Source organism: Trachurus trachurus (genome assembly GCF_905171665.1).
Source record: "Trachurus trachurus genome assembly, chromosome: 13".
Classification (NCBI taxonomy): domain Eukaryota; kingdom Metazoa; phylum Chordata; class Actinopteri; order Carangiformes; family Carangidae; genus Trachurus; species Trachurus trachurus.
In genome coordinates this window covers 31,282,323-31,343,270 of record NC_139892.1, presented here as the reverse complement: position 1 = coordinate 31,343,270, position 60,948 = coordinate 31,282,323, and the positions used below count along the sequence as shown (strand labels likewise).

Genomic DNA, 60,948 nt, shown 5'->3' with positions numbered 1-60,948 from the left:
ATTAAGAGGAGGAAGGGTATTCAGGACCTCTCAGGCTTCACCACAAATATGACAAGGCAATAGATTTGAAAGGAGATATACTGTATGTAGAGCTGAGACGGGCAAATTCTTCACAGCAGAGCGGCCTTGTCCCGTTGTACAGGACGGACCAGGACAAATTATCACAGTAAGTCTGACTTCAAAGGGTTATTATCAGCAATCAACTTGACCTGCTTGACCTCCAGCTGTCAGCACATGAGAGTCTTTGGAGAGACAGGATTGTGTGTATAAGTATGCGCGTGTCTGTGGATGTGTGTGAGAAAGTGTGAAATAGAGTGAACAAGGACACACAGTCATTGATGAGAAGCACTCGACCGCCTGATATCATCCAGCAGCAATTTCAGAATTCCAGTTTTGGAAACCCTCAAACCCTAACCCTCAATGTGTCGATGAGAAAGGATGTGAGAAAGTTGTCTGATAAAACAGTTACACTTGTAGAGAGGCTGGAGTTTTCTAAATTGGTAATAAAAAGACCAAGTCCACGAGAAAGTCTACTTCTCATTTTATGAAATAAAGTTACAGCCACTAATTGTAATCATTTCTTATTTTAAAATGATTGTTTTGGGATGTGATTTCTTTTTTTTTTAGAAAATGGTAAAAATCCATATAGTAGAGGCTAAAGAACAACCTTCTTAACACAGGCACATGCACTGCTGTGTTTTTTTTTTTTTTACAATTTTTGGTACTACCACTGGGAGCCACTCAGCGTCTATAAAGTTGCATTAATAAGGTTTCTGGCCCTTGGGGGGCAGCAGGACAACACAGAGATATTATCACTTCAAAAAGTTGTGAGGCCGCACTCAGTCCGACACTAGCTCTGCATGTACATAGGATTGTGTCTCTGCTTTGGAGACACAAGACATGAAAACTTTATGGTGAACGAATAAATACATTTATACAGTATATATAATATTGTCTGGCATCTGAATAAAGTCAGCCTGCACTGGTTGAGGGAGAGGATTAAAGGGTGAGGTAGTGGAGAGGAATGGATGAATTCAAGAGAATGAACAAGTGTGTGATACAGCACAATGAGCAGGACAAGGTCATAGCACCGCCAACCATTTTTTGTGTTGAGTGTTTCTCAAAATTTCATCGCCAGAATGTTTTTCAAAGCAGAATTACAGTTAATTAAAGTGCATGAGTTTATCTGATCTTCGTGGTAAGCTCTAGGAAAAGTCTATCTGTGTCACTTTTCATTCCTTTACACGCCACCAGATTCCCACAGATACCAGCTCACTATGGCAAATCGAGTACAGGCAAGTGAAGAGGATGGTAAGTGATAACTCAGCTTGTGCATTTGAAATAAAGTTGGAAACCCTTTCGAAGTGTCATGGCAGAAATTGCACAAATTCTGAATTTCAAAATAAATAGTACAGATGTGTCACTACGTCTGTGTAGAAATGTCTTCATGTTACAAGAACAGGCAGGTAAACAGCTGCTCTTCCCCCTCACTTCTCACGTGGATAAGAAAAGCTGATCCCACCGTGGTAAACCCAGGAGTACAATGATTAAAGCTTGTTGTTGTTTAGGGTAATGGTGGTTATAGTTGTGTGAATTTCAGTGGAAAGACTGCAAATGAAAACAATATTCTACCAACTGACTGATGTGCAAGTTTGTGTGTATATTTATACAAAGACAACATTTAATCACACTCCCCATGTGTGCACTTACCTTGTTCTATCACACATCGCATTTCATACTAAGTGACAGAAATTGCTGAAGTGACTGCAAAGAGCGGGACAGCCAGTACCATGTTTTTGTGAAACAGGGGAAACATTGGACATTTTTCTTGGCACATTCAAAACAACATTTCCCACCATCCAATTCCTCATAGATAACAAAAAAAACAAAAAAAACAACAACTAAGCAGCCTGTCTGTCTGCCATCCTGGAAATATTGGGCAAGTTGGCACTTCCTCCTTTTGTGTGTCTTTTTTTACAGTAAGTCATTTGTTTGTTCGTCCTCATCTCACTGACTCATGACCGGCAACAAACCTTACCCTGAAAGGCTCTCTATCTGGGTGACAGCATTGAGGCTTATTGATATGTGTGTAGAATAAGTAACTCCTTGTCTGTGTGCGTGCTATACTGTGTGTGAATGTGTGTATTAATGTGCACTGACAGCAGACTTTGAGCCGAACTGGACAGCCCGTCTGTTGCGGGTAGGAGAGTTACTCCCCTGACAATTGTCTGGGGGAGGTGCTGATAGAACAACTCATCAGAGTGACCTTGAACCAAGCTAAAGAATTTCAGTATCTCACCTCTTCTGAACAAACACATCTTACAAGAACACATCAGCTGAATTAACCATCTGATGAGAGGAAATAAAGCAGCTTGGAACTGCAACGCACAGGTTTATACAGTGATTCGGTGTGATTCACAAGCATATGTGGACCAAATGCAGAACTGTTTATTAGTCATGGCGTCTGCTTCCGTGGAACACATTATTCACGTCAGCTGATGTTAATTGAGAGCTACGCCGCAACGGTGTCACTCAACAATCTGATAATGAATCATTTCTAACATTAAGGTGGAAATGTTTTGTATAAGACCTAAATTCCACACTGATGCAATACGCATGCTGTTACTTGATGCATGTGTTGTAAGTGTGCGCAGGCGTTTGGCAGCTTTTCATTAAGAAATACAACAAAACCTCAAGAGTAATACGGAGTGCATGTGTGTCTGTTTATCTGTGCCTGTGTTTGCACACGGACTCCAATTTTTTTTTACAGCAAAAGAGTGTGTAATACGTGTGTCACCCCGGGCGCAGCGCAATTAAAATCCAATACTCTCCAGGAGTCCATAACATGCTGGGTTTACTGACAACAAACAGAGCTCAAATGACCAACAGAGAAGGGGCGAAAGGTTTTATTTGAAGAGCACGGTAACAAAATGATGGAAAATTTGATCACAGAGGTTGCACTGCAAGCAAATGTGAACATCTTTTAGCTGCACTGATGGGCAGCTGCAGAGAAAAAATGCTGCCAGTTCCACTTCACAGATAGTCAGAAGATACACGCACAGATGGAAATTTCTCAAAGAGGACTCGTGCTGTTTCGTTATCAGAGGCAATCAAACACAGACGGTATGATGGGGTGACACTAAATTTATCTTTGAAGTTTAGAGCACATAATTGACAATGGTGCAGTAATGAGAGCATAGGCAAAAAAGGAACCACGGTTTCCTAATCATCGTATACGACTAAATGTATGATATAAGCATAAATGATATACCTCAGATTAAAAAAAAATACTGCATGACCATGATCAGTCACCGGAAACGATGACAGTAGGTTCTCGTATCCCCTTGTTTCCACTGAAATGGGGTCACTTTCTTTTTTCTCTGCAGTGATGTTCTCTGTTTTGCTTTCTTCGCGCTTTGATGCTAATTTTCACTTTTAGACCCCAACGTACTCATGTGTTTGCAGAGTTAACGACGCTTACAGAGGTGACCCTGTGGTGAACTTTGGTGTTTAATAACATGAAAGGGAGAAGACAAAAGGCCACATGCAGCCAATCACATCATGTATCACACATCACACGTGGGCTACATTGTGAGATATTTCACAATAATTCTCATCACACAGGCCAATGAACATCTAGTGGAATATTCCAAATCATTGTAATGATGCTGGTGGTGAGTGCCTTAATCTTAATGTATAGAAATGTGATGGGTAAGATTAAGAGAACTTTGATTGTTTCGATCAAGCTTTTACACATGTGGCGCCGTTAGCCGTTGCTGTCAAAACAGTGGCTGAGGTGCGTTTCCTGTGTGAGCACACTTATATGCAGCATCAAAGAAAACCCAGTAAGCATGAACTCTGTGATTTGCAGGTCAAAAGAAATCTGGAGCTGTAGTTTGAAGCTGAGCTAAATTTGAATGCTTGCTGATGTCTTGGTAAAGATATAAGCACCTTTTCAAGTAGGCTAGATTTCAGAGCGAAGCAAGCCACGGCAATACACTGAAATACAAGCGATGAAAGAAAAGTTATTTGTGATACAGATGCCACTTTCAAAAAGGCTGTGCCATTTGTAAAGAGTAACATAAATTGCACAAACAAGCTAATATTATGGGTAACCTGGTGTAACCTCGCCAACCCTCTGACAGTGAAATGGAGATTTATGGACACAGTGAGCTGCCTTATTGCCTTTAGTTATTTACATCTATCCATATGACAATTCATTGCAAAAGGTCTGATTTCCTTCCGCTGTGTTGGTGTGACAATATGTGATCTTACTCTCTCACACAGGGGTTTAGTTTTGAGTGATATAATTCCAAGAATCAATAAGATGAACTATTTTATTAGCATTTAAGGACAGAAAATGCAATTCAGGCAATTGGGCAAAACATTTTACTGGAAAACTGTTGATTCAGTCACCACAGTGCACTTTGTGATGGGGATATAATTAGGATTTTGCTGTAGGCTATACTCTTGGTTGAAAGCCATAGAAAATCCGATGATTAAATAGGCTACACTGAAATATGCTACATCACTTCATCACACTGTTCACCTGAACCTGCGCCCTGCAGCTATTTGGGCGCCTGTGACAAGCAAGTGCCGCTGACAGGGTCACTTCTAAACGCCGCCCTGACGGAGGAGGTAACGACTTGGTGCACGAGGAACTTCAGAAGGCTACTTCAATGACTCACTATATGTCATAGGCTGTATAAATATGGGGTATCTCCCCCCTGTGGATCACACACTTGACCGATTGCGCGGCGCAAGAGTCTGATGGATCATTTGAATTCAGCGATCCTCTCTGGGTAGATGTGGTACAGTACAGTGGGTAGTTGTAGTGAAGGGTCTGTGCGTGTGCGTGTGTGCGAGTGTTTGTGTGTGAATGTGCACTCCTAGAATAGAAAGCCAAAGGAAGAAGGAGAGGAAGAGAGGCGGGATCGGTGTGTGCCTTGTAGAAATCCAGGGTGAAGCAAATAGATCTTCTGTAACTGATCGATCAGCAGTTCGCGCTCCCTTTGTGGATTTGATGGATATTTGATCAGTGGATGTGATGCCCATATATATCATCGACCGAAAATTTCCCGACACATCTGGTAAGTCGCTCACGCACCCCGAGCGCCTCTTATAACGCGGTGCCATCTGCGTGCGTCTCACCCCGTGCATATGTGTGTGTAGATGTGTGTGTGTGTGTGCGTGCGGCGCGCGTGTTATTTTTGAGTGCGCGTGTACGCGCGTGCCGGCTGGGTGACACGGGGCAGCGTGCACCAGTTGATCATGCCACCCCTCCTTGGAGTTCCCGACGTGCAACAGGAGACGAGGAGCTGGCACGCATTTAGCTGCTACTTGCTCGGTTGCGAATCACCGCACCGTGTGCCGCAGGTGGACATTTGAGTCACTGGAGTTTTAAAACCAAGATGCATTTGGACCAGAAAACACTTTCATCTCCTGTCATCATATTTCTACAGAGTGATGCACTATATTTAAGTTGCATTGGCACCGGTGATGTTTAACATTTTGGTGTTATATTCCTTTAAAAGTTATTTTTCCTTTTACACTAATATCAGAGAGAAAAAACATTAGGGAAGCAATTTAGGAGGTGGGCTTCATTTCGGCAGGATCAGAGCACCCTTGGGCATCTGTAGTCTCCTCTCTCAAAAATGGTTTTAAAGTGATTTTAGTCTTCAGTGTGCAGCCATGGGCCCAGTGCTGAAAATGATATCCCAGAGAAGGTGTTATTTTAAGTTAAAGTAGGCCACATTCCTGTACTTATTCAAACTCAATTAGGTACATGACATGTTCATGGCTCACATGGATGTTAAAGAAGTGACTGCAAGTCTCATGTTGATTTGTGCGTGTGTATGTGTGTGTGTGTAGTGTGCAGAGGCATGGGTGTTTTCAGGTGTCACTGTGAATGATGGGTTTAATTTCGAAGGGGGTTGTGAGGTCTCACAAGACATGTGGACTGTTTATGATTTAGATATATCACAACATGAGCGCAAGGAGCAGGGCGAAGGAGAAAGAGAGGGTTTTTGACTTTTGGTGCTCCTTTCATAAACCATTATCTTAAAAATGCAGACACTCTAGCACACATACTTTCCACAGCGAGCTCGGAAAAAAAAAAAACATCAGAGCCACATTAAAAAGAAAGAAAAAAAGAAAAGAAAAGTGACTGCATCCTTCAATTATGGAACGAACATCTGAAAAAGAAACCTGCAGCTCACCTTACAAATAACTCGTGCCAGGCCTTCCTGTCTCACAGAGCAAACATCCCCAAAAACATTAGGCTCATTCTACCCTAACAGGTTCTCTAATCGACCCAGAGGTGATGTTAATGAGTGGTAATTGTGTTTGTACAATCCCAGTTTCATTCTGAGTCGAGTAAAGAAACAACACCAAGCATGAGTGATGCATAAGAAGGACATACAGTAGCTAAGTCATACCTAACATGCCTCAGCTCACTGAGGGAGAGAGTAAGTCATTTAAATGTGATTTAGGACCTCTCGGTGTCCCGCTCTGTTTTTACAGCTTTCCTCCCCCTCCCTCACTTTGTCACTCGTTTCTGCACATTCCTCCACTCTGTCTCCATGTCCCCTTTCCTTTTAAATAAATTTTGCAGGCGTTCCATTTCTTGGCATACTCCGTGTCAGGATTAGAGCGAATGAATGTAATATACAGCCTCTCCGACGCTGACATGCACACATGGTTTTATTAGAGCCGTGGGACTTGCTGTCACTGTGATGAGTTTGCCTGCAGACAAAAAAATTGTAAAGTTGACGCAAAGTTTGTGCCCCCGCCTATAGCAAGACAGAGCTCGACAGGAAGTTCTAGTTACTGTAACATACACCATCAACTTGTGTCATTACACTGCCTCATTGCCTGTTTTATGCCTTCAATCACTCATCCTCCCATATCTTTAGCTGCCTTTATAACTTCACATCCGGTCATCATTCTCCTGTAGTAAATCTTATGGGCTATAGTGAAGTCAGGCATGGTTTAGTGCTGCTGTGAGTTGCAGATGAAAGCTGACTGTAGGGGAGCTGTGGCTGGTGTGCACAATAAAGGCCAATTACCAGGCTGGAGAATGACTTTAGTTTACATTGTGCTATTGTTTTGTCATAAAGGGAAATGACAGGGGATGTGGCATTCTGCAGGACTGTGCGTGGTTGATGTGCGATACCTGGGGATGTGTGTGTGCAGCAGGTGTCCGTGGCTGTCTGCTCGTTCAAAAGAAGCTAAGGGACTTTGTCCTTTGGTCATGCGGTGCTCTCATCTCAGCCTGACAGAGAGAGACCCACCCATCGACACATGCGCGTCATGACACCAGCTTGTAGAAGTGTGGGACAGAGTTGCAGTGGATAAAAGTGTGTGTGTGTGTGTTAATGTGCAGTGACTGCACACGAGTGTGTGTGTGTGTGCATGTGTGACGTCGGTAAGGGATTAAGGATTAATTGCCTTCAGAGATAGACTTAACTGCATGTTACATGAACTTTGTAAAGTTCTGACTTGGCCCCAGAGAGGGAAACAACAGTGTTTAGTGAAGAGCAGAGGAAAGGTCTCTCTTATTTTCTGTTCTTCAGAAGTGTGTTACTTGTTTTTTTGTTCTTTTTGTCTGGAGTGTGCTGCCACTAGAGGGTAAGAACTTCCATTGTTCTCACCTTTTGCTCCAAGACAAAACATGTTTGCCTTTTTTTCCCCTCATTTGTTTTCTTATCTCTGCCATATGTCTTTCATTTCCCTTTCACTCTTCACTTTTTCTTCCCTCTGCAATTTCCTAAGATTTCTGCCAACCTAACACAATGTTTGTTTTATTAACGTCAGAATTACAGTCTTTTCTTCAAAAATCACGTTTTGCTAAAATGCCCCAAAACATTACATTTGAGAAGTGAGCAGCAGACGGTCTTTGGCAAGATTAATTGATTATCAGGACTGGATACTGACACAGTGAGAATTTATGTGTTCAAGATATATTGTATGTGTGGGCGAAAGTCACACGTCACATGTGCAAATTCTTTAGATTCTTTTGTTCATGTTTTTTTTATTTCTTTTCAGTTGTTCTGGGCTGCAGCAAATTATTATTTTCAATATCAATCACTCTGTCTGTACAAGTAAAAATGCCCACAGTTGAAAGTCACTTTTTCAGATCACTTGTTTTGTTCAACCAACAAATTATTCACTTTATCATACAGAAATACAAAAAAAACAAACTAATATCGAATAATCTGAAAACAACATGTTTTCTTGGTTTGTTTGACAATAACAATGCCATTTCTTTTTTTATCAGTTCCTGTCTGTCCACCAGTTGCTACAGCTCTTCTTCTTGTTCTCCTACTCTCCTCAGGTGAGTTGACACAGCCGGTAGCAGAAGGAGGAGACCTGAGAATGACAGAGACCAACCCCCCCAAGTCGGCCAAGAAGCCCCGCTGGACCTCCCTGGAGATTGGCCTCATTACTATTGTCTCCTTGCTCTTCATTGTCATCGTTGCCCTCATCATCCTGTTTGCCACACAGAAGACCGGTGAGTGCTATAAGGGCTGATACTGAATGAGAAGTATCTGAAATCTGCCATGGCAAGGGCATCTGACATTTTTAAAAAAAAATCTTCATCAGACTCATGTTGATGAAAGGTTCAGTTAAAAAATAGTTAATTCAAAACAAGTATGTCATGTAACATAAAGAAAAAAAAAAGAAACTTTCTGTGAGCCACTCAGTGCTTCCTTTAAACATGCATGTGCAGTGCCCATCACTTTCAGCTGAGTTCATTGGTAATGGTGAACACGAAGCTGCACGCTGAGCAGGTGAATGGAAAACTCGTTTTTAAAGCACAGTGCAAAAGTACAACCACTCAGCCAGAAAGAAGAATGCACTGTGCAAAGTTTCTTTTCATTTTCCTTTTGTGTTCTCAGAGATTTTTACACAACACCCTTAGACAGCTCAAAACTTAGTACTACCTCGCATTTCAGCCTTATGTGTAAATTACGGGGCACTACGCAACAGTTATTTTGCTGTAAATGTGATAAATTCATGCTATGAGATTGATAGATCATCTAACACTGGCACAGTGAAATTAAACTCCTCCATTTCCTCGCCATGGGAAACCTGTTGAACCTGCCTCAGATCAATGTCACAGTTAAGTATTACATGAGTTTTCTAATGATTCATGCCCTCACTGTTGCTTTGCTGGCTTTTTCTACCTTGATATCAAACTTACACTTGTACTTACAGATGACAAGTGCCCTGTGTTATGTAATATGATCAGTTTTATTAATGACTAGTACAGTTATTAAATATCACTAGATTAACACTGATAATAACCTAAACTTTAGACCTATAGATTAATTATTGACAATGAACAGGTGTTAACATCAGCAGGTGAAGAACAAAAAATCAGTCCAGGTTTGAGATACATAAAAGAGTTTGTGTTGGCATAAACAGCACACGTGTTTGTTGAGCTATTTTTGTCTTTTGCAGTCTTGTGATTGATGAATGTGTAAACTACCATGTCAGGGAAATGGGGGAGTGTAATGACTTTGTCGTGCTTGTACTGTACTTGTGAATGCACTGACCTGTAGATCCATATGTAATATATTAAGCATGAAGTGCATTTAAGGTTCTATGGCAGTTTTCTGGTGCATCAGTACACGTCAGATTGGGTTTGATTAACTGTTTAGCCTCTAAATGATTCCAGACAGAGTGAAAGCAACTCTTCTAAAGTAGTTTGGGCTGCAATGTGTGAGAAGGAGGACAAAGAGATGAAAAGAAATGAAAGGAAAAGCAGAAGAGGAGGGCGAGAACATCATTTGATATGATGAGTGATGACTCTGCAGATCCCACTGAGTAATAATTTGTTTTGCATTTTCCTGCAGATGAAATATGCACTACAGCTGATTGCACACAGTCAGGTAAGCATGTTCGTTTATATGTTTGTTTGTGTGTCCTTTTTCAGTCCTTTTCAGACTGCCTCAGAAGCGCAGGGATTTCCCACATACGTGGTGAAGACAGTCACTTCAGCTGTGAATGTTTCCTTTTAGTCAAAACAGGGTTCGTTCAAACAGAAACCATCCTGACCAGCAGGCTTGTGTTTGCAAATTATTGTCCCTAAATCACCTTTGAATAAATGTTCAAGAGAAGTTGAGAAACTGGCAATGGGTATAAGCATGTATATACTGTACTACTTATGCAAATCCATTAGGATACAGTGCATGTGTCACAAGCTGAAGTAATTTCAACATGGAGCTTTTATAACTTAAATGTAAATGCTCCTTGACCACATGACTGCAGTTTAAGGAGCTGAGATCCAAACTCTATTTTTGGATAGTTCTTGACTACGAAACTGACACAGACCAGTGGCCTAACATATCTTAATTAACTTTTTATGCAAATAGTCCCCTGCCCCCCTTCTCTTCAGCCTCTTAGAGATTTTATTACTTAGTTTTTCATCACAGTAAAGATCATTTATAGGATAAGAGTTTATGTTCCATTAAAAAAAAACAAAAAAACCTTGACATAATAAACCAAAGATTTATAAATGTGCCTCTCCTTCACCACGTTTCCGGTGCATTTTTTGGGAACCAATGTCCCATTTCAGTCAGATTTGACAGACAGCCTTGTCACAAGACGTCTCTCAGCTGCCTCATGTAATTTGTTTGCAACCCAAAAAAAGTGAACAGTTTTCCATTACTGGTGTTGGGCTGAACACAAATACAGCTATTATTCTGCTCTACTTTTGCAAATGACCGCATATTAAGGCCTCTTTTTTCACAGATCTACGTGAGATATTTTAATGTACTGTTAATTGAAGGGGGCTATTTTTAGATACGGCACATGAGAGGTTTTTTTTTTTTAGATATGTATTTATGATACAAGATGTGATTTCTTTCTGCTTTAAGAGCTAGAATCATTTAGGGCAGCATGCACATCTTAAAGTGGTCTGTCAACTGTTCGTCCATGTTGTTCAGCAACAAAATTAGCCCTGAATATTTTATATACTTTCTTGCTACTAGTCAGATGAGATGATGAACTTCCTAGATATCTGTCCTTGTGTATTGATGATTCAGTTTAACATGCACTATGTATGTAATCTATCCGCTATGTAAAATGGATAGTGGATTTGCATGGTTATGTGCTGGAAATGTCAAAACGATGAAAAGACTACACTTGGCAAGAAATAATCCAGCACATAACCTGACATAATACCACATGTCAGTTTTACCCTTTGGTTTTTGTACAAACTAGATAGTTATTGATATAAAAAGTGAATTTAATGTGCTTTAGAGGTGCTGGGAGGTGGATTTTGTTATCTTTGGACCTGTCTACAGTCTTTAATCCAAGCCAAGTTAAACGGCTGCTGGCTGTATGTCTTATATTCAAATGCATGTGCAAGTTCTTTATTCTTCTTGTCTTAGTCTTGGCAAGGAAGCCAAGTTTGACATTTCCCCAAAATGTCAACATATTAAATGGTGAAATGGTAGATATTGCTGAGCTCCTTAAACACTTGTTAAACGGGCTGTTTAGTTGTTCATAGGCCTGGTTGGACAATAATTCTCATGCATAATGTCACATAAGACATTTGGTAAAATTTCACAGAATCAGTAGTTACAGAATTATACTTAAATACTTGTAAAATATGGATAAAATGATAAATAATTAATATTTCCATTAGTCTTATTCTAGGATCACCTGTCTATTAATCAATGAATTACCATCTGCATGATTTTCTTTCTTTTCTTTTTTCTTACCATTCTCCTAATATTTAGGATCAAATTACACAGGCCTAAATGGCCTAATACCAGCTGTTTTTACTCTTAGAAATGGAATTATAGCATTTGTTGTTACACTTTCTTTTGTACATCATATCCTGTAGTATATTGTAGTTTCTTTAGTTAAGGCATTTCTCCATGTTTTAGAGCTTGTTTCCTCTCTTTCTGTGCAGCGTCCCGTCTCATTGAAAACATGGATGCTACCATGGACCCTTGTGACAATTTCTACCAGTATGCTTGTGGAGGCTGGCTCAAGAAGAACATCATCCCAGAGACAAGCTCTAGATACAGCACCTTTGACATCTTACGAGATGAACTGGAGGTCATTCTAAAAGGTCAGACCTACACACACACACACACACACACACTCACACTCACACACTAAGAAACAAAGATCCACATACAGAGGTACCATGACACGGACAGTCAGGATGACAGATGTTTGTTTTTTTTTTTTTTTTTTTTGGAAAGACATAGTCTCTGTTTTCAATAGACTTTTATTACTGCATTTAGTCTGATTAAGTGTTGTAAAGCACGCCAGAACAAAAAGCCTTTTTCAGTGGCTTTGATTTGTAAGAGGACTGAGAACAGCTTGATTCAGTTGCTTGAGAACATGAGCTAAAGAGGACTCTCCTGCAGGGACTCAAGCACTATAGATATCACAGATGCCATGGGAGTTTGGCTTCAGTGCTGCTTACCATGTGAGCTGAGAGTTTGTCAACAGAGCTGGCACTATCAGTGTATTTGTGTGTGTCTCTCTCTCTCTCTCTCTCTCTGTGTGTGTGTGTGTGTGTGTGTGTGTGTGTGTGTATGGACAATGCACTCAGCCTGTCCTCAAAGACATCAGCACATGCTGGTGTGAAAAAAAACAAACAAAAAAACCCAAGTTTGCTGGTGTGTGTCCCAGGTGTTTTCACCAGTTTTTCTTCTGAGTGTCCTTGAGGAATAATACAGAGAGGGTCAAGTTACACTGTCGATATGTGTGTGTTTGTGTGTGTGTGTGTGTGTGCTTGTGGATTTCTCTCTCTCACTCTCTCTCTGGGCGTGTACGTGTGTGGGTCCATACTTCAACTCAAGTTGTCTGTGCGAAGGCCAGTCGAGCCCCCAGTAGTTAGCGCTAAATCTTGAGGAGGCACAAACTTTCCACGGACAACCGAAACTCCTCATCTACCATAAATTTACAATTTATATGCCAGTCACTCCCACTATAATGAAGACAGTGCAGATTGGCTGCAGAAGAAACCGAGTGATTCAGAGGGGTGAGAAAGATTGATCCTTAGTAGGAAAGGAAAACCAAGGTTTAAAGTGCCGCCTGTCTCGTGGACTCAGATAATTTACACCAGCCTTGAGCGCTTTATCTGTCCAATCTCAATGGAAAAACATGCAATCTTCTGTCCTGGGGGCACTGTATTTTTGCTTTTTTATGCGTCTCCTATCTGTTTTGTGTTAACCATTGGTGAAATGCGGATTATTTGCCTTTAGGATATACCTGAACTTGGGTGGTAATGGATAGATTTGTTTATTCACTGAAAATGATTTAAATTTATTTTTGTCTTTTGTGTTCTTGTCTGTGCACTGACAACTCTTCGTCTCCTTCTACACCTTGATAAAGCAGTCATTAATGTTTACAGATAGCTTGAAACAAAGTCAGCATTCATTACAGCTTTTCTCCAGTGAGCGCTTGTTGTTGAAAAAGTGCATCTTTGTTCACTCTGTGTAATATATTTGTAAAAGTTTGTTATTGGAACTCTGGGTGTTATTCCCCCACAATGATTCGCTTGACTGCACTGAAAAAAGTGATTTTTTGGCCCTGTAATTATTACTTAAATTATGTATATAATTCTACAAAAAAATATCATTTCAGCGCTTTTACTTAAAAATGTCAGTTTTAATGTGGTGTGTTACTTAGTGATTGTTTGTAACAATGTATCCTCAATTTTGCATATAAATTTTACCCTTTATTCCAAGTAATATTCACTAAACTACTGCATTAACTTTATTAGTTGATATGTGCAAGTAAATTGTACTTGGGTAATATCAGTGAACCTGGCAACCTTCTTTGCACACGGAGCGTGACGTCAGAGGCCCGTTTCAGTCTGCCCTCGGACATGACTTGTGCGGTCGCCATTGGGATTTTTCAGCGACATGGAAACACGGGGGTAAGTCTTTGTCATGGATGTATTATATTAACTTAATTAGGTCTTTGTACGTTCCTTTATCTACGTTCGTTATTTGTGCAAGTCCGTGCTCCGAAAACGGTGGTGCTAACTAATTTCCTTTTCCCCTCTTTCCTGCTAATGTTAGCTAGCTCACGTGTCGTCCTTGTTGCCTGAAGGAGGCCGTGGTTTTACCACTTTGACCCCCCCAAAACGAGTAGTGTACGAGTACTTTGATTTGAGTACTCACTGATACCGATACCAAGTACTCGCGCCATTACACGTTACTTTGATTTTTTTTTAAATCCTACGTCATCTGTTATTTGAACAGCTGTCTGAAATTTAACCAGTGATGGTAAGTAACGAAGTACAGATAACCTACTTCGTTACTGTACTTAAGTAGAATTGTTAGACTTTGTACTTTCAGGAGTATTTATTTTTCTGACAACTTTTTACTTTTACTCAGTAAATTTTTACCGCAAATATCGGTACTTTCCACTCTTCACATTTCCCCAAAAGGCTCGTTACTTTTTTTTTTTTACATTTTTTTTTTACATTTTTAACATAAAATAAAGTCTTCATAGTTCCGCCTCAGCGGGGTTGAGGTCGTCATATCACTCCTCCGGCTCGTCTCGCTCTTCCTTTTCTCTCCTCTCATCAGTTCCAAACTCACTCACACAGCAGTCAGTAAACTCAGGTGACAGAACAACAGTCCCAGTACAGATCAGTGAGCGCTGCTACCGCTGGGTTTTTAAAATTAGCCGGTTCGATTCTCGCGTTGGACGTCGCGCTTGAGTACCAGTGGAAAAACAAACAAACCAACCAGGTTGGTTTTAAGCCTTGCGACAACAGGTGGGAGACAGAGAGCCTCTCACAAGTCATGTTAGTTAACCTTCACAATTACTCCTGAACTTTTTAATCAAGGTAGGCCTAAACCTGTCAAGCAGAGCCACTGTAATAAAACTGTTTAACTTTATTCCCTGGACTGTAATAAGTATGCTAAATAACTAAGTGGGAGTAACATTTAAGATTGGATATTTGCGTACAGAAAACTTATTTCAAAATATTTTTAAAATGTTGGATAGTTGCTCTTAAGGATGAGCACTGTGCAATGTGCACTGAAGTAATCTCAGTGCAATTTCAGGAGCTCTGAGCCACTGGAGTTGGGGGATATGAAATATTGTAGCAGATTTAAGTTTCAGTGTGCATCCTAAAGCATAAGTGAATACAAATTAATTTAAAAAGCACATAGATAACACTTTTTTCTCTCCACAGAACCTAGAAGGACATTTGGCCATCATTCTGCAACGTTGAGTTCACAGCTGATACTGTACAAGGTAAGATCAAATTGGTAATAATTAGGAACACAGGTTTAGTTTTAATATATTGAATTTGTATGTTTCAGGTGCCTCAATATGAAATATTTTTGTCCAAACTAGACAGGCACACCACCAAACTTGTGGAGATATTTCGGAAGAAGGGCGGGATTGCAGGAACGAAGATTAGACCAATGTTGGACTCGCTGAGTGAGGTAAATATTTTAATTAATCTAATGTGGACGTCACACTGAGAATGTATTGCTGATGTTTTATTTTGATCAGCATCTCGGTTGGCCTCAAACTTTTCACTTAATCACTGTGGCTACAATATCATGCATGATTTCTCACAGAAATATAGACAAAATTGTCCTCTGTCATAATATGTGCTTAAAAAAGCAAAGACATTTATTTTTCACAGTGAGTCGCTGAGTGTGGCGAGATTCATTCCTGCTGCTCCTAGACTCCAATACAAAATTTTCAGACAGAGACAATCAGAAGGGGCTGCAGTTTGATACAGCAGCCCTGGATGGAGCACATTTTCTCAACAGACACCATTACCATTAAGATATACATTTAAGTTACACACTTCTAATACTCTTGCCCACGTGGAACACAGTTGCAAGCTTACATTCCCTGTGGGTAACTTTCTCTTTACATTTGTATGTGTTGATATGTGGTGTACTCTGTAAGAATTTTCTCGTATTTTTTAACAGCAACATATCGAAGGCAGAAGAGACATCATCATCCGTTGCTTACTTGAGTTCCTTGGAGAGTCTGTAGAGGAGCTGATCAAAGACTACCGGGTAAATTTTATGATTTTTGGATGACCATAAAGGTTTTCCGGCCTTATAATCTGATATTCACTTGTTATTTTTTGGGGTAAAACTTGTTTCTGATAATAAATAGGGGCAAAAACGTGAACCGGCAATTATTAATCTTTATTTAACCAGGTAAATCAATTGAGAACTAGTTCTCATTTACAGTGATGACTTGAGCCAAAGGCTCAAACAACATAGTAAATTACAATACAATATTAATGGCAGTGTGTACCATTTTTGACTGATACTGCATCTGACAGTGAATACAAACATATGAACAGAAACCGTATGAGCTGAAAAATGTGTTAGGTGTGCAGCCTTGGTCCACACTCTCACCTCTGGTCATCTGGCTGTAGTCTTGTGTACTTTTATATCTAGTCTCTCAGGTTTTGATTTCTAATTGTGGCTGTATGTGTTTTCACAGGATGTAAGTCAAGAAGCAGTCAAAGAGGACTGCTGTCAACATATCATGAAGATCGTTGTCATCCATCCGAACGTGGCACATGAAAACCAAGATCCCAGCTACGTATCTGTAATCGTAGAGGGGAAAGAGGTTCTTGAGGACTGCAGAAGTGTGGCAAATGCTTGCCTTCTGCTCATGGGTATCATCTATGCAGTGAATTTAAGTTACCCTCTGAAACTGAAATACACATTTGAAGTATTTCAGAAACTGTTCCTTGAGCTTGACATCCTCAAAATGTCTTCAAAGGTCCAGGCTCTCCACAAGAAACTCGCATGAGTTTTTGCAGTGCTGGAGTGTTTTGAAACCTTGTTCTTATGCACCACAAAGGAAAGGTTTTTTGTTTTGTCTTCGCCTTTCCTGTCAGGGATCACAGCGATCCACTACCAAAGAGTGTTGATAGACAGTTGATATACGTGTGTGCTCTTCTCTCTTCTGAGATTTAAAAAAAATCAAGACCTTACATGGATGCTTTAAAGGATCAACATGTTTATTTTTGCAGTTATGATGTTATCTATGCAATCTAGTTATCCACTGAAACTGAAATGCACACTTGAAGTGTTTCAGAAACTGTTTGATGACATGTGACATCCTGATTTTGAAATCCTCAAAATGTCTTCAAAAGTCCATGGTCTCCACAAGAAACACCTAGAATGAATGTTTGCGGTGTTGTAATGTGTGTTTTGAATCCTTGTTCTTATGCACCACAAAGGAAAGGTTTTTTGTTTGTCTTCGCCTTTCCTGTCAGGGATCACAGCGATCCACTACCAAAGAGTGTTGATAGACAGTTGATATACGTATGTGCTCTTCTCTCTTCTGAGATTTAAAAGAGTAAGACCTTACATGGATGCTTTAAAGCATCAACATGTTTATTTTTGTGGTTATGATAATGTTATCTATGCAATCTAGTTATCCACTGAAACTGAAATGCAGACTTGAAGTGTTTCAGAAACGTTTTTTGATTTTGAAATACATGTCTTCAGAAGTCCAGGGTCTCCACAAGAAACACCAAGAATGAGTGTTTGCTTTGTTGTAATGTGTGTTTAAATCCTTGTTCTTATGTACCACAAAGGAAAGTTTCTGTTGTTGTCTTCGCCTTTCCTGTCAGTGATCACAGAGATCCAGTGTTGATAGACACTCTTCTGAGACTTAAAAGTAAGATGTTACATGGGCTCTTAGATCTATCTATCTATCTATCTATCTATCTATGCCAAATCAAATGGTAAATAAAGTTTGGATTTGAAAAATTGAAAATGTTTGTGTAATCAGTTTCACAGAAATGGCAACAAATTTTTATTGTGGTAATGTCAAGTAGTAAATTATATTTAAATCAAGTAAATATTACTTAATCATTTCTTATAATAAAACACAGAAAATTTAAGTTAAATAAGACTAGGAAACACCAATAATATTTAGCTGGATTTTGCGATTAGATGCAATGGTAATTGAGTAAAGTTTACTATCAATAGGTGAGTATCTTTGGACATTGCTTGTAAGGTTTACTTGAGTATTTCTTGTAATAAAAATGGGTTACTAGGAAGTAAATGCTACTTGAGATTATCCTGAGTAAAAATTACAAGCACTTTCTGTGTGGAAAACGTTGCCTAGCTTTTTTTAAGTAAATATCACTCCAAATTTGTTTCAGTGTGTATGATTAAAAAAAAAAAAAAACACCTTATTTTGAAAAACGGCAGGGATTTCATGAAAAATAAACTTCATGAACTTTCTTTTCATTGTATGTTGCTTCATCATAATGTAAAGACTGCTCTGTTGTGCTCTGCCCTGTTCTCCCTCTCTTCCCCATGGCAGTCTTAACACCCATAAAAATCACACGCAGGGGGGAAAAGAGTAAAATAAACATTGCTCAACAAGGGCTCATTTTAGGCATTTTGTTACTGTAACTGCATTTACGCACATAGCATGTTTCTGTGTGAAAGTATGGCGTCATTTAATGCGTATTTGTTGTATTTTTACTGCGATGCAGGGAGTTCGTCAGGTCTGAAGGTGACATTTGCTGCCTTTCTCGGTAAGGATAGAAAGGAACAATGCACTTTGTAACTAATGAGGAATGGTGGGGGAAGTTCAAAGGTTGATGCGTAGGAATCATTGACTTAATTGCTCTAAATGCTACATTCATCACAGAAAGAAAAGGAACAGCCAAAGAACTGCTCCTAATCATTCAGCAGCTTAAATCCCCACCACCGTCAGTGTTGTGCTCATTCCCTCAGGCTGTCTGGCTTAGCAGTCGGAGATTGTCTGTCTCCGACTATTCTGCATACACATGTGTTCAGGTTGACTTTGTATGTACATCTGTGGGCTGTTCTTTGTGTGTTTTAAAGAGAGAGTGCTGTCTACGTATATTTGATCCTCCAAACCAAGGCCATGTGTGCCAGTTTGCTGTCTTGAACACTTTACAGTAGCAACTAAGACCCACTAACTCTCGAGTTAACATTCTTCTTGATGGCTGGTGTGTGTCGAGGTGTAAGCCCCAGCAGTGTGAGGCCTCAGCAGAATTGTGACCTTTACTCTGGAAGTGACATCAAACATGCGACCTCTGATCTTGTGGCTGGCTGCTGCCGCCTGCTTGGATACCACCACCCGCTGATAGACCCATCTTTTTCCTGTCAACAGCTGCAGGGGCCTGAAAACACCTGGACACTGCAGTGCTATAGGCTGCATGACATTTATTTAAAAAAAAGGCTGCATGCATGTACGTATATGTGAATAGCTTTTTAGATCTGTGGTTGCTTGTAAATGCCTTAGATTGTTATGTGATGCTGTAAAAGGCCATAAAAAGGGCCATGATTCATAATGAGGATCTGATTGTGGCCACAGCAGTGGGCGGGAATGTGTGTGTGTATGTGCACAAGCCTGTGTGTTCTTTTTTTTTCACCTCTTCCTAGTCAGGTGTGGCATACTGTGCAATAATGGACCCAATTGACCGTGAGCATTTTAATTACTAACTAATTTGTATCAGGAAGACGAAGTAGAGGAGTACGGCAGGCAGAAAAGGATGAAAGAGAGAGGATTTCCATTCAGATGAAAAATAGTGAATGCTGAGGTTAAAATGAAAGACAAGGGGAAAATGATGGAAGAAGCTGGTGAGATACGCATGGACCAGGGAGGCTTTGAGGTGATTTCAGGCAGAGCTTTGTAGCCAGAGGATGATGGTTTATTGAGAAAAGCTTTGAGGATAGGTCAGGAAATGTGAAACAGCATGTGGTAGTCATCTCCTAGCTAAGCCCTATGTGCGTATGTCTATCTGTGCATGGGTATGTGCACGTGACTTTTATGAGCGTGAGCACACACTGCTGCTTTTCTGTATTATCTGAGGTGCTTCTTGCAAGGCTCTGGGTCTAAATCTCACTCATTAGATTTGTAGCCAGAGGCATGGAACTCACCACCTTATTTTTCTTGTAGTATTTGGCATCACCGAGAGCGCTGGAGCACGCCTGTAGAGCTGTGACATGAGAGACGTGTTCAGATATGAGATGTTTTTCACAGTCTATGACAAACTGCACCAAAGGGACTGAATATCTGTGTTTTCTTCTGTGATAACAATAATTGAAGCAGACCTTCCGTCAAACAATACTGACCACAAGAAGGTTTTATTTTCAAAAAAGGAGAGAAAAGTTGTTCACACGACCTTCCTGATATCAAAATTCTAGTCAGAAACATTGCACAACACCATAAATATTGTATTTCCTATAAACATATCAAATAAAGATAGCAGACCAGAGTTTTGTGGCCAAGTAAAATGATTTGAATATTAATGCTGCCGTTCTTGTCCAACAAAAACATATTGAATAGAAATCCTGCATTCAGTATGTCTTTGCCAGCTGGATGCTGAATGATTAACAAGAAAGAAAGAGTTTAGACCTCCACCAAGGTAATAAGCTGCCCTGTTGGCTGTTTCAAAGCCAACAGCATAGTGTGTAAACAACAGAACTTTTGTATATACTCTATACTCTGTATTTTTGTATTGACTAAATGACAGAACTGGTACATAGTGCAGAGGGCCAGAGTTTGGCTTGATGGCAAGGCTTGTGGAAAAACTAATTTCAATGGATTTCTACTAGATTTCAGCAGATATTGTGCATTTCTTGGCTGTACATTGAAGAATATAGTCGCACTGGATAACCAGCTATACCACTCTAATACCCTTCTAATACTTTTAGCTGGCAGTGCACTATAGTTATGAAGAATGAGCGTCTGGGTCTGAAAGTGTTTCCTCCCCTCTGTAAAATCCTGTTTGAAACTTTTCTTTCTTTTTATAGTATTGTTTTTCAAAACATTGGAGTCTCATACTCCACTTTAAAATACTACAGGTTTATTTTATGGCTACCATTTTCAAATATCTGTTTCTGAGAAATGTGAGTTTTATACCTATTGGCCTAAGCGTCCATTCCTGTGGAGAAGATTTGGATAACAGTTGTAGTCATAGTTATGCTGTGGAAAGAACAGAAAAAAAATAAAATAAAACCTATTGCACTCAGAGGCTTCAGTTTTACATTTGCTTGCTTGCACTTGTTTCTAATAAACTCTGAACATTTGATTTATCATGATAAATTGAAAGCAAAACCCAAACTAAAAACATCGTAATGCTTTGGATGAGAGGTAGTCAAGGATAAAATGGCATTTGGGAGAGGAGAAACTCAAAATTCGGATTCTGGATCATGCCGAGTGCTTTGGTTCAAATTGACGTGATGTCTCAAACAAACATCAGGTGGCACAAAATCCATTCTCAAATAAATCCACGCAAACACATGGGGGCAAAAGAGACAGAGAAAAATTGTATGTGTGTGTGTGTGTGTGTGTGTGAGAGAGAGAGACACACACAGAGAGAGTTAGTGAGAGGGTAAGCCTTTGCTGTGGTTAAACATAAGCACCAGGCAGTCAGTAATCCAATCACACACACATGATCTGTGCCCTTTTGCAGGAAGCGCCCTGTGAAGGGTCCCTATCCCAAGACTTCATTAAGATTAAATGAGCACATAAATAGTGCACACATGGTAATGAGAAAATGGAAGGATTACAAAAATGAAGGGGTAGAAAGAAGCTGATGTGAAATGCAGTCATGCAAGAGGTGAAGAAAAAGTAGAAGTACAGGAGAGAAATAATTCAAAGCACCGAGCAATTCAAAATAATTGAAAAGGGTAACGATTAAATATTGAATTCAATTTCACTATTGAATAGAATGACAGATAAATTATAACAGAACAGGAGTATTTAAGACACAATGATCTAATATTTGGCATTAGAGGATTTAATGAAAGGCATACGCTTTAAACACTGTCTCGCTGCCCTGTCCTTGTCTTTATCGTCACTGGACTGTCACCAAGAGCTCAAAAATGATAAAGAAAGAAACTAAAGTGTCTATCTTTATTTCTTCATTTGATCTTGTAAACTCAAGTCACTGTGATGTGGGTGATGTCTTATTGGACTCATGGGAGAGTTTCCTGTCAATCCCCCGAGTTACTGAAGATCCACCCTCTTCCCAGTATTGATCCTATTGCTGCATTGAGTAGTGCAGGATGATGGCACTTGTCGGTTGATCCTGATGCAACATTTATAAGAGGTAACCTTTGTTGTGTGACAGGCGATGCTGAAGCCATGTTGAAATGTGTGATGACTTGTCAAAGTTAAAAGACTGTCATACTAACATGATAACCCCCTGGAGGGTCTCCTTTTCATTTAAAAATGTATCATTTTGAAAATATGCTTTGTCTTTTTCTTGCCCAAAATGCCTGCAAGTTGGATTTTTGGACCTTTGGAGCTCTCCCCTGTTTCCAGTTTGTATGTGAAGCTAAGATAACAGGCTGCTGGCTGTGAACAGACAGATATGAAAGTGATATTGCTCCTTTTAGATAACTTAAGAATGACTCAAGAATGTTGAAGTCAACCTATTTTTTTGGTGTACTTATCATAGTAGGTTAATTTCATTTAGAAACTTAGATTAAATATTTTTACAGTACATTGTTTGGTGGATTACTTCATTTTATTGCAAAAGAGCCAGGATTAGTTTCAGACATGTTTGTGAATGTCTGGCACACCAAAAGCCTTATGCAAACTATCCTTAATCTTAGTTTTTGTATTCAGTAAAGACAGAAGGAGCTTGAACAATTGATTCAGTCATTGTGGATGACACATGCATTCCATTGAAGTACACATTGTTTGCACAGCTTAACCTGGCAAGTTAACTTGACTTGGTGGATATCAACAACTGTCAGGTTTGTGAGCACGGAGAAGACAAAGCACATTCTAAAATTCTAACATGACAGATACAGACATTTTAGAGCGTTTTTGATCTTTAAAAACATAACCCTGAATGGTATAAGACTAAAGTCAAACAGAAATGCAAGAGTGCTCAGTCCATTTCCTTCTTTAGCTCCATTAGTATGCTGTGCAGTGAGGGCATAAGCATGTCATGTGTACACACAACACATAAACCATAAAACACAATCCTTAAATGGTTGAAATAAACATGATAGTGAATTCATGTCACATCAGGCATACAGATATGTAATAATACGCAATATGAATGTAAATGTGGATGGATGTCTAAGGACAAACATTTCATTACATGTTAAATTCACAAATCTTCCAGATTGCTTTTATACAAATTCAGCAGTCCATTTACGCCTTTCTGCTAAATTATCATAAACAATAGCAACCACGAGGGCAACCATTTACATACATTTTGCATGTTCAGGAAGTTTATTGCAGGCACTTAGACTTTTAAGAGATTTACATAATTCATTATTCATGATGCAGTCTTTATAACACCGCTGTACACATCATGAATCTTTATCCTCATACTTAATAATTTTGGCTTTTGGCAAATCAGCTGTTGCATGTTTTACATAGAGAACAATATGAAAAACATTTTCACAGGCACAAATGATTTCTCGGTCTCATAGAAAAATGCAAAATATCTTGCATAAAATGTTCCAAATACACTCTTTTGTTGCACAGAATTGTTTATTTGGTGATCAAGCAGTGTGGTATAGGCCTGAACCACAACAAGGTGTTGATTGGATTCCTAGGGATCACATCAAACACACAGTGTAAGAGCTGGCCAACTCTTGAATTTATACTCCAAACAAATAAAGAGCAGCAAAATGACCAGAAAGTTGGGTTGTGCACTCCACTCATAATAAACAATGAAATGCACTCTTGTTGGTCTTGTTGGCAATTGATCAATCGGACATACCATGTACAGATGGGCTGCTGTATTGGTTTTAACATGCCTGTATTTTGGGGTGTGCATGAGATCGTAAGGAGCATTAGCCTTTATGATGAGGTCAAGTATACGAGCCATCCCAGAAGTCACAACCATTAGTGACTTGAATTTGATTCGGGTGGCCATGGGTAATCAGTAGGTGGATGAGGGACACACACCCTTTTGGACTGTTCGAAGACTGTTGCATTCTGATCCATCATCAAGGGTTTCACTGTGCACAAAAGGAGGCTTGCCAGAGAGCAGGCTGTATACTGAGTCAAGTAAGGCCTGATTTTTTGTTTTAGTATAGAGCAAAAAAACTAAAAAGGTTTAAATTCTCTTTAAAAAAGAGTCCTATGCAACTCATGAGTCCCTGACTATTTAAATGCATTACACCTGGTGAGTCAGGAGGTCTTTGTAGTTAAGTAGTGCAAAGAGCAGACACAGTTACATTATTAATGCATCACCCTGAATGACAAACCACCATCAGCTGAAGTTCAGCTAAAGCTTTAGATAACTGTTGAGAAGGGGTGATTTTTTCTTTTTCCAAAGGACAGAGGGCACACGCTGCTTTGCTCCCTCTTAGCAACACACACTTGCTTTCACCATAGTGTTTTTTTAGCAAACAGTACAATTACCATGTGGGTGTTAGATTGAACCTTGATGATCCGAATAGTCATTTAAGCTCACCCTCATGTTTCATGCTGCTGATACACGACAGCAGATCTAGAAGGAATGGTTACACTTTAAGGCAACAGTATGTAAATGGATGCCTCGAGGCTGTGCAGGAAAAGTGTGTTGATAGTCCCATTCTCCTCCCCCTCAGTTGAGCAAGTTTACACCCCTTCACTTATCACTCATTTTGATTAGCTGTCTACCAAGAAACACTGTCTAGCTGGAGGCTTTAGTTAACTGGCATCCAAATGCCCACAACAGGTGTTGAGGAGGCAAAGAATGCAGGCAATAAAACAAGAAAGGGTGTTCGCTCTTGTTTTCGAATGGCCCTTAACTACCACACCTGCAGCTTTTGTCCCTTTTTTATTTTATTTTTTTTAACCTTTTTTGCTATGATATCCCATTCTGAGGTCATTCACCTAGCCTTGATTACTTCTGAGAAGCCAATTAATTGCAACAGGAGATTTAAATATGCATTGCATAATCTCTTATTTGTGATTTATATGACAGTGTTGACCTCTACGGCAAATGACCCAAGTAACGTTAATCAGTAAATGAAAAGATTAATTTCACTGCACTGCTGCTGGTAATTCATTTGTGTTTATTCTTAAAGATTGACCATGTGCAGTACACAGGAACATTTTGTAATTGTGTTTTGGTAAACTAGTTACTGTATTGCAATACACACCTGGCTCCTAGTTGAAGCTAATCATCACAGTTTTTCAATGCATGCCATGTCACATAAAATATATTATCTTTGGCGAATAGTGAAAACTGTTTAGTAAGAGAAATCCATCATTAGGCTATTAGACTTTTATTTGTTCTCTGCATATCTTTAATAAGCTCCCAATAATATTCCATTTAAAAACTTTCCCTGATGAAAGTGCAGGGTTTCATATGTCACCAGTCTGCAGAACCAAGTAGGTCTAGGCAAAATAAATTTGAAATCTTGTCGGTACAGTTTGCATTAGCACAGCCTGTAACACTGTGTCAGCCCATTTCATTTACAAGCTAACAAATAATAAAAAACAAATCAGAGACACAACTGTTCCGACATGTCGTTTGACTCAGGCTCAGATGTGGATCTGAGTCTTTCTGATGTCCCTGTAATGCGTACCATCTTGATATGCACTGCTTAGCCTCTTTCACCAGTTAGCACAGAAAGTAAGATTTTGCATTAGCACAACCAGTGTCAGCCACTATATCACTGCTCTTTAACCTGTCAAAATAGCGCAACCAGTGGTGGTAGGCTTCATCCAGAATCTCTCTATGAGTGAGCAAGCATAGATGTGCTTGCAGACCCAGTCTTCCATTGTATTTTATTTGGGAAAAGCTATGTTGACAACATCAGTCAGCATTTTTTAATAGTCTATTTGCATTTGTTTGAAACATGTCTTGTCTTTTGTTTTCACCTTCATCAAATTTGTTTGTATTAGTTGTTGTTTGTATTAGGACTAACAGCTTTAACATTGAAGCCGACTGAGGTTTTTACCCTTAAATTGACTCATAACATGTTTTCTTTATCCCTCTTTGAATATTTTCATATTGTCTGTTTTGTCACTGCTTGCGATGAAATGTCTCAGTGTGAAGCCATCACTTTATTTTTTGCTGGCGCTTTCTGACACAGGGACGGACAACATGCCTTAATTAGGATGATTAAATGCATCTGGACGACAGCTGGATTATATTTTCAGTCCACAAAACACTGAAAAAAAACAGTATTTTGTACCTGAGGTTATTTACACCCCTTCCTGTTCCCCTCCCCTCTGTCCACATTACCACATGTACACTCATACCTCATTTTATCTTTCAGTCTTTGTCTGCTTTTCTGTTGTGTTTGTAGGTGTCCTTGAAAAAACAGTTGAGGGTGAAGCGGCTGCTCTTATCAAGGCAAAGACCCTTTACAAGTCCTGTACCAATGAGAGTGAGTCAGCAGATTTTCAAGATGGACTACTCCTTTTTTTATAACTTCTCTTGTCCTAAAGTGAATATTTTTGCTTATTGTCATCAGGAGTTGTGTGTCTCATTCAGTTTATTTTAATATTTTTGAACTACCAACCATCAGTTTTAAAAAAGCATTAAGAGAGTCAAAATTAATAAATGTAATATAAATGTTCAAGTGAGAATTAGTCGTTCCGCTTTATGCTATGCAAATAAGTGCATTCTTCAAAAGCATTTTAGCTTGAAGTGTCATCAGTAAACTCCTGCAATGAGCTCAAATTTGCATCAATTAATTATGTTTGATGAGAAGTACAAAATATGAATGATAACATGGTTTGTTTTTCTTTCTAATGTGTATAAGATAAATATATGCATCATTACCAATACATTTGTGCTTGTTTGTATCTACATTTCCTTTAAGGTTTAATTGAGCTCAGAGGAGGGACGCCTTTGCTCGAAATGCTGCCTGATGTGTTTGAGTGGCCCATCGCTGTGGACAACTGGGAAACCAGCTATGGTAGAGTATTCCTCTCCACTGTCAGGCACAACAGAAGTCATCCTCAGGCATATCTTTTTTCCTTACGTCTCCTTCCTTCTCCATTTTTCAGGTAAAACTTGGAGATTGGAAGATGTCGTCGCCAAGCTGAATGAGAAATATGGAACTCAGCTCTTGGTGAACTTTTTTGTTGGCACCGATGACAGGAACTCCAATTCACACATCATTCATGTAGGTGTGCATCTGCAGCAAGAAATCCCTCTTCTGTCCCTCTGGTTCATATACAGTACCTACGTTCATACAAATGCTTACACCTCACATCCCTCCAGCTTGAAAAGAACCACCCGCCAATTTCTTGAAATCCTCTTTCGGTTTTTTATAGATAAATGTTTTCTTGCCTTCTCCAGTTTGACCAACAGACGAGCCTCGGCCTCTTGTCCAGAGATTACTATGCCTGCACCGGGCCCTATGCAGAGGTAGGCTTAAAGTTTTCACACACACACACACACATACACACACACATACACATGCACACACCCTTGTAATTTAATTAAGGCTTTCAACCGATGCACGATGAAAACAGCTCCATGTGTTCATTTGGACCAGTGCCACTGAGTATTTGTTTCATGTCCCCTGGAGTTCGTTCCGGGAAACACGATGCCCAACAAATGACAAGGACATCAGCTTAAACATCAGCACCTGAACCTGATGTTTGTTTGTATGCTTACATGTGTTTGCGAGCATGTGTGTATAGGATAAATTAAAATGTTCTCTGAGGCAGTAAGTAATGATTAAAATCAATGAGGCAAGACTGAACAGATTTGGTTGTGTCTCAATCCATACCAGATGTCTGTGATTGGAACAGACATCCTCTGCTCTGGTTTTACTTTACAGTTTACCATAGATCCCTGATTGATTTGCAGGAGGCAGCACTTAAAAGCAGTTGGCTTGAGGCAGACTGAGTGTATGTGTGCGGATTTTGTGTCAAAGTACAAGCTGTCACCTCTGGTTATTGGTCACTGGTTAAATTCAAACCAGTGAGTGCCTTTCTTTCCTGTTAAGGTCAAGATGCGATTACCATGAATGGGTTTGTCTTTGGCAGGCGTGCCGGGCCTATGAGCAGTTCATGATTGACCTAGCTAAGCTGATCCGTACAGACCGCAAATTGCCCATCAATGAAACCCGTATCAGAGAGGAAGTGACACGAGTTATGGACCTGGAGAGGGACATCGCCAATGTAAGTGTACATTCACACATTGTGTTTTCCCTAAATAGCTTGCATTATCTTTGAATTTCCCCCATGCCTCTAAAAAACAGAGATCTTTTGTTCTTTGGTAAACTAATGGAAGGAGACTTTGTTTTCCAGCAGCACTGCATACCTTATCTCCTTTCTCAGCTTCAAACAGCAGGAGGATTTTGTGAACAAACCATTTCTGACAGTCTGACCTTCCACTCCTGCATTTGTAGCCTGAACCTCTCTCCTCTGTGTGTTTTTGTGGCTCCAGTCAGGAGCAGCTGTGGTGTAAAACAAGCTGTTAACTAGCCTGATCGCTACACAACAGCTTCTCTCAGGCAACAACAGGTTTCCACAGTCTACGTTTGTGCCTGCTCTGCTCACTGCCATGCTTCACTTCGCCTCCACTCAGCTGCTGGCTTTTACAAGGCAGTCACACTGTTCGAGCTTTGACATTTACAGACCTGAAGCCTTCTGGGACTCCAAATATGTTTTTCTGCTGCTGGACCTACACTGCATGTGTACGCATGTGTCAGGAAACAGGAGGCTTGTTTTCTGACAGCAGTTTTGATTTTTAACCTATCTGTCTTTTTTCTCTCCAAGGCTACCGATACTCCAGAGGACCGTAACAATCCAGTGTTGCTTTACAACAAGATGGAACTGGGCGATCTCAACGCCAACTTCACCCTTGAGGTTGAATCACAGGTAAAAAAAAAAAAAAAAAAAAAAAAAATTGTCTGTCAGAATTTGCTGTCTGTCTTTCACCTTCCTTCCTCTTCCTAATATCTATTTCCTCTCTTTATCTGTGTTTTTTTTTCGGTCTCATCCTGAAGGTATTTGACTGGAGTTACTTCACTGCAAAGATAATGGACACGGTCAATATCAGCGTTCTTGACACAGAGAAGGTCATAAACTACTCTCCCAACTATTACAGAAGACTCAACCTTATCTTGACCAGATATACCAAGAGGTGTGTGTTTTTATGTGTCTCTACCTGTGCTTTTGTGTGATAGTCTGTTTGTGTTGAGTGTGTATTTGTGGGGGCAGAAGCGTACCGTACAGCATGCAATAAAAACAGCTGCTGAGTACTTTCCCAATTCTGATATCTCATCTTTTTGAGTGACTAAGAACCTTTCTGTGAACATCATTCCTCTCCTCACAGGGATCTGCAGAACTACATGGTTTGGCGGTTTGCTATGAACATGGTGGTGGGCCTGAGCAGAGCATACAGGGACACCAGGAAAGCCTTTCGCAAGGTACACCACCAGAACCCTAACACTGATCATGTTAGAGCCACCTAGTTCATCCAAAACTGACATATTTTTAAGTGTGACCAATGTTGTCTGGCCTGTCCTGAGTGGGTTTTGAACCCGGGTCTCCCACACTGTGGGCGACAATGCTAACCGTTTCGCCAAGAGGTCAATGACCACTTGGCTGCGACTATACCCGCAGCCATCTGTTACATAAGCACACAAAGAAACAAGTTTAATGTGGAGAACTGTGACCAAATATTCACTGAGTGAAATATCTTACAGTTGAACATCAGTAAATGCTAATGTTAGCATATTAACTTATCAACAACTGTGTTGCCGGCAAAATGTATGACATATTCCTAATAAGGAATAAACTTAAAGGAAGGTACAGTAATCAGTATCTAATAAACACTGTTCATACTCTGTTCCATTCATATTCTTCCTTGCCATTTCCACCTTTTTCTTATCCTAGCCCTCCTCCTAATCAAATAATTTCCCTTTCGCCCTATTTCTTATATTCCTAAGTGTAATGGTAATGCATAATGAAAGTGCAAATAGAGTATTGCCATGAGACTCTTTAAACAATATGGAGAATTGTTTATCCGGCATCTCTAATTGATCTGTGCCTTGTTACTTTCCCTGCAGGCTCTGTCTGGTACAACATCAGAGGCTGCCGTGTGGCGACAGTGTGCACTTTATGTCAACAACAACATGGACAATGCTGTTGGTCGGCTGTATGTGCAGGAGGCTTTCTCTGAAAAGAGCAAAGAACTGGTCAGTAGAGGTCGGATTATACTTTGTATTATAAGAATAGATTAGACACTATGTAGAATATTGCAGATTTAATAAGGAGGAATTCCCTTATTAGCCAGAATATATTCTGTGTGATGGGTGATATAATATAATCGTATGTTTACTTTCTTTTATTGACAATTGGAGCTGGTATTAAATCACAGAATGTTTCTGCAAGCACCACATGCTCTCACAATCTGTGTGAATATGCTGATGTATTCAGTTATTCATACATGCAGTTTGATAACATGTGTTTCACAAACATCCCACAGGGTGTATTTTTGTCTCTTACTCACCTATGTTTTTGTCACCTTTGTGTCTCCACCACAGTACTGTATTTATTTTTTGCTTGCACCCATTGAAAGCAGCTGAACAAGGTGTCCTTGTTATCATGCCCACACCACCTACACTGTAAATCTCTGCGTGCGTGTGTATGCAAGCGCGCGCCTTGGCACATGACTGTGTGTATGTGTGAGTCAGACTGTGTGTGTGAGACAGTATACATCTGTCATACTGCTGAGTGGCTCACACATTTTAAATCTCTGTTATTTTCTGCAACTTGGTACACTCTAGCATGTGGATCTCACATCACACACTGTGTAAACATGTCTCTGTCTGTGTGTGTGTGTGTTTGTGTATGTGAAAAGTGACACACAACTCCTTTTAGTCTGCAAATACATACGTACATGTACTGTATGTAAATGTTCCTGTTGAGCTTCATCCTTAAACAAAGCCCCTTTCAGCCACAATGATACTTCATTCAAAAAGACAACAAGAAAAAAAAGTGTTCTGTTACATTTATGCTGATAAAAATGACACATAAACAAAGTAATATATGATTCATTCAGAAAATATGGTGGTTAGATTAAACCACTAGCAATAATAAGTCAAACATGGGTCATATAAGCTCAGTACTTTTTTAACCATCAGATATGAGGCAAATGAACGTTTAAACACAGACCACTGAAGAGCATTTAAAAAACCCAGGCAGTGATTTAAACTGTACATTACTTTGTTTATTATCTCAGGAACCAAGTAAATTAAATCAGTTAAATAGCTGTGGATTAGTGTCCACAATGAGGATTCATTACATTTCTAAGGCTTACAATTAAGTGGGCTTACCATTGCATATAAACCCAGCATTTAACCCATGTAATAAGATTTTATATGTAAACAGAACAGCATGCGTGCAACCACAAACATTTATCCATGCACACAACAAAACCTTACACATACGCATGCACTCACACACATTCTGTATGCTAAAAGGTTGTCAGGCAAACCTCATCAGTGTGGTCCCTGCCGGTTTGCGGTGAACCACAGCGTGTTGTCCAAGTGGTCATGCAGCGTGTTAGCGAGGGGTCTGCTGATGTGATGAGACACTGGAATGCCTCTGTCAGTTCACTGTGGTCTCAGAGCATGACTTTGGTAAGAAGGATCTGGAAGGTCGACCTGCACTGTCATTTCAGTTTTAAATTTTCCTCCTCCTATTTTCCTTTCATTCCTTTATTGGTTCATGAACTTTTTGGTGGATTATTCTAATCATGCTTTTTGTTTTGTTTGTGGAGACACGCAAAAAAAAAAGAAAACTTGGCCCTTTTTGTCCATAGACCATGGTACAACATTATGCCATCTCTGGTGGCGTCAGTCAGTCTGTCTCTGTGTGCAGGCACATTCTTGTAAGTGTAACTCGAGAGCAATACATTATAGAAACATTAAACTTACACCACAGGTTCCCACAGAAAACGGGGCTTTTGATGTAGATTTTGGAGCACCTTGCTGTGTGGATTTGCATATAAAAAGAAAATCTCATCATCATGAGACTACAGTTCCGTCAGTGTGTTATCTGAATACAAGTTATGCTGACACAGAAAAATTCATTCAGTTGCACCAATTTATATACTTGTAGGCTATATGACCAGCATTACTTGTTTGTTTAATGTATGGTTAAACATTATGGTAAAAAACATGTTCAGATTGATAAGGCTCAGGAGTATTTTTCTAACCGAAAATATAAGCCAAAAAATGCTGGATACATTTATAAGAAAATGTAAATTTTTAAAATATGTAAATCAGTAACAATATCAATAATGCATCTACAGTTTTGCAGACAGCCAGCCAACTGACAACCACTGTGGTGAATTTAAATTAAACAACAAGATTAAACTTTTGTATATAAGTAGGAAAAACTTTTCACACCACACTTTTAGTTGTCATTGTTAATCACTAAATGTTGTGTATTTTTGGTGGTCCTCACCTCCTTCTCTTCATTTTTAAAGCATAAAAAGAGTTTATGTTATATGAATCAAACATATTATTAGTCTACTGGTAATATTACGCAAGCACATCAGACTCCTACGCAGAGGGACTGCAAACCTGAATGCTTCTGCATTGATATGTGACTATGTAATGATGAGGCCTAATTCGGGGAAGTGTATTTTTATGACTTTGTTGCACAATGTGTTGCAAGATTGTTATGTGTGCTTCTCGCCGGATCCTCTCGGCAGACCTCATGAAAAAAAGAAACTCCCACACAATGGATGATTTGTACTGACTGACAGTTGGAGGTTTTTTCATGATACACATTTGATTGTCATACAGTATATCAGTCACATGTGTGTTTTGTTCATTGTTGTCTATGTGTGTGTGTGTGTGTGTGTGGTGTATGTGTTTTCATGTGCGTGTACACCAGATGGAGGAGATGATTAAAGATATTCGGGAAGTGTTCATCAGTAACCTCGATGACCTAACCTGGATGGATGCAGAGACCAAGAAAGCAGCTGAGGAGAAGGTACTGGTTATAATTAACTGTCTGTAGTATTGTGTTCTGTGCTGTAGAATATGGGATGACTAAGGTGGTTGTTTGTCAAATATTCTCTTTCTTCTTCCTGTAGGCCCGAGCTATTCGGGAACGGATCGGCTACTCTGACAACATCATGGATGACGAATACCTCAACAATGAGTACAAAGATGTGAGTGTCTGAAAAGATGTGATTGTGAATTTCTTTTCATATTTTCACTGAATTAATGTAACATAATACAGCATGGCTTCATTGTAGCTGCATATCAGTTCTGTGAAAACATCAGTGCATTCATGGCTTTTATGAGTTTTGCTGGAGAATATATGACCGGGTGTTGATAGCTCTAATCACAGCTAATCCTCTTGCCTCTCTGGCTGTGTGTTGGTGTTAGCTGGGCTACAATGCAGAGGAGTACTTTGAAAACATCCTACAGAACCTGGAGTATATGCAGAAGAAACGCCTGCGGAAACTCAGAGTCAAAGTCAACAAAGAGGAGTAAGATTCCCCATGGGGGCAGAATTAAATCAATGCTCAGCATACAGGCTTTTTCCAGATGTGAAGCAATTCAAAGTTACATTGTGAAGTATTTAAATCACTGATAATAAATGTCTTATTCACATATGGTAATGATGGTGTGACACATAATCATGCATTTAGCACAGTGCATTCACTTTCTCCCACACAAACTCCTACTCACATATAGAGTTCAGCCTTTCACTAAGCACAGCAGGAATGCTAATATTAGCCTAGTTATTATTAACCATAGGTTAAATTTAATATCTTTCATTGAATTTGAGTATAAATGTACTATATGTCTCCTCACTGTACTGTGCCTAACCTTCTCCAGGTGGGTAACAGGAGCTGCTGTCGTCAACGCCTTCTACTCATCTAGCAAAAACCAAATTGGTATTTACATACAGTATCAGCACATGCAAACACATTCATTTGCAGACAATATTCTGCATTCTATAAAGGCAAACCACTTTAATTTTGGGGGGGGTTTCCCTTCTTTCAGTGTTTCCTGCAGGTATCCTCCAGCCTCCTTTCTTCAGCAAAGGCCAGGCTAAGTCTCTCAACTATGGTGGCATCGGCATGGTAATCGGTCACGAGATCACACATGGCTTTGATGACAGCGGTAGGCTATGACTTTTCACACGGTTGCCCTCTGGTCCTCCCACAGGCAGTTTTGGCAGATTGGTCTTTGCATAGAAATATTTCCCATTATGTTACTGGTACCACTTCAGAAAAAAATAATATGTTTTTAAAATGCCATTTCTGCATGCAGCCTCAGATCATTTTTCACTGCACACCATTCCACTGAGTTATTTGAAGAGTTAGTCAATTTCAAAGATGCCAGCCTTCTGTTACAGTATATTGATAACAATGATAATGGATGTTTGGCGGAAGAGATGCTCCATGAATGTTTCCCTTTTTTAAGGTCGTAACTATGATAAGGACGGTGACCTGAAGGATTGGTGGACACCAGACTCCACTCAGAGGTTCCTGGAGCTGTCAAAGTGCATTGTCAACCAATATGGCAACTTCTCTTGGGATCTGGCCAATGGACTTAATGTATGTCCCGGTAGACGTTCACAATCTCTCTCCTCCCTTCCTGATCTTTCAAAATTTTAATTAAATTTGAACCAGCATTTTCTCAAATGTTATCCTAAACCTTCCCCTTTCACTCTTTTTTTTATTTATTTTTTTATTGCCAGACTAACCTGCTTGTCATTTTTCTTTCTCTTCTCCCGTTCTGCAGTGTCATTACTTCTCTGCTTCAGGTTTCTTAATATGTTGTGTTGACACATCTCTTCCTCTCCTCATATTTGTCTCTCCTCCTCTGTCCTGATGCTTTGAACAATGCTCCTTTTATACCATGAGAAAATTATTTCTTCTATTCAAAGAGTGGTATTTGTGATTTGTTGAAATACATAGGACAAATTACAACCCCCTCCCCCCCACATCTGTTTTCCAAACCAATCTTTGTGTTCTCTCTTCTTATATATCCCCTCTCTAGTTAAATGGTAATAACACCCTTGGGGAAAACATTGCTGACAATGGAGGGATACGGCAAGCATATCAGGTAATGAATCTCAATTCAAAGGAGGGAGCTCAGTTTAAGAGCACAGCTTTACAGCTGAAAGGGAATGGGATTTGGATGGTTTGTTATTGTGGTCTGCTTGCTAACATTAATAGACATGTAATATTGCCAGGTCGCTGGCTGGCTCATTATAGCTATTGTAAACACAACAGTGAAGGACATGGTATTGTCACTGATCTCAACAGTGAAAGGCATTCACAGATCGCAATACAAGATAACGAGGGCTATTATTTTAGATCAACCATTATTTGTTTTAAAATATATTTTTATTTAAAAAGTGTTGTGCTTTTGAGGCCAAGCAGAGATTTGATTTCCTTCTCCAACATCCAACATAGTCTACCAAACCAGTAAATGTGATATTATTTTTTCCATCCATTTGTGACATAAATTAGCATATGGTAATTTAGATGCTGAAAATGCAGCCCAGATAAGTTGCTGCAGCAACTTTCAATTTGCCGCAATAAATTCAGAGTTGACCAGATTATTCTCAAAGCATCACAGATGCATTTTTTAACATTATGCATAATTCACATGGCCCAACAAACACCTGACATAAAATCTCTCTGCCAAATAATGTACAGTATGAGTGGTTTACAGGCAGTCTCCCTAGAAAATTTGATGAAAGCGATAACAACTGGAACAAAAATCACTTTATTGTTCGGGTTATTGCTACTTTCCAAAAATGTACCACTGAATACAAAATGGTCAGATATGGTTTTAGGAGGCGCATAAAGTAGTTTTACTGATCGGTACAGCCACATTAAATTAGCAGAACTACAATATGAAATGCCATTTTGGTTTGTTTTTTATTATCAGTAAAAATCAGTTATATTGAGCCTTTTCAGATATTTGTCCAATAAAATAAGATAACATCTGTTCTTGTGTCATTACTGTAGGCCTACAGGAACTATGTGAAGGAGCATGGAGAGGAGCCACCACTGCCTGGCATTGACCTTTCTCATGATCAACTTTTCTTTCTAAACTTTGCTCAGGCAGGTGGATGGATGGATGGATGGATGGATGGATGGATGGATGGATGGATGGATGGATGGATGGATGGATGGATGGATGGATGGATGGATGGATGGATGGATGGATGGATGGATGGATGGATGGATGGATGGATGGATGGATGGATGGATGGATGGATGGATGGATGGATGGATGGATGGATGGATGGATGGATGGATGGATGGATGGATGGATGGATAGATGGATGATTCTGGTTGTTTTGATTGATATATACCTCATTGTCTGGTTGAGCAGAGAGATGGATGAATGAATCAATGAAAGGATGAGTGGACCATTGGATGGATAGCAATGGGAACAATCATTTTTACTGTCTTTTTCAGGTGTGGTGTGGAACACATAGACCAGAGCAAGCCGTTAATTCCATTAAAGTAGATGTTCACAGTCCAGGGAAATTCAGGTAAATCACTCAGCCATGTGCTTGGGGCAAAGCACAAGAAACTAATTATAGCTCTAACATTTTAAAATTGGTAGAAAATGGCATGTTGTGCAAATTTTAAATTCAAGTAACCTCCTCATACACAAGTTTAATGTTATCTAATCATTTCCTCTCTGTGTGCTACAGGGTACTGGGCTCCCTTCAGAATTTCCCCGAATTTGCCAAAGCATTCAGCTGCAACAAGAGCAGCTACATGGTCCCTGACAACATCTGCCGTGTGTGGTGATCCACAGACCTCCAGGATGGGGACTGTTCTCATGTGGGTCATCCCTGTCCCCCCCTACAGTACCTCTCCCCTCTAACTGCTGGAGCACTCGTGGGTGGCTACAGGAAGGTGACAGCTCCCCTTGGCTCCTTACTGGATGGACCAGGGCTGGTAGACTGACACTGCAGTATGCACTTCCTCCAAGGACAGCAGAGGACTGTACCCTCACGGACAGACGGAGAACTGTCTCTCTCTCCGACTCCTATACTGTAGTTCATTCAATCAGCCTGATTATTCTGCTACTCACCGGATTCAATCACTTCTGTGTTTTTATTCTTCTCTTCATTTTCATCTTCATCATTTGTGAGTCTACCAATGTGTATGTGAGTGTGTCTGTGAGTGTGTTACAGTCAAAATACTGTACAAGTAGTTGGGAAGAGAGGGGCAGACAGACAAATAAGCTTAAACCCACTGGCATATGACTACACCACTCAACCACTAATAGTCACACACACATGTAACAGGGCTGAACCACTGTACTGTATGTGGGACTGAGCTGTATTCCTCTCATAAATCCTCTGCTGGGTTCAGCCCTCATCTACACACTCTCCAATGTACTCGTATTGTAATCTTTGTTAATACATAGAACTAGATTAGGTAAATTATTACAGAAAATCAAAATCTATTTTGTCGAATAGACCAGTAAGTAGTTAATCGTGATCACTTATCATACAATAATGTTCTATATTTAATGTTAATGACTTCACTTGCATTTGACAGACGGCTGCTGTTCATTAGCAGTATGTCAAATAAACCAAAATGAAGTTCTTGCCTTTAAGATGACAGTTGGTCATGAATCATTGAGCTGACAATCGATGGACACCAGATCCTTTTTTCTACGTTCACTGAGCCTCCTGTGTGTTTCTGTGTGGATGTATGTCTCTGGGTTTTCCAATCTTTGTAAGTCATTATGATTGCTACCTATTGCTTGTCAAGCAAACTGGTATGCCTTACATGATCTCTTGTGCTACTGTCTGAGACCGTGTCTGTATATTCATGGGAGAACATGTAATGTATCATTAAAGGAATGGTTTGTCCTTTTCATAAATACGCTTATTTGCTTTCTTGCCGAGAGTTAGATGAGAGGAGCCATTACTCTCTACAGCAACCAGATTCTTTAGCTTAGCTTAAAGACTGGGAACACCTAACCTGGCTGTTTATGAAGGCAGAAAATTGCAGTCAGCACGATTAAAGTTAAATAATTAACAACTTACATCCTGTTTATTGTATCACCGCAAAAACCAAAGTGCAGAAACACAGTCATGGACTCTCTCCTTGGTGCTATGGCAAGCTTATACTGACAAAGAAGCCAGGACTTGGGTTACTTACACCTAAGTCTTTGAATTGATTTAACAAATGCAGTATAACGCTTTAAGGTTTAAATGTGCTGTGCCAACAGAGCCTGGCTAACTGTTTGCCCTGTTTTTCAGTCTTTGTGCTAATCTAAGACAACCGTCCCCTGGCTGTAGCTTTATGAGGCTTGTGGTCTCAATAAACTCTGCACAAGTAAGTGAATAAGCCTGTTTTACAAAATGTTAGACTATTTTTTAAAAGAAAGGTGTAGAAATCACTCAGTTTAAAGGTAGAGTCTGTAGCTTTGTACTTTGCAGTTTGTAATCACAACATTCAAATTGGGCCCCTTCTCTCGGGCTCAACTGGCTCGCCCCCTGCCCCTGACAGCAGTTGTCAGGACTGACCCACATTCAACTGCTGTTCATGTGAAACACTTCTCCACTTCGGCCTTCAAAGTTCTTGTCAGAATATCTGCTATCATCACCAACATAGCGACTGAATGCTGGGAGAAATGGTGGACACACACTTACCAGCGAAGAAAAGGAAATACAGTCTAAAGTGAAGTGCTGGATCATCCCCCATTGCAGGTCATAAGGTCCATCGCCTCACCCGGACTGTACAGTATATCCTTTTCTCGGCTAAGTGTGTATTTACATTTTCTCCTGGATTGACGGTGTCAAACACACTGACTCTACCCGTTCAGACTACACCAAAACATCAAAATACATGCACGGGGGGGCTCTGCAGACACAGTCACCACCACACATGAGTAGAAGCCCATAGGTGATAATTAGGATGGATTTATTTTGTATAAGTCTGTATTAAGTTTTTCTTTTAGGAAAATCAGACTCTACCTTTTATCTGGGTTTAACAACATGAAATGCACCCTCTTAACTATCTTTTTGTTCAGTATTTTTTTCCCACATAAAAAGAAGTCAGTTGACACATGACAAGATAATTAACATTTCAATGGGATGTTTATTTCAGCCATTTTAAAGTGTGGGCTCCAGCAAAAGTCTTTGCTGGAGCCTAATAAGGTTTTGAAGTGTGCATGCATTTTTCTGAATGCAGAATGCTGAGATACTGTATTAGTTGAGTCCAATTCACCATTTTGTTTGACTTTATTTTCTATATTAAACTGTATCTGAGGCCGTGATACAAAGTTGTTAATGGTGGGGGAAAAAAGCCTTTTTCTGCAGAAATTAGTGCAATGAATGATGCTCTCTGATCGTGTAGACCACTTCTTCATACTATATACCACACTTTCCATCTTCAGCCTTTGTACATTATTGTTTTGTTCTCATTGTTTGTGCAAGCTTTGTGTCCCCTTCATTGTCGCTCACTCCCTCAGGCTTTCTTTCTTTCTGCCTCTCTCTCACACACACACTCCACCTGTAGAAAGACAGATATACCTCAGTTGCCTGTATTTAGATACTTTATAATAATGACTGATAATCATCTTGTGGAGATTTTTTTTCTTTCAAAATAAATCTTTAAATAACACACTGAGTTTGCAGGCGACTTGTCCTACATGGTTGACATGTGTGTATTTATGCGCTGTAGTACAGTATGAGGCTTGAACATTTACAATACGTGCTTTTTTGATATGTTACATTAAGTGTAGGTTGTAAAGTGTTGGCAGACAGCCTCAAAATGACAAACCTTGCCTCCATTTTTAATGTTGAACTTAAACTGCTCACTGTATTGATGTGAGCATACAGAATATGTTGCTGGTGCTGACATGACTTGATGTTGTTGTTTTTTTTGTTTTGCGTGTGTGTGTTTTCTACATCGAAGAAGCAGTTTAGTAGCATTTCCATTTTGCCATTTGAAATGCAAACTGTGATGATCTTTAAAGACAGTTAAAATATACTTTCTGTTTCACTCATACTGTATTGTTGACTTAAGGGGGTTATTAGGAATATTAGTTGGGGAATGGGGGTGAGGGTAATTTGGTAATTTCCATAGAGAGGGGAAAAAAAGTTAATTTAAATGCAGCAGTAGCCCAAACTCTTTATTTGTTAATTGGAGCTGTAAGCATTGGGGGAGTAGGTCTAATGTGTTAAGTTAGTCAAAGGCCAGATGCAAACAAATGAATGTGCAATATCTTTATGGTTGCTCCCAAGGTACCGACTGGTAAATATACCCCATGCTGCAATGAACCAGCAAACACATTTCCTGACACAGGGATGGCTTGTTCCCAGGCTGAAACTGGAGATGCAAACAGTTGGGGATGAACAGGGGATAAGAAGAAAAAACATACTTCAAGAGGTTTTGAGGTAAAAAGACAGAGCCAAAGAGAACTATAATTTACACAATGTATAGGACAGAGGTGCCAGGAAGCAGCAGCAAAAATGCGGCCAAAACCTTGAAGCCAAGTGTCAAAAATATCTGGAGGATTGGGGCGCATAGCAGGGGCCGGAGCCAACACACACTTGTGCAAATACACAAAAGTAAAGTTGGGACATTCATGACCTTTATACTATTTATTTCTTTACTTTTAAAAGATGTTACCACAATACACAAACTTCTACCTATTAGTGGTTTATACTGCATTGTTTCAATAAACAATACTTCTGTGAATACTCTGCTCTGATTGGTGGAGCTGACCAACGGTATTCACCCCACATTCCACAAAATGTCACCAATGTGAGTCAAATAGCTTGGCTAAAAAGTCAATGAGAGACTGTATTTCTTTTCCCAAATGTTCATTTGGTTCTTTTAATTTTCTTTATTTAGACCAGGCTGTGTGATTGTGTACAACACATTTCCACGTCTCATTCAGATACTGTTTTCAGCTGAATATAATTCGCAATTGCTTGTTTACTGCCTGGTGTCCCCTCTTGCTCTCACTGGCTGGAAGCGCTTTAAGCCTGCAAGGTTCACACCACCCACTCGCCCTGTGCTCTCTCCCTCCCTGTCATTAGCAGTTATGCTATCTAACATCACAGCTAACATTACAACACCTCAGCATGTTCCTGGGAGGCTGAAGTGTTTAGCACTGTGAACACTAAAGCCTGCTGATGTTTTATGCTGAAGTAACACAGAGCATAGGAGATGATTGCTACGTTCAAACTATTAAACATTGAAAATAGATCTGCCAGTGTAAAAAACAACAACAACACATTAACACCTCTGCACTTTAAACCTTTCATCCTGAAGGCCATTTTAAGAAAATCACCTAGACTAGCTGTCTTTTGTCTTTGCTCTCAATACAAACTTTTCCTCCCCTCTGTTGCCCTCCAGTCATAAAACGGCTCAGTTTTCCTTCATGTGCCCTTTGGGCGACCCTTACAGTTGGTCCAGTGGTATGTGTGTGTGTGGGGGGTGGGCATGCAGCCTCAGGAATGCCTGTGTGTGTGCGTATGGCAGTGCTTAGGGCAGTGTGTGGTGTCTGAGGTGTGTGCACACAAACATATGGCATGCACACATTAGAGAGCATGCACACACAAATAAACCTGCGCATGTACACATATACGTGCACATTTTGCATCAGGATTATGAGCGATGAAGGGTTTCAGGTCATTAGAGTGGGCACCATGCTGTTGCACACATGGTTTGAAAACGAGCTCGTATTGTAATGTGCGCTCTTACTGTGCTCTCCTTGTTAAAGGTCATTGATAACCACCCGTTCTGATTTAAAGGAGGCTGGATTTTATATAAAAAAGTTTTAATTGCCACAGCCTCAATAACAATGTTCTTTCAGACATTGCTGAAAAAGAAAATAAGTTATTCTGTCCTTGGCCCTTCTGGAGGTCTCACTGTATTGCTGCTCTTGATTAAATACATGAATGAAATCATTTCTTCCATTTAAAAACACATCATTTAGATTATTGTGTTGGCAGCAAAAGAAAGCAGTGCACCTCTACGAGCTTTTTTTCTCTCAAGGATTTAACAGACAATTAATCAATCATCTATTAAATAAATAAACAAGGTATTCATGATTAATGATGAACTGATGTCCAACTTGATCAAGAAATTGCAAACTTAACTTGAACCATCAAGGAATATACACCTTACAGTATACTGTGTGTCCTGTTTGAGCCCTCTCAACCCTTTTTTTTTTGCTCAGTACCTCATTAATGTAAAACAGTGACATCATGTGGTTGTTCAACATATCCAGGCTGTTTGGCTGAGCCTGTGAAGATAAACCTAGGGCTAGACAACTGTTTACTTTGTTTAAAAATATAAGATCCAATTTATTTTAAGGATTATAAATCATTTTATTCAAGCCAATAAAAGGCTCCTCGTTGATATCTGGATCAAGCTTTTTTACTCAAATGTATACTTTAAGACACATGGCTCTGGTACTGTCAGCTAACTTAGACCATAATTTAGCAATCAGCGGAAAGTCTCCTCACGTTCTAACCCGGCTACTGCAGTTCACTTACCCTTTGGTTTTTTCCTATTTAATCATGCAGTACTTCATCACATTTCAGCCTCTCTCCCCCACAAAGAGCGACATTAATCTCTCAAGTTCTAACAATTACAGCTTTAATCCAATAATTTCAAAACTAGTTTCATGCCAGAAAATAGTTTTGATGAATCAAAACAACATTCATCTGGAAGCCACGTCTTGATGACGGGAGACTGCTGTCATTAAAGTAACAATTGATCCTCTTAGAGCAGCAAACGTTTGAAAGATCAGTTTCATTACTTTTACATCTCAGCGCAGTCCGTGACACTGTAGACCATGCAATTCTGATTAACTACTTCAAGTTCGGGACTGGCATGAAGGTCAAAGCACTTAATTGGTTCAGCTGATGTAACACATTTTCTGTCACAACGGGAAATGTCACTTCTTTTTTGACATGCAGTAGCTATGGGGCTTCCCTTTGTCGCAGGCTTCCTTTTAATTTTGACTTGTGTTTGGATGGTCTCCTAGGGCAGTAGTCAAGCACAGTAGTTCAGAAGTTTCTTGCATGCTGATGCCCAGATGCACTGAAGTACCATAAAGGTATCAGCTGTTTAGAAGAATTCTGCTTAAAGTCATGCAATGTTCTTTTCTCAATCTAAACCATCTGAAGAAAGTTACTTGTACTCTGCTGCTCTTACTGCTCAAGTCAGCTTGACCCTGTCATAGCTCTACCTTGTTCAAAATGTTGCAACTAGTTGCACAAGATCATCTTAATCCAATTGACTGAATTTACTATAAGGTATTATTGATTGCTTTTATAGCACAGCTGCTTTGGTTTAAAGCTGTTATAGTAAGGGCATTTTTTCAGATATTTGACCAATCTGGAAATCCTTACCAAGAAATGTATTCACCATTGTGTTAAGGAAGGTGTGTAATATCATGTATTAAAATGTTGAAATTCAACTAGGAAACATACTTAAAGCAGATATCAGTGGAATGTTTTTGTTAATATAAGTCCTAAATAGTCCTATTTTCCGTCAGCAATCACTTACATGAAGTATTTCAGCCTAAACACGAGTCTCTCCGTCACTCTGCTCTGCTGTAACCCGAGGAGAAAATTTTCCTTGTGGGATACAAGTGTTATCCAATGAGGAGAGAGAACGGCATGAAGGGCTGTGTGTGCAGCCAAGGGATGCGCGTGAATGTGGTGACGTAGCACGAGGACCAATTGATGCCTGACAAGGGCGGGGGCTGCTAACTCATGGTGCGTTCAAAGAAACTCGTACTTTGTGTTTTTCCTTCCTGTGAAGTCATACCAGTTCGATCTGGTACGAGTTCACAGGTCGGAAGTTACGAGTGGCCGTTATAGGGAACTTTCACAGACAACAGGATGGTAAAAACACGAGCTACGGGTTACCTGGAACGCTACCAAGTCGTAGTTGTGACTTGAAGCTGTAACTTACGGTTTCAAAAGCCTGCCTTGAACGCAGCATTAGCCGAAACGGCCGTGAAGCTGATATCTGCTTTAAAAAACTGCTCAAAGTTGGGTACCCGTAACCAGATTTTCAAAAATTCTGAAATGTTTAATTTGGCCAAAACTTGTGAGGGGTCAAACTTTGGGTTTTTCATGATACTGAGTTGATTGCAAGCATTAGTTTTTAACGCAAAATACTTCTTGGTGGAAAGAAAACAGCCCCGTCCACTTTTTCTGCTCACTGTAACACCCCCCAACCAATGGCAGAGGTTGTCCTTAATGTCACATATTACTACTAAATACTCAATATAATATTTTACCCCTTTTCCTCGTAGGACATTATACAGACCCTCCATGATTTTGCGATGTCACAATTGCAACTATTAAGGCAAATTCAATCAGTCCTCATGAATTCTGCACTGCCTTGCAATTTTAACCATCACGCAACTTTTATGCAAATTTGCTGTCGTAGGGCCTGATCTTCTGAAGTTTGCTTGTATAAAAACATGTGTGAACTTGATGTCACCCGCAAAAAATGTGCAAACTGATCTACTGGGTGCACTGAGAAGTCTCTCAAACGGGCAAAAAAGCATACGCAATACATTTAGCCTGTTTGCCTTGATGAATATGCAAATATGGGCCAGAACATGCAAAATATTGGGAGGAGTAGATGCAAATAGATTTATTTAGCACAGACAACGTCATTTACCAAGGGGAGCATACATCAGTCCGACTGCCCAATAGTCCGACGGCTCATTTCTCAGAATACCCATTCTAAAGTGTTAAGGTTAGGTTTAGGGTAAGGTTAAGGTTAGGGCTACTTAAAGCAGAAGTAAGCGATCCGGTCGTTTTGGCTAATGCTGCGTTCCAGGCAGGCTTTTGAAACCGTAAATTACAGCTTCAAGTCACAACTTACGATTTTGTAGCGTTCCAGGCAACCCACTCGTGTTTTTCCGACCTGTTTTGCCTGTGAAAGTCACTATAACGGCCACTCGTAACTTCCGACCCGTGAACTCGTACCAGATCGAACTGGTATGACTTCACAGGTCGGAAAAACACGAGTTACAGGTTGCCTTGAACGCACCATAACAGTCCTCGTCCCTACGTCACCACATTCACGCGCATCCCTTGGCTGCACACACAGCCCTGCATGCCGTTCTCTCTCCTCATTGGATAAAAACTGTAGGATACGAGAAAAGTTTTATCCTCGGCTCAGAGCAGAGCAGAGCAGACTGACTGACAGGCCCGTGTTTCGGTCCAAACACTCTATGTAAGTGATTGCTGTCGGAAGATATAACTATTTAAGACTTATATTAACACAAATATATCGCTTACTTCTGCTTTAAGTCGGAGAAATGGGAGGTCGGACTAATGGACGCAAAAATAAAAAAAATGTATGGTCGGAGAAATGGGTAGTCGGACAGACGTCATGCGCCCATTTACCAAACCTGAAACAGATTGCGGTGGAAGTTTGTGCATCTTTATTTAGTACGTTTGAAAGGCAAGTATTGTCTGGCACAACTCAGGGTCATTCCAGCGAACTGTAGCAGTTTTTCAGGTTTGTTAAAAGTCTTTTATGAGCCGTTACGCACGCCACACTTTTCGCCTCCAGTGCGCCCTTCTCCTTTCCTCCTGGCTGCTCTGCTCCGGGATTGGGACCGGGCCTGAGAGACGTCACCTCCATCTGATCCAATTTCACTCTGCGGCCATTAAGCTCTCCATGGCGGAAACAATTACCACACACAAAACCCTCATTTAAATACTGCTGTTTGCGCGTGCTGTCATTTAGCGGGTTACTCTTAGTAGATCACCCTTTTTGCGTGCGCTAACCAAGCACGCAAGATTTTACCAGGGCCCATACCGCTGTGGCTAGCTGTGGTCACAATGTTTCCATTACATGTTTTTTGCTTGTCTGTGTTTTCATTACTAGTTATTGTTTTCATATAATATTAAGTTATTATGCGGATCGGGAGTGAGAGAGAGAGACAGACAGTGGCTGTGCGAGATGTGCAAGATTTGCTGCAAGATGTTTGTTTGTCATAGTAAACGGACATCTCACAGCAAATCTTGCGTATGCGCTCAAACATCAACAGAGCCACTGGGAGCTACTGCTACATCAAGGCTAAAAACAGAGATAAAATAAATTAGTTCCAAACAACTTTTTCATATGGTGGCTTCAGGACACTTGGGTCAGTACAGACGAGCAGTATGGAGGTATTTGGATGTTTCATAGTGTGTGTTTTAGATGATTCAAAAGTGAGCTCTATCCGCCACCATTATATGAAAATCCGTAGCCAGCCGGACCCCCCCTGGAACTCCAAAAGCGTTTTGACCACTCCGAAAGTTCTCCAAACCCTTCCTTGGCATGACGGTGAATAGAAAATTGGTGAATTATTGATTTTGGGTGAAGTATCCCTTTAATGAAAAAAACTAAGTTATTTTTATTTTCATTCATTGTATTCATGTTTTATTTTTATTGAGAAGATTTACGCTGGCTGTTCAAATTCATATTCATATTTCTGATCTGGACACGTGCTGCTCGCGATGTCAAGAGTCAGTGTCGCTGGATTGTTATTCTTGTCTAGCCTTTAGTTTATTACCAACTCCAGGTGTTTTGCAGTTGTTCTACTTGGAGATGATGTAACCCACACACCCACAGGGACCGGTGATTGTACTGGACTGGACAGCAGCTGAGAGATTAATTATGTTATAATTCAATAATCATTATAAATAAGGGTGAGAATGGTGCTTATCCAACATGGCACTACTATAACATTTAATATGCACCTATATTGCAGGCTTTACAGTAAACACACAGATAAGACGCGTGTACCGACTTCCTGTTTTCAAAAATAAAAATGTGGGATATGGAGAGGTTAGATACTACTGTATTTAAAGATATTGAGAAGCTGTTGGGCTAAAATGCTAATATTACTGCCACACTGATCACATGACCTGGAAGCTATGGAGCTAAAATGCTAATATTACATACCGGTATAAAAATTAACTATCAGCTCAGTATCTGCTTTAAATATCCCACATTTTTATTTTGAAAACAGGAAGTCGGTACACACGGTAGCTGTCTGTGTGTTTACTGTAAAGCCTGCAATACACGTGCACATGAAATGTTGGAGTGGCCTGCGAATGTCTGTCGAATATCCAACTTAAAAAAACTTCACTTTTTTGGTCTGTGTTGATCATTAATCAGGTTTCCCCAGATACACTGAAAAAATTGCATGTTCCCCGGGTTCTAAGTGGGGAACATAGGACCCGGGGAACATAGGGATGATCCCAAACAACTTAACCTGCTCTTTGATTTGATTACACACCTTCCTAAACACAATGGTGGAGTAATGTCTTAGGGATTTACTTCCCAGATTTTCGTATGTTTCCCTTACTTTAACAAACTTGTGGAGTCCCAAAGAGCATCAAATTTACATGAGGGGGCCCTTGTTGTGGTCCCAAATAACAGACCAAAATCTGGGGTTTGAAACAACTTGCATTACAAGAGGTTTGAAGCTGTGCCCACAAACACCATTACAACACCATTATATATATATATATATATATATATATATATATATATATATATATATATATATATATATATATATATATATATATATATATATATATATATATGTACTGTATATATATACAGTACAGGCCAAAAGTTTGGACACACCTTCTCATTCAATGTGTTTCCTTTATTCTCACTGAAGGCACCAAAACTATGAATGAACACATGTGGAATTAACAAAAAAGTGTGAAATAACTGAAAACATGTCTTTTCTTCTTTGTCTTCTCTTTCTTCTTTTCTTCTTCCTCTCCTTCTTCCTCCTCCTCCTCTATCTCTGCCCCCACCAATTCTAGTTTCTTCAAAGTAGCCACCCTTTGCTCTGATTACTGCTTTGCACACTCTTGGCATTCTCTTGATGAGCTTCAAGAGGTGTACCTGACCTGAAAATGGTTTTCACTTCACAGGTGTCAGGTGTGCCTTGTCAGGGTTCATTAGTGGAATTTCAGTGAGAATCTACAATGTAAATAGTCATGAAAATAAAGGAAATGCATTGAGTGTGTCCAAACTTTTGGCCTGTACTTTATATATATATATATATATATATATATATATATATATATATATATATATATATATATATATATATATATACATACACTACTGTATATCAAAGGAGTAGTTCACCAAAATTCAGTCATTAGTGACTCACCCTCATGCGGAGTAGTTTTTTATTCCTCAAAGTGCATCTGGAGACCCGGGAGGCCGGTTCGTAGTCCAACGGAAACTTTATGTGAGATTAGGGACAGACACAAAAATGTCCATAAAACTACACAAAAACCATTTAATATTCCTCCACACTGCTCTTCCTCTGCAATCCAAGTGTCCTGAGGGTCATGCCTATGTTCCCACAGCCTTATGTTCCCACAGCCCTATGTTCCCACAGTTCTAAGATTTTTCACAAAATTAGGCCCTATGTTCCCACTGGACTCTCTCTACCTATCTGGACTCTATCTGTCTGGCCTGTCTAGCCTCTACCTGGTATTTTTACTAAACTTAACCAACTCTTTTCTTCATTGCCTAAACCCAACCAATGGTGGGACCAAAGGGCTGTGGGAACATAGAGCCTAATTTTCAGTGACAACAAAAGTTAGAAATGTGGGAACATAAGGCTGTGGGAACATAGGAATGACCCCCCTGAAAAGAATATAGTCCAGTTTACTCGAAACAAAAACAATTTTTACAGCCTAAACAGTCCTGTATTGAATTTGCCTGGTGCACGCTCTCGCATTCACGCGATGCACGCGGACATGACCGGACTTGCCTCAATGACGTCGTTTCAGGTAAACTCTGGACTATATCCCTTCAGGACACTTGGATTGCCGCGGACGAGCAGTGTGGAGGAATATTTCAAGGTTTTTGTGTACCTGTTTGTGTCGGGCACGATGCACGCATGCGTCGCGAGGAAGCGGGAGAGCACCCCAGGCAAATTCAATACAGGACTGTTTAGGCTGTAAAAATGTCCCAAATGATGTTGTTTGAAGTAGCTAAACTCTGCACTATATCCCTTCAGGACACTTGGATTGCAGTGGACGAGCAGTGTGGAGGAATATTAAATGGTTTTTGTGTAGTTTTATGGACGTTTTTGTGTCGGCTCCTATTAATCTCAGATGCACTTTGAGGAATAAAAAACTACTCCAGGCTATTCATCAGCATGAGGGTGACTTATGATTGAATTTCATTTTTTGGTGAACTATTCCTTTAAAGTACTCACTCAGCTAACAAGTGGTAACTAACTAAGTGCACAGAAGAATACAGCAAGATTACAACTATTAACTTTGTTGTTGTTCAGTATAGTTTGACCATTTCATGACACACTCATTTTTGGGATGGGCCATCTGTCTCCTTTGGGTCTTAATCGTGCATTTTCCTTATTTTCACCAAATAAACATGTCATCTAAATTGTAAACACACAGCGTTAATGTATCACACCTGGCAGACAGCACCATGTGGTGTACCTGCGTAATGATCCATTTGAGGACAGAAATGCCAAACTGAGGCTAAATGGGAGAGTTGGGAGGGGTGTATGTGTGTGTGTGTGTCTGTGTGTCTGTCTCGGTGAGTGGCAATGTCCTGCTGTTATCAAAGTAAACAGACTGGGCATTTTAACAGCCCAAACATCACAGTACTAGTTGCAAACAAGTAGGCTAGATGGTACTGCATTGGTATGTGAATGTTTAATACAAGTAGTGTTGTACATGCATGTGTATGAGTAATTTTGTGTTTTCTCGTTTTCCAGCAATGGACACGTGTGTTCAAGTGTTTATGCATCTGGCGTGTGTTTCTGCTAACCCTAATGCATTGCTGTGGTACAGAAAGTTTCCATAGCTCATTACTCTGTCCTCGGACTGATGTTTACATCTGGTGCACATGTTCAACCTGACACCAAGTCTATAGGCTTATTTAGCTTGTGCAGGCCTATGAGGCTTATGCCTCCTGTGTACTGGAAAGTGGATGTGGCACGATCTGTAACAACCAGACAATCTAATTCCCTGTTATTAAATGCAGACTTCAAAATGCTCTTTAGCTGACAGCACTACTATTACAGATTTGGAGGCTCAGTTGTAATGGCAGCTTATGAGCTGACATGTCAGGCAAACAGGAGTTGTTTGATAGCTTCTAGCTGAAATCCAAATACTGAATGAAATATTTGCAGTTGTGCTGAATTCAGCTTTCATCTTAAGTTCAGTAATGTGCCAAAAGTTAAACAGTTCATCAAATGCTTACATTTGATTAAACAAATTAACAAAACCTTCCCCAAGGCCGTCTCTGCACATAACAATTAAAAGTCCTCAAAAAAGTGCAGCTCCCCAACCAATTTGTATCCATTGTTTTGCTCTTCACATCCTATGAGTGTGTGGAACTACTCAAAATAAAAAAAAAATTAAAAAAAAGACAGACTTGTTGTAGCCATGGCAACGGCATTGCCATTGCTAGCACCCAATATTTTTGATGCCCAGCTGTGTGACATGAATTCACAGGGGACACAGATGTGCAAGCACACACACACAAAAAAGCTGGGTGTATTTGATTGAAATCCATTTACTCTTCCCTGCTATACAATTAGAGATGTGAAGAGAAACTCCACCACAGAAATATGTTTATTGGATTCATTTATAAGAGAACAGACTATTAGTCTACTCATGTCAAACCAAACTACCTCTAGACCATGGCAGAGATCGGTTGCAATCCATTGTTCACCTCGATTCCAGCATTTCCACACATCTGCCAAAAAAAAACTAGTGTGTGCATCCAAAAGAAAATGAATATCAGAATCTAGAGATGATCTTCTCTTTCCTTCATTCCTTTCATTTCTGTGATGAATTCAGTTTCCTCCTTGCACACCTCTTTTCTGTCAAAGAAAGAAAATCAAATCCATTTGTAGAACAAACACAGGGATGGGCTGCAGCTTGCCTGGTAAATTTTGCAAGATGAACAGCATTTACTGGCCCTTTTTTACATGCTTAGTGAGCACTGATTGAATGAAGGAAGTGGAATGCACCTACATGCACCTCAATGAATTAAAAGTGGCGTGAAATTGGAAGTACCCTGCTCCGCCCTTCCTCGTTTAAATTAAAAAATGGGCCACGAAAGGTGTTAAAATTAAACAGACAGTTTGCTCAAAACCACGAATATCAACCTTGTTATGGTGCTCGACGATAAGCCAGGGGATCCTAAATTCCTTCTCTGGCAAACAGAAATGTCTGTACAACGTTTCATGACAATCCACTCAGTAGCTGCTGAGATATTTCAATTTGGATCAAAGTGGTGGACTTGTCTGACTGACAGACCAACATGCACTGCCATCCACAGAGGCTAAAAACACATTCAAATTTCTCTAGGGCCGCTTTTTCTTTAAAGTCATTCATTCATCTGGGCACATACAGATGTTTAAATGTGAAGGATGCCTCCTGTACAGTATACAAATATACATGCACTTCACATACTTTAAAGATGGAATCATGTACCCAAGCAAAAATGAAGACAAAGTAGACAACTGCTGTACAGCCGACAATCCATCCAACCATCAGCAGAGCAGGGAAGAGTTTGTTGGATGACGGTGTTGGATGCACAACTAGAAAGACAAATACAGAAACCATAACAAAGTGTTGAGAGGGTGAAGAAAGATTTATTACATTCAACCCTTCAGAATGTGAATTTCTTACCTCTGTTGTTCATGGCACCTATCGGCGCTTTAATCTTTTTGTTGTGATGGGTGCAATGCCAGGCTCCGTGCTGTGAAGAGTTGACGCTGGCATCCGGCAGGGCAGGGTGGAACAAATCTGGTTGACTCAGAATTAAATCCATCTTAGCCCGTCAACGGTCCCACCTACTGTATCTTTAGCCTGTTCTGCTCGCCTCAGCACTCACAAAAAGGCATTATATTACTGACAGAAACTTAAATTGTCCCCACGTCTTTCGGAGGTGAGGCCATTCCCATCATATAGTACTTTTCTCTATGGACCTGGGCCCAGCTGTGCTGCACCCAGAGTACTTCTTCCTGTATCCCCCTGGGGAGAAGCTGCAGCTGAGGCCAACAATTTTGTCTCTAGAGTGTATTCTACATCTTTTTCGTTTGGCTCAATAGGTCATTTGGGTCAGTATCAGAGGTATGATCATTTTAGTGAACACTATCCACATTTACAGTATATGAGGGCATGGCTGACCTGTCTTATGTGGACTAATGCACAGCCATTTGGGTTTTGTAGTAATTTCAAAGGCTTAAAGATACAAAATACTCAAGGCAAATAAATAAATGCATATACACATAAAGACATAAACAGATAAATAATACAAAAATGAGAAAAACCACAAGGGGGTGTAATTGATTATAAAGGTGTAAATTATTCCAATATTCCGAGGCAGAAACAGCATATGTTTGGTCTCCTTTCATTTTTGGGAAGGCTTTGGAAACTGCAAACACTGAGAGCCAACCCAGGCATTGTTTAGGAGCTAAAGGAAGCCATGCACAAGCTGTACAGGAATTGTTAGAGGTAGTGAGTAATATGATTATTCACTGTCTTGCTGAGAGTGAGATGAGAAGCTTGATACCACACTCATAGGCGGTCACTGCCAGGAGCCAGTCCACTTAGCACAGACTGAAAACAGGGAATCATCAAACCAAGTCTGTTCAACAGTAATGAAATCCCCTCAAGCCCACTAAAAACACACTTGTTTAATTCCCACAAAAAACAGACTCCAAAAACAAGTTTCAGTTTCCCATAAAACATATAACGACTTGTCATTGCAGGTCTAGCTTTTCTCAGTCTTTGTGCTAAGATTAGCTCACCAGCTCTTGATTCCACCTTCAAGAACATGCAAATATGTGCCATCAGTGTTCTCATTAGGCCCTCAACAATATGCCAATTCTATTGTTTTCCTGAAATGTATGGACAGTATATTGCCATAATTCTGTACAGCCACTGAAGAGGGCAGTCAAAGAGGAGGGGGGGCAGTAATTACTGGAGACTCTTGAAGCACCAACAAAGGCTGAAGGAGAAGGGCACAGGAAGAGAGAGATCAGTTGGTCCAGAAAGTGAAGAGCACAGAAAGAGTGACAGGAAGGGCGAGAGTGAGTGGAAAAGAAAGCACACTCATGGTGTAATTGGATGAACACTTGTCACTGAGAGGGCCTGATCCTGAAAATGACAGCTCTCTCCGTCTAAACCTTGTCATCTTTAATAGGCCTCTATCTATTCCTCCTGCTAATTGTACATCTACACAAGAACCCTCACATGCCCACATACAGCCCATCATCAGTGTGGAGAGATGAGAGAGATAGGAGGGGTCAAATGGATCGCAGGATTACACCCCTGCAATCAGCGAAGACTGTCGTGACCATCGAAAATCCAAAATATACCTGTTTTATTTTCTTTTTCTAGTTTTTCAAAATTAATGTAGTAATGAAAAAGAGCAGTTGCTTACACCTCAAGCTGTCTCACGTTAAGATACTGTAAGAGAAATTACATTGCATCATCTATTTTGAAGCAGCTATCCCTGGCGATCAGAGTGAAACACCTGCGTTAACTCCAAATTGCTGCACCTTGTGTTCTTCACCTTCAATAACAAAGTAATTTTCTCCTCCTGTGAAGACAGAATCTGATTCCCCTCCCTGGTGGCAGAGATTTCTGTATATCAGATGCGTCGTCTCCCTCTTCCGTCCTTTGGTTTGGCAAGAACTGACCCATAGCCACTGTTGCAAAGAGTCTCTCAGACTTTCTACCGGACTGTTGAGGTATGTGTTTGTGGTCTGAGCATAATTGTGAAACTTGTTTGCAATTTATGTTAAACAACTGTTGCTTTGCTCTTTCAGAAAACTAAGAGGTCACAAATTCTCCCGCAGGCTCATGCTCACTTTTATCAGGCTGTATTTACACACTTTGAACTAATCACTGTTGTTTACACTTTGTCCTTCAATTTATCTCCCTCACTGAGCTCCTGTCTTCCAGGTGATGCATCTCTGTATTCTCTTCCTCTGCTGCCTTGCTGGGATGATCCAGGGTGTTTATGGAGGGGAGACCTGCCGGCTGATGGTAAAGTCTATCCCAGGAAGTGTTTACAAGGCCGGAGACTTACTGATCGGGGGCCTTTTCCCTGTTCATCTGAAAGCACCGCAGCCTGAGCTGGATTTCCGGCGTGAGAGGGTTAATGCTTCCTGTGAAATGTAAGGTTTTGAGGAGCTGAATGTTTCCTTCCCATGGTTAGCCTGACTGATTTGATTTTTAATACACTGTCAGATAATACAGTATGTCCTGATTTCTGATGTTCATCTTTCTGCTTATTTTATTCCTTTGTGCAGCTTTAACCAGCGTGGTTATCGCTGGCTTCAAGTCATGATCTTTGCAGTAGAGGAAATTAACAATAACTCAAATCTCCTGCCCAACTTCACCCTTGGCTATCTGGCCGCTGATACCTGCCTGGCAGACAGCACCAGTCTGTTATCAGCTCTGGCTATGGAAAGTGGACAGGAGGTTCATCTGGGGAACTCAGAATGTGGATCTGTACCTGCAGTGCCAGTTATTGTTGGTGATGGAGGCACGTCATCCTCCATTGTTGTGGCAAACACCCTTGGGGTATTTAATCTACCCATGGTGAGTAGACACGATGTTCCGCAAACATGACAATGATTCATGTGCTTGTTAGTTTTTTATTCGATTGCTTGTAATACTGTGTTGGTACAATATTGTCTTTCACATTGTTGTTGGGATTATCACTGTGTAGCAAGGTTTAATTCTGGCCTGTTTGAGTCAACGAGGATTTCCTCTTGCTGCTCCTTCCAAATTAAAGACGTGGGTATAAATATTTTTGCAATTGCCTTTGGCAAAAGCACCAGCTTAAACAACTGGTTCTGATTTTTGGGCACAGCACAGTCACTGCTCACTGCTCCTACATTGACAAGATGGGTAAAATGCAGAGGATGAAGTTTCTCTTCGGGGGCTACTTTCTACTTTATAAGTCAGCTTATATGTCTACTTGTGTTTTTCACACTCATTATCACTTACTTAATGAACTATCTTTCTTTGTCCTTGTCTGCCACTAACTGTGTAATCACCCCTCACAGGTGAGCTACATAGCCTCCTGTGTGTGCTTGAGTGACAAGAGGAGGTATCCGCTGTTCTTCCGCACAATTCCCAGCGATGCCTCACAAGCCTGGGCCATGGCTGAGCTGCTGCGCGTGATGGGGTGGACCTGGGTGGGGCTCGTGTCTGCGGATGATGATTTTGGCAGGTCTGGGATTCAGATGTTAATGGATGCCCTCAAGGGAACAGATGTGTGTGTTGCCTACCATGAAGTGATTCCAAAGGTACTGTAATGTCTCATTTTGAATGCATTATTCCATATCCACTCTCCTTTTGCCATGTGCACTTCCCTCCGTGATTCTTGATGTGTCTTTTTCATTGCAAGAACTACACAAAGATGACAATTCGAAGGATTGTTGAAACCATCCAGAAATCAACAGCTAGAGTCGTGGCAACATTTATTATAGATCAGGATGCAAAGGTAATTTACTTATTTGAAGCTGTAATTGTCATGTTATTTAGGTATTATAAATCTACAAATGTGGCCACTCTGTTGCATGATACCTGCTTCATGATATCAGCTTCTCATCTCTTCGTTAGGCTTTGATTGACGAGGTAGTCTACAAAAATTTAACAGATAAGCAGTGGATTGCTAATGATGCTTGGATTACTTATGGGTCCATCTCAGCTCCCCATAATATTCCCTCAATGGCTGGGACAATAGGGTTTGCTGTACGAAAGATGGATATCCCTGGACTAGGAGAATTTCTGAAACGTATCAATCCAAGCCTGGACTCACCCAACTCTGACCCTTTCTCAAAAGAACTCTGGGAAACAGTGTTTGGATGCTCTTTTAGCACTAGCCTGGGAGGGAAGTTGTGCTCTGGCTCAGAGGTCATAGGTGAGAAGTGATGGAAACAAGTACAACCTCTTTCAGTCATTTGGAAAATCATTCAGTTTCTCTTTTTTTCAGTTTTTAATTTCAGTGGCAATATTTATCTTTTATATTCAAATACGAAGGTATTTATTAATCTCCATATGTGCTGAGTCTCTTCTAGGCAGTGGGAACACTCTCTACACAGATGTGTCTCAGCTAAGAATTACTTATAATGTCTACAAGGCTGTGTACGCGATTGCCCATGCAATAAATGACATGTTGGCCTGTGAACCTGGAAAAGGTCCCTTCCTGGAGGGCCAGTGTCCTGATGTCTGGAGGCTGCAGCCTGCACTAGTAAATGAAATTCTACAATCTACACAAGTCACAAATGTTATCATTTTCAGAAGTGATATGAAACAACCCTTTTTCTCTCTCAGATAGCCCACTACCTGCGACAAGTGAACTTTACAACAGCTTTGAAGGAATGGATGAACTTTGACGAGAACGGAGACCCGCCTGCTTCATTTGATATCATCAACTGGCAAGTAACGGCTGAAGGGACAATAGAGTTTGTCACCGTGGGTCATTTTGTGTCCTCCCACGGGCCAAATCTTCACATTGACATGGACAGAGTGGTGTGGGGAGGAGGTAGCGGACTTCAGGTGTCTATTTTTAGTGCTTTATGTCATCATGGCTCTCTCTTTTAGTTACCAAGAAACCTATTTTGTGAGTGTCATGCCTCTGATATCTTATTATGTACCTGCATCTAGGTGCCTGTGTCTGTGTGTAGCAGTCCTTGTCCTCCTGGTACAAGGAAAGCTGTGCAGAAAGGGAGATCTGTATGCTGCTTTGACTGTCTGCCCTGTACTGGGGGTGAAATTAGCAATAAAACAGGTAGTTTTAAAGGTTAACTTTATCTGTTTGAATGAATGCATATTACTCTAATACAGTATCTGAAGCTGTTATTCCAGTGCATGTAAGCAATTACTTCCAGAATAATGATATACACAAATAATATGTGACCACTAGCTCTAGCCTCTGTATTTTTTTTCACAATGGAGAATGTGTTTTTTTTCCGTTTCAGGTTGACAGGCAACAGAGATTAATTCAATTTTATTATTCAACACCCCTTGATGAGGGTGGCTTTCATGCAATACGTATTTTAATGTATTAAAACCAGAACAAACTAAGACCAAATTGAAGCTTCTTAATACTGTTTATGCTCCTCAGTAATAATTAAGGGCTTTGAAAAAGAAATCCAGGGCTTATTTAAAGATTCTGTGTTGTATGGGGAATGAAACAGACTTTTGACGAAAGTGTGCATAGATTTTTAAAAACTCTTCTTGCCTTCTTATTAATATATTTCGAAGTCCTGAACAACCAAAACAAATATGCCCAAATCTTTGCTTGTGGCAGTAAGCATCTCTCTATGTTTTATGAGAGAGGGTTATGAGCATAAGGTTTTAACTCTGCTGTATATTAACATAAATAAAAGTGTAATCACATCTGCTAACTCCCTCTCTCTCATTGTCTCTTGTCTCAGGGTCGCAGAAGTGCATTCGCTGTCCTCATCGTTTCTGGTCCAACTCAAACCACACAGTCTGCATTCCACAGCAGGTGGATTTCCTTTCTTACAATGACACCATGGGAGTCGTCCTTTCTATAGTATCTGGTGTTGGAGCTGCACTGACAGCTGCCACATTGGCGACCTTCCTTTACTACCGACACACACCACTGGTAAAGTTTTGCAGCATCATGCATGAAGCCAATTCACATTTCGGGGGTTTTAAATTGTAGTTTAATCATGCTAAGAGAGTAATGGTTTATAATACGGTTTATATTGGGGTTTCCTAGAAATAAAACAAAACATATACAGTATACAAAATAATATTCAGAACCATGCCATAATCTCTCCTGTCTCTTTACCTCAAAATCCCTCCCCTGCTTTAAGGTGCGAGCCAACAACTCTGAGGTGAGCTTCATGCTCCTGCTGTGGCTCAAGTTGTGCTTCGTATGTGCACTGGCTTTCATTGGACGGCCCATGACTTGGTCGTGTATGCTGAGACACACAATGCTTGGAATCAGCTTTGCATCATGTATCTCCTGCCTGCTGAGCCGCACAGTGGTAGTCCTGGTGGCCTTCCACTCGACTGGTAAAAACCTGATGCGTTACGTTGGTCCTGCTCAGCAGAGGTTGGGCATCTCCATCTGCACCCTTGTACAGGTGATTGTGTTTTTAACACAAGCTACTTTGAGTGTTATTGATTGCTTTATTATAGAATATTGCATAATATCCATTTCACAGTATGACAGCTGTGGTTGTTTACATATGCCTCTCTATTTCCTGACCCAATATTACCTTCCCATGCAGGTTCTGATTTGTGTTCTGTGGCTGACCTTGGCTCCTCCTCAGCCCGCAGAAAGAGACATCGTGGACAGCTTGGGACCCAAGATCATCCTTGAATGTGCCACGGGATCTGTGGTCGCATTCTCACTTGCTCTGAGTTACATTGGCCTGCTGGCCTGCGTCTGCCTCCTCCTCGCCTTCCTAGCAAGGAAACTCCCTGACAACTTCAATGAAGCCAAACTGATCACCTTCAGTATGCTGATCTTCTGTGCTGTCTGGGTGGCCTTTGTACCTGCCTACATTAGCTCTCCTAGGAAGTACACCGTTGCAGTGGAGATTTTTGCCATCCTGGCCTCAAGTTATGGCCTTCTGTTCTGCATCTTTGCACCAAAATGTTTTGTTATTCTTCTGAGGCCTGAGAAAAACACCAAAAAACATATGATGGCCAGATAGATAAATAGAACAAGAGATAAAGAAACAGAAATGGAAATAGAAATCAAAATTCTGTCATTTTCTTGTGCTCATGTTGTCCAAACACAATATGATCTATAATAAACATAAATGCTCTTGTTGAAAAATGATCTGCGTGTGTATGTCTACATAAATGGAAATAAAAATTATCATATTGTCAGCTTATGAATAAGTGTGATGCCACCCTGACAACTCATCACAGACTTTCATTCATCAGATGACCTTGCACATATTATTCAGGGTAAGAAATGCTGTATTGGTGTCTCTTGTTAAATAGTGTCAACACATTTCTGATCTATTCTCCCATGACCCAAACATGGATCTCACACCTAAGTAGCACAGTGACTCAAAAAAAAAAAAGCAGCTACAGACATCAGTACTGCTGCACAGATTTTTGAGACTCTCTAATCATTTACAAGCCTATACAAGGCAAGCGACCACAGTGAATGGCACTATTGTGAGTGACAGAGTCCATTCGTTTCTGGTGCAGTTTCTATGGTGCCCATCTCCTCTGTGACATTGGTTCTGAGAGCATAATAAGTGAAAGTAAAGATGTAAAACCTGAAAAGACTTCACAGAGTGTCAAGATGATGGTGAAAGAGAAATCTCCATCATGAAAAGAGTATTATATTAGCCAAAACATAAATGTAAGCAATATCATTCGCTCAAGCCATTCAGTATTCAGTGATTATGTAAAGCTTCTGCTCCTTTAATACCTTTCTATCATGCTACATCATGTCCTCTGATATTGTTATCATTTTTTACTGGTGGAAGGTAGAGAAGATAACAGTGACACTGAACCATGCAATAAAAAGCTGTTGCATAAAAATGGCACAAAATAATTCACAATGTTTTCAAGCTCCAAACATTGGTTCAACTTTATGGCAACTGCAGTTTGTGAATATTCTATTTATTTATTTTTGCTTGTATTTTGTATTTTTCCTTTTGACTTTTCACTTTGAATTGCAATAACCAGTACAAATATTAAGTTAAGCAATGTTTGATTAGACATTTTTGACCTCTTTTTACTGCTGACAGTTTAATGTTGCCTTGAAAACTCAAAAATAATTGCTTGTCGGGGCGAAACTGACAATTCTAATTGTGGCTTTTGTGATTGTGATATGCTGGTGTGACTGGCAAACACCTCAAATTCAGTGGGAGAGAAAGTTACAAGTAGTATATAGCTGTCAAGTAGAAGTCACAAATGGATTGTCAACAGTGCCAACTGAGAGACACTTAACTGAATATTTGCTTAGCAGCTCTACAGACTACTTTCTCAAAACAGACTATTATGATAAAGCAACACATGTGACTTTGTCAAAACAAACCTTAAATTACAGGCTACACCAAAGTGTTATTTACTGCAGGGCTGTGGAATTATAATGCGCTGTGTTTGTCTGATTTTATCCACCCCTGTCCTAATCATTGCTAACACTTTCGAGCAGCCTGAGATATCATATCACAACTATTCATGACGCTTTTTTTCTCCCTTAACCTCTGTTGGCGGCAGGTCTTTTGACGATGAAGAAAAACATCTGGTCAGTGTTTGCCTCAAACAAAACTTGTGACAAGATTGAGTAAATAGCTGTTTGAGTATAAGTCATGGCCTGATTACATCATTTAGCTTCCCTCCTGTGTTTACCTCAATGCCCTCATCTCTCAACATATCCTTTGTCATTATTTATAGGAATGGATTTCTACGAATTCTGGACACATTCCCTACACTCACTCACTTTTTTAATATAATTTTAACAGCCATGTCATGCTTCTTTTTTACGTCTGTGTGCCTGTAATTTGATAGCCCATTCATTTTATCGAAGAAATTGCTCCACAGTGTTTTCTCATTCAAACCAAATTAATTATTAAACCCTCGAATGAAGATGATCTGTTCTGGTTTGCTTAATTCAATCAAGTATATAGTGTGATGATGTGGAGGATCATTCTTGGAGATGAAACACAGACAGGCTTTGTACCATGAGAGGAAATCAATCCACTGCCTCATACTGTCTTATAATGAATGTAAATGGAGTAATGCAGCGTCAATAAAATACTCATCTCCCCAACACCTTTTCCCCTGCCAGTCCCTGTCAGATGTCAGAAATCTGACATCTCTCCATCTTCCAATTTACTCCTGCGCCTGAGGAGGAACAACAGATCAATCAGTGGTGGATAATCAATGCTAGCCTGAGAGCAGCTGTGGAGAGCCTGAAAAATGTCTGACGTTTTAGTTTGTTATTGTTGGGAACAGCTAGGCGTGATGCTTATATGTAAAGGGCCT

General features: G+C 40.1%; 3 protein-coding genes across 4 annotated transcripts in view; 2 read left to right on the top strand and 1 right to left on the bottom strand.

Moving 5' to 3' along the window:
• The first annotated feature begins 4,635 nt into the window (after window positions 1-4,635).
• LOC310996074 (neprilysin-like) lies at window positions 4,636-38,612 on the top strand. Of its 2 annotated transcripts, none has more exons than XM_083985363.1 (23): window positions 4,636-5,090; window positions 8,336-8,512; window positions 9,861-9,896; window positions 11,927-12,088; window positions 26,247-26,327; window positions 26,766-26,861; window positions 26,953-27,071; window positions 27,248-27,316; window positions 27,943-28,077; window positions 28,678-28,779; window positions 28,908-29,044; window positions 29,237-29,330; window positions 29,973-30,101; window positions 32,812-32,910; window positions 33,014-33,091; window positions 33,312-33,415; window positions 33,768-33,826; window positions 33,936-34,055; window positions 34,359-34,492; window positions 34,938-35,003; window positions 35,918-36,013; window positions 36,374-36,450; window positions 36,616-38,612. In XM_083985363.1, exons 1-23 carry the CDS (start codon window positions 5,048-5,050, stop codon window positions 36,713-36,715), a joined length of 2,313 nt encoding a protein of 770 aa, XP_083841489.1. In that variant the 5' UTR covers window positions 4,636-5,047; the 3' UTR covers window positions 36,716-38,612. The 2 variants fall into 2 exon arrangements, with proteins under 2 accessions (XP_083841489.1, XP_083841490.1); XM_083985364.1 differs by lacking the exon at window positions 4,636-5,090 and adding an exon at window positions 7,490-7,629.
• Window positions 38,613-53,946: 15,334 nt separating this feature from the next.
• On the top strand, window positions 53,947-58,652 carry olfcs1 (olfactory receptor C family, s1; the record flags this gene model as incomplete). Its single annotated transcript, XM_083985730.1, has 9 exons — window positions 53,947-54,119; window positions 54,255-54,546; window positions 55,017-55,183; window positions 56,038-56,206; window positions 56,290-56,514; window positions 56,623-56,746; window positions 57,396-57,589; window positions 57,804-58,076; window positions 58,224-58,652. The coding sequence occupies 9 exons, from the start codon at window positions 53,947-53,949 to the stop codon at window positions 58,650-58,652; spliced, it is 2,046 nt and encodes a 681-aa protein (XP_083841856.1).
• Window positions 58,653-60,795: 2,143 nt separating this feature from the next.
• The window catches only part of LOC310996353 (extracellular calcium-sensing receptor-like), a gene marked incomplete at its 3' end in the record, with an annotated part of 4,418 nt that continues 4,265 nt past the window's right edge, over window positions 60,796-60,948 (bottom strand). The window contains exon 11 of the mRNA XM_083985729.1: window positions 60,796-60,807. Within this exon, the coding sequence (XP_083841855.1) occupies window positions 60,796-60,807 (12 nt within the window). The remainder of the gene's footprint in view (window positions 60,808-60,948) is intronic.

Excerpts from the sequence above, each read along its gene's own strand:
- LOC310996074 (XM_083985363.1), top strand. The coding sequence starts at position 5,048 with ATGCCCATATATATCATCGACCGAAAATTTCCCGACACATCTG. Across the intron at positions 33,416-33,767 it reads GTCAAAGTCAACAAAGAGGA|GTGGGTAACAGGAGCTGCTG; the intron begins GTAAGATTCCCC and ends AACCTTCTCCAG. Across the intron at positions 36,014-36,373 it reads TCTTTCTAAACTTTGCTCAG|GTGTGGTGTGGAACACATAG; the intron begins GCAGGTGGATGG and ends TGTCTTTTTCAG.